This window comes from Podarcis pityusensis, assembly GCF_964106645.2.
Source record: "Podarcis pityusensis genome assembly, chromosome: 17".
In the NCBI taxonomy this organism is placed as follows: Eukaryota; Metazoa; Chordata; class Lepidosauria; order Squamata; family Lacertidae; genus Podarcis; species Podarcis pityusensis.
Genome location: NC_138042.1, coordinates 26,477,087 through 26,549,175, shown reverse-complemented (window position 1 = coordinate 26,549,175; position 72,089 = coordinate 26,477,087). Strand labels below are relative to the sequence as shown.

At 43.3% G+C, this 72,089-nt stretch overlaps 2 protein-coding genes across 2 annotated transcripts in view; both read left to right on the top strand.

The window, feature by feature from the left end:
• PTBP3 (polypyrimidine tract binding protein 3) overlaps positions 1-7,371 on the top strand; it is a 48,749-nt gene extending 41,378 nt beyond the window's left edge. The window contains 1 exon segment of the mRNA XM_080988532.1: positions 1,561-7,371. Within this exon segment, the coding sequence (XP_080844658.1) occupies positions 1,561-1,732 (172 nt within the window). The 3' untranslated portion in view covers positions 1,733-7,371.
• Positions 7,372-17,663: 10,292 nt separating this feature from the next.
• SUSD1 (sushi domain containing 1) lies at positions 17,664-53,925 on the top strand. The gene is made up of 16 exons (XM_080986759.1): positions 17,664-17,889; positions 20,735-20,866; positions 22,760-22,915; positions 26,052-26,204; positions 30,336-30,512; positions 30,821-31,003; positions 32,133-32,312; positions 33,097-33,188; positions 34,881-35,067; positions 36,155-36,243; positions 38,370-38,556; positions 42,579-42,672; positions 44,133-44,391; positions 49,339-49,378; positions 50,569-50,662; positions 53,207-53,925. Exons 1-16 carry the CDS (start codon positions 17,778-17,780, stop codon positions 53,349-53,351), a joined length of 2,280 nt encoding a protein of 759 aa, XP_080842885.1. The 5' UTR covers positions 17,664-17,777; the 3' UTR covers positions 53,352-53,925.
• The last annotated feature ends 18,164 nt before the right edge of the window (positions 53,926-72,089 follow it).

Here is a 72,089-nt window from a genome sequence, read left to right as displayed (position 1 = left end):
AAGTGAGTGTTATGGTGCAAAAAATACGGTAGGTCCTTTCTCTTACACATAATTTCCTGTAAAGAAAGCTGCAGAAGCTGAGAAGCTATAGCTGGAAGTCTTTGGTTCAGCATAATCTTGCACTAAGCAAGGTTCTGGAAAACTGATGTGTGGAAGGAAGGGAGACTTAACCAGCTAGCAGCTGAGCTTCTTGGTGTTCATCTCTTGAGATGAAGGCCAAATAAAAGACCAGACATGAAATGCCTACAGATTGTACCATATCATACTGTGTGTTTGGAATTGTCTTGTGGTTCTGTTTCACTGATTATCTGTCAGAGATGAAGCTGAGGAGTGCTGCTCTGATGAGGAATGGTGGGAACCTCCCCCCTCCCCCTGCTCCTGACCAGGATCCTGAAGCTGCCCAGGAGCAGTATAGATTTGGAACAGTGGTTTGCAGAGGGGCATAGTTCTGAAGACAAAAGTTGGAAAGAACTGGGGTGTGAACAGCAAAGTGAAGAAGAACTGGAAGAGAGAGAGATAACAGACTCTCTCTTGCTGGAAAGTATTCAGCATATCAGTCCAAGGTCACGTGAAGCAGGCATGTCCAACAGGTCGATCATGATCTACTGGTACGATCACGAGATGTCCATGGTCGATCCTGGTCGATCGTGTGATCATTCACGATCGTACCCCCACAAAAAAAGAAGCTTAACAGGTTTGCCTGCCCTAAAAAAAAAAAAGAAGCAGCTCAACAACTTTGGCTCCCCCCCCCCCAAAAAAAGCACAACAACTTTGCCTGGCAATGACCGTGGGCAGATCACAGCCAGTATTTTTATACTATGAATACAGTCATACCTCATGTTATGTTTGCTTCAGGTTGAGCGTTTTCAGGTTGCATCCCGCGGCGACCTGGAAGTACCAGAAAGGGTTACTTCCGGGTTTCGCCGCTCGCACATGCGCAGATGCGCAAAATGGCGTCATGCGCAGAAGAGGGTTGTGTTCCTTTCAGGCTGAAAACGGGCCTCCGGAATGGATCCCCTTTGCAACCAGAGGTACCACTGTAGATCGCATTCTCTTGGGATCAGTTACAGATGGGTAGCCGTGTTGGTCTGCCATAGTCGAAATAAAAAAATTCCTTCCTGTAGCACCTTAAAGACCAACTAAGTTAGTTCTTGGTATAAGCTTTCGTGTGCATGCACACTTCTTCAGATACACAATCTGTGTATCTGAAGAAGTGTGCATGCACACGAAAGCTTATACCAAGAACTAACTTAGTTGGTCTTTAAGGTGCTACAGGAAGGAATTTTTTTATTCTCTTGGGAGTTGGACGTGCCTGATAAGGTGGCTGATAAGGAGGGAAGTGGGTGGAATTCTTAATTGGGAACACCTTTATTCCGAGAATGAATGCTTTGTTCTTTTGCTGTGATCATTAAAGACTCTTTAAATGGTAAGGGGCTCTTCGCTTTGTCCTGCTTATCTACGGCCAGAGGGAAGGAGGAAGCTGGGTCCCCGGAGCCTGACATTATCCTGAAACTTAGTTCTAAAAGTGCACTAAGATTTTGGGACGTGAAGAACTCTTTAAGATGTGGTTGGGATTGACACTTTCCTTTTCACTTTTAGAAAAGACCGCAAAATGGCTCTCATCCAGTTGGGCTCTGTGGAAGAAGCAATCCAAGCTCTTATTGAGCTTCATAATCATGACCTTGGAGAGAACCATCACCTCAGAGTTTCCTTCTCCAAATCTACAATCTGACACTTCTGTGACCTTTTGCTCTTTAAGACTCTACCCACAATTACCACTAAAATTCAGACAAGAGACTGGAGTAGCCAAAACCAACGCTGCGTCCTTAAACCATTAAACTTGTGCGGCTCATGTGTATTACTTTACACAGTAAATGAATCAAGGGATGATTTTTCATATCTTCTTCTGTTTAAATGGCTAACAGTCCTCCACAAAATTTTCTTCTGTAGTATTTAATAACGCAACATTTTCAGTAGAAGCCCCTCTTTTGTTTTTAATGATTTCAGAGGCATATTTTTTTGGTTTTTATTCCAAAACAATGTTACACAACATTTCTGTGCCCCGTTAAACTATCCTATCAAAATAATGTTTTCAAATAGATCTAGTGGATTATTTTAAGCACATAGAGTGTTCTGTGGGGGATTTATTTGACCCCTTAGCTAATAATTTTAATCAGTACCTGTTGAACATATTGGAGGAAAGGCAGTGCCTTCTTTTTCCATGGAGCAAGGTAATTTTTTTTTCAAATAAATTGTGTAAATGACACAGGTACATTATTTTAATGTGATCATAGTGAAATTTTAAACTAGGTATTGAATCATGGTGTGAGAGACCACTAATTTTTATTACTATGAAATGCTGTGTAATAAGATTTTGGAGAAAATGAAAGAAGAAATATGTCCTGATTTCAAGTTTTGTACATTTCTTTCAGAAACAAAAAATGTTTACACTCATAAGGAAAAAAAATTCAGGTCTGTCATATGGTTTGACAAATTTTTAGAAAGGTTATTTTTGGTAAGGTCTTGTTTAAAAATATAAAATTAAACCTCAAGGGTTTTTTGTACCACTATAATCTCTAATACTTAAATCAGAATTACTGTGTATTTACTTAATTTCTTACGTGCCTTATTATGTGCTTATAATGATACAATAGTTAGAGTTTTATCTGAAGTATCTTTAAACTGTATTGTGGCTTGGTGAGATTTTTTTTTCCTTTGTCCTAGTTTTTAAACGCTTGGTGATTTAAAAAAAATGTTTTAATAAGTAATAGTCAAATCAGATTTTTGGTGCTTTGGTACAGGGGTGGTGGTGGTGGTGGACTAAAGATAACTCAGTGCACATCCTTATAGGCCTCACAATATTTTGGAGGTTGCCGTTGAGTGACACCACTGTTGGGTTTTAAAGAATGTTCTCCAGTTTCTGTATGATATCTAACCTGTAGAGCCATTGGCTCTTTGAGAATATTTTGCCTCAGGATTCCTTTTCACCCAACAGTACTTGCTTGCTGTACTAAATGTGGACTGGCTTTCCTCCATAAATATCACAACTTCAATACTGAATGTTCACTCCTCTTTGGAGAGCAGGATGAGATGCAATCTTAACTATTTTTTGTGAAATCTAGGCATACACAAATTATTTCTATGATTGTAATACAATGTTTTTAGAGGTGTCTCAAGATGTTACGTCTACTGAAATTTTTCATTGTTTTGTAAGGTATTCCTCTCAAGTATAAGGGTTATTAATCCTTAAATTGTGTTGAAGATGGACACAGAGACTTAAGAAGTGAAATGGAGTGTAATGATTTGTAGCTCTCAATTCTGCTTTTGGGGTTGTTGTTTTTTAGCAAGTCAAATTGCTCTGTGAAGACTGGCTGTTGGTCAGCAAAAAGAATTCCATAGCTTTAGATCTAGTTTGAAAGCTTCTTTTAAAATGGTAACTTGGTAACTTATCTTTGAGATGTCAGCTTCTTGATAACATCACTGTAGGATGAAAGGATAGTCAGTGAGACATTTTTGCAACCTTATATAGCTATATTTGTGTCAGCTGGCTGATAAATCACCTTTGGACATTAAATGAATGTGTTCATTTTGTCACCCGATAAAAGTGTGTGTAACGCTAGACTAACGTCCAGTAATAACTGATCCCATATTCAAAGTCCACCACTGCTTTGCAGCTGTTTGAAAATAGCATTTTAAAACACCTAGAATACCAATATCTTCTTTTGTTTTAGCAATGCAGTTTAATTGGTCCCAAATTCCAGCCTAAATGGGTCTCCTTCATTCCATGGAACCATGACTTCAAGTAAGCATGTTCAAGATGACAGCCCATTTAGGTGTGTAAATTAAATAGCTTTTTGGATTTATATCCCCAATCAATATAGCTCCTCTTTAGAATAATTTCCTAAGTTACCCTTTAATCTTGGTCACCATGTGTTTAATGCTGCTACAAAGGGGACGTTATTGCAGTTGATGAATGTACCTGAAGTAGGGGAAAAACAAGTTCTGAGAATGAGCATTAGCATGTATAATATCAAGGGTGGGGAGTGTGTGTGTGTGTGTGTGTGTGTGTGTGTGTGTGTGCTGTGTGAAGTTTCCTATATGTATGCTAATACACATTGCAAGCATTTAATTTATTGACTTAACTAATCTAAAAACAAAACGTACCTTCATAATGCTTAACAGAGAAGTAAATGGTTAATCCTAACATGAAAGACAGCTTCACTTAGTCCCTAGAAAATGCCCTTTCTAGACAACGTGTCGTTGTAAGTAGTCATTTCTCGACTACTTTGAGTTGTAGGGCATACGGTTTATATGCTGGCAAACTTTTTTTTTTTATAATTTTATTTTGGATATACTCAACATATTCTGTGTGGTCTTGTCATAATTATGTTATATTCTGTATTGATCATCTTGGTTGTAGTGCATGTGTGTTCAATGATTGGGTGGTTGATTTCATTTTTGAAACTGTTTCTCCATGAGGTGCAAATACGAGAAATGGCAGTACAGTACACACTTTGTTTGCATTTAAAACAGTAATTCCATTTACAGCAATAGCTAAGCTTGATTTCCCTCCTCCCCATCAAAGCAAAAGAAACTTAGTCCCACAATGGCAACACTTTCTGGCCCCTTTATTCTTTTGCTGCAGAACTCTAGCATCTGGTCTGTCACCATTTAGCAGATCTACAGTGAATGTCCTGCAAGATTAAGGTGTTCAAGAGGATGTTGTTAGCATCCCTTTGTGAAAAAATATCTGACAAGAAGTTTAGTGCAGAGTAACTTACTTTTCCAGACTTACTTGGATCTTTGCTAGCCTTCCTATTATCAACTGAATTTTCTCTCGCCCGAAAGCGGTTGCGATTTTAATCTGCGAGTGGCCCTTGCTTTCAAAGTGAATCCTGTCTGTGTCCCAGTCACCTGTGTGCCAGACATTTCTGTCACCTGTAGAGTATGGGATAGGTGTTTAAGGCTTTGGCCAATGAAGTCTTTGAAGAATGCTGGCTTTTAATAACATTTAAATATTTTTGCTCATTATGCAACCTCAGCAAAGGTTCCCTTTTAGCATTTTGGGCGAAGGAAATATTTTTCTCAATTGGAAGATTTGCAGTTTCGTTCATTGTAAGAAAGAAATGCTAACAAATCAAATTAAGGGATATGTAACACACAGGAGCCAATGTGGTTTATAAAGTAAACAAGCCTAAATCTCCTTGGTGTTGAGAGGCCAGATTTAAAAATGGTATTTTAAGTTACTTAACTGATTAGTCACCTACAGTTGCCTGTGATTCTTACTTCTAGAGGCGAAGCCATTATAGCTTTCACAACCGAAAGACAAACTGCTGCTAGCTTTTGGATACAAACTGGAAGGGAAAACTGGCTCAGGAAGGCCAGAGTGCATAGTTACAAGGCTTCATGTCTTGCAGTCTTTGCTTTTTGCCCCACAAAAATCTGGGGAGAGGGGCTTTTAATACTCTAATGAAATTTTTGATTGCACCGTTAAATCAACTAAGCCCATCCAGACACTTTTTGCAAGTTACAGAACTTCAAAGATATGTTCATTTTAAGCCTTGGCCCCAAAACTTGGTTGCCTTTCGTGTCTCCCACCTGTTGCATGATTACTGTGCTTGGAGAATTTATTGAGGGCTCGCTGTGCCTATATCTATCTCCGAATGTAGCCTTGAGTTGTCCACGTGGCACCTCTTTTTCCCAGACGGAGAGATTGTGCAGTGGAATCTTGTTGCTGTAAAATAAAGCAGAGCGTGTGAATTTTGCAGTGAATGAGCCTATCTAACTGCTACACTTTTTACTATGACCAAGAGAGAGACAGCTGGATATGGGCTTTTTTTCTGGGAATGACAAACCTGAGATGTGCTCTTTCAGTCTTCATCCTGTTATATGTAGTATGTACTGCTATTTTCAAAGGAGAGGGGCTGAGTAGTTTACTGTATTAAAGCCATTTTTATTTGCCTTGACTTTTTTTTTTGTGGACTGGTAACTCTGAACAAAACTGTCAGATTTAAAACAGTTGTGCTGAAAACTGTTCAGGTCGCACAGAGATTTTCTTGAAGCAAACTAACTCCTAATTGTCTTTGCAATTATCTGTCTGTGGTATATGAGACTGTTCTTAATTTTTAAATCAAATCTTAACAATTAGGAATTATTTGAAGAAATTTAAAACTTCGAAGATTTAATTTCAGGGTTTTTACGAAGAAGAAAACAATATGGGACCAAAGTTTATGTGCCTTCAGTAGTCTTGTGTAATTTTTTTGCTATCTCTTTCAGTCTTTAGAATAAATACTATTGTTTTCAAGAAAATGTGTATTTATATAGTAAAAAAAACACACCAAATGACCCATGAACTATCCATATGTGCAGTCAATTGCTAACTGTTTCATTTGGGTTTAGTATCCCTTTGCTTTATACCATTATAACAAGAATCAGGCTGCACCACACAGGAATTCATGTTCAACTCTAGGCATGTGGCTCGTGGTTGTCACAGTAGCTTGCAACTGGGACATTATTAAATATTGAGGATCCTTGTATCCAGAAATCCTCAGTTATAAATGAAGAGTGCATGCTTTGGTAGAATTTTCAATTCTTGGATCTATGTGCAGTATTAGGAATGATAGTGAAAAGTCTAACCAGCGATGTACTTAGATTCATCTTTCTTTGACCATGTTTTTTGCTGTTTTCCAAATTCATTCTCCTGTTCCTGAAAACAACTCATCCTGGTCTCAAAATACAGTTGCTGACCAAGCAAATTGTTGTATCAGATTTGTCACCTCATTGCAATGACCAAAGATTGTCTGCTCTGGTTTTACTGAGACATCTTGCCAGTTCTCTCTCTTTCTCAAGCGATTTTTTTTCCTGAAAGACTCGGTGTAAAGTGGCCTTTTATATGAATGTTATTGGTGAATGGACTACTTAATGGGAAATTAGATTTTTTTAAAAAAAGAAAGAAAGAGAAAAGCGAACCAAATGTAATGGCATAAGGCAAGAGGCTGATGGAAAGAGAGTGCTGTGTTAAGAGAAAGAATTACAATTACAAGAGTCAAAACATTCCCTTTTCATGTCTTCACCAATCCCTTTTTAAGTTTGTAAAAATATTCATCTAACACAAGAAAATGCTGTAAATATTTATAACAACATTTTTTACCTGTCAAAAAAAAAAAAGGTTTTTGGGAACAAGTATAAAATGGTTTTTATATTTAAAGAAAAAACATCAATTATCTTGTATATTTTGATAAGCAACAGTACCAGCTTTCATTTGTTAAGCAGCTTGTGGCAATTGGAGGGGGGAAAGGATTTCATGTTGTTGAGATGACTTGATGTTATAAATGCAAAGAAGTTGAAATATTAAAGAAACCTATTTTCTAACTGCGTAGTGCATGGTTAATTTGAACTTCTGTACACTGCCGGATGCTCCATTCCTTTTTAAGTTTTGTGTATTTGATTATTACTTGAGTATCTATACTTAACTCTTTTTCTAACAACTCTAGTTGTAGCATGCCTCTTAATAAATGTCATGACATCTGTACTCTCAAATTTTTCTGCGTTCTTGTCTATTACTTTGGGTTCCCCCCCCCTCTAATTGTAAAGCTAATGTCTGTCTCTCTTTTGTGTTCCTTTCTTCTATTGGCCATCTGCACTTGCTCTCTCCAGATTGTGTTTAAAGTCTGTGACAAGCTACATTTTCACAGAGCATCCTTATGTTTTAAGTAACATCACATAATTTTAAAGAAACAAGAAGAGGCTCATTCTTGTTTCTCATGCACGGGCAAAACAAGTCTTTCAACAGTGCTATCCAACAAAGGCATTGTGTAAGCAGAATGACTTCCACTTGGGCAATCACTTCCTCCCCTTCCCCCTCATATACCCCCCCTCTGCTCTGGAAGTTTAAGGGGAATCCTTGGAGCATATTTGTGTGTGTGTGTGCGCATGCAGGACACATGGGAAGCGGAAATTTTACTTCAGGAGCAGGAGTCATTTGTGGTTAATTTATTGGCTATAACCCAATACGAACAACTGAGTAGCTTCCAATATTTTACAGAAGTCAATTTTCCAACGTTTTCTGCTGAGCCACTCGCCATGACTCTTTAAAGCAGAGGTCAGCAAACTTTTTCAGCAGGGGGCTGGTCCACTGTCCCTCAGACCTTGTGGGAGGGGGGGCGGTCTATAAAAAATAATAATGAACGAATTCCTATGCCCCACAAAAAACCCAGAGATGCATTTTAAATAAAATGGCACATTCTACTCGTATAAAAACACGCTGATTCCTGGACCATCTGTGGTCCGAATTTAGAAGGCGATTGGGCCGGATCTGGCCCCTGGGCCTTAGTTTGCCTACCTATGCTTTAAAGTTTAGAGCCTTGTTGAGATGCTTAAGGAATTGCACTACCTTATTTGTGCCTCTTATTTAATCTAAACATTTATTTAACAGATTTTTTATTTTAAAAAATTACATACTCCCACCTTTCTAAGATGCATGAATTACACGTTAGCTCACATCATGTAAAACTGCAAATAAAAATATCACCAAACTCAGCGGGAAGAAGCATGACACATCACAAATAGTTTTCCACTGTCAATAACTGCCTTTTGCTGGCTTGTAAAAACTTTGTTCTGGCAACCTTTTGTCAAACACTCAAAAGATGGAGCCATGTTTGCTTCCTGAGGTATGGCATTCTGTAATACTGGTACAACCACCAGGAAGGCTGTATTTCTTGTCCCAAGCAACTGTACTTTTCCACAGTTGGCAGGATACTAAAAAGGGCATTCCTGCAAGATATTAAGAAGTGGGCAAGTTGATATAGGAGGCAGCACCCTGTACCCGAGCCAGGTAGGGCTTTACAATATACAAAAACACTTCAAATTATTCCTGGGGGGAAACTGGTAAATGGTACAGGCATTGCAGGGCAGGTGTTCTGTGAGCCCATGGGGTAATCAGCTGCTAACATCACTGGAAAGTACATTGCACGAATCCAGTCTAGATGGTGCTAGAGCATGTTTTGTTCTAGTTGAGCCAGACCTCTGGAACAGGCACAACTCACACCAGCCTGAACAATGCAAAGACACACCTGGCCCCTGGCACCCCCTAGGAATTCTCCACTTCTTCAGAGGGACTGCCACCCCACCCAAAGCAAGTTGAATCCCTAGTCCATCTTCCTGATCAGGGGAAACTTCTGTCTTGTCTGGTTAATAATAATAAATTTGTACCCTGCCCATCTGGCTGGGCTTCCCAGCCACTCTGGGCAGCTTCCAACAAAATATGGTAATGCATCAAACATTAAGAGCTTCCCTAAACAGGGCTGCCTTCAGATGTCTTCTAAAAGTCTGGTAGTTGACATCTGGTGGGAGGGAGTTCCACAGGGCAGGTACCACTACCGAGAAGGCCCTCTGCCTGGTTCCCTGTAACGGCTTCTTGCAGTGAGGGAACAACCAGAAGGCCCTCAGCTCTGGACCTCAGTGTCCGGATAGAACGATAGGGGTGGAGACGCTCCTTCAGATATATTGTACCTGCAAGGAAGTGGAAGCATCATCCCTGCTTCTCTTTGCCCTGCTCCTGGATTGCCGCCACCGAAGATGCTTTCTTCTGGAAGAAGGCACCTTGGGCATCAGCAAGTCATCCCCTGCAGGAGAGGCAAGCTCTGGAGGCATCTGCAAAGGCCCTGCCATAAATTTATGAGTCCTCATCCAGCCCATTTATCACCTTGAGGCACCTGTTCAGGATATCTGCAACTTCTCTGGCACTGGATGAAAAGAAGAAACAGAGCTGTGTGTTGTCATGTTGTTGACCTAAAAGCATCATAGGTGAGAACCTTAAACCCCAAGGGACACAGAATGCCAATTGCCCTGGGCCTAACTAAGTTCACCTCAGCATCACCACCTGAAAATGATCCTTGAGAAACCAAGTCACCTTAAGAACCAAGGGCTGCTTGCTAACTCTTGTCTAACAACAGTTCGAAATCACTATACTGTAGTGGACCCATGACTTAATGTGTCATAACTTGGGCGCATTCAGCTTTACACACTTGGGAGGGGGTTATAAAGGGGGGAGGGCATCTTGGGGGTGGGGACTTAGGCAACCCCACATGCCATTGCACCTGGTGTGTTTTGACTATATGCAATTTTGGCTTGGTGCACTTTCCCCAGAACGTAACCTCCACATTCTCTTTATATTCATTTGTGGCCCACACCAGGCCTTTTGGATGTGGAAGTTGCTGGAGTGGCTTGGGATTAGTTGGAAGTTGCAGGTTCTCTTCCTGAGACTCTTGAATGTAAGGCAATTCTATGCCACTCTGCTTTTAAAGCACATGGGGCCCTGTAACAGAATGTTGCAACGAGAAGTACTGTTGGGGTTTCATTCTTTCTTCCCCCTTCCACCAGCCATTATTCTGTGCCCCGCGAGAATGCTCAATAAACACTGGCTTGTTTTAGGTGGATATTCTCCATTTCAGGAGTTTGGGTTGCTGTGGAGAGTGCTGTATTCTATCCCCGCTACATTAAAACATTGTATTTCTCCACTGATGTATATGGGCAGCTCATTGTGCTGTTCCTGGGTACATTTTAAAATAGCTTCTCAGTGTGAAACATGATGTGCCCTAGTTTCTACACTTTTTGTTTCTGTGTGTCTTCTTCCTCTGCCCTCCTCTTTTCCCACGTTTCTGTTTTTCTCCCTGCAACAATCAGCATTCTATGTCAATTGAACATTCTCAATCCTCATTGTTTTGGTGAACATCTCCCCCACCACACACTTCAGCTTTATTCACAGCCGTGTGAATTTTCCATTCAACTGTGTCTTCAACTGCTAGGCTGGGGCGCACAGGGGGAAAACATCAATAGGAAACAGTGGCTATGCCTACTTCATTATCTCTGTTCTCAACATTTTCAAACCATGTCTTCTGCTTTATCTTCAAACTCTCCCACCCTACCTACAGTGATGAACATTTGAAGTTAGATGCTGTGGCCAGTGTCTTGATAACCAGACATTTCATAAGATCATCAGACCAAAGGCCTATCTTGGTTTGCATTCTGTTCTCACAGTGGCCAGCCGGATGCCAGAAGCAGGACATGAGTCGTCCTTGTGACTGACCCTCAGCAAGTGGTATTCGGGAGCACAGAGGCATCATCTTCTTAACAGGATTGAGGGGGTGTCAGGATGCTGTCAGCAGCTCCTGGCTGGTGGCCCAGGAAAGTATTGATGGGCTGGGTGTCCATCAATATGCGGATGTTACCCAGTTCTACCTCTCTTTCAAATCAGAACCAGTAAAGGCGGTGAAGGTCCTGTGTGAGTGCCTGGAGGCAGTTGGAGGATGGATGGCGGCTCATGGATTGAAGCTGAATCCTGACAAGACAGAAGTACTGTTTTGGGGGCACAGGAGGCAGGCGGGTGTGGAGGACTCCCTGGTCCTGAATGGGGTAACTGTGCCCCTGAAGGACCAGGTGCGCAGCCTGGGAGTCATTTTGGACTCACAGCTGTCCATGGAGGCACAGGTCAATTCTGTGTCCAGGGCAGCTGTTTACCAGTTCCATCTGGTAAGCAGGCTGAGACCCTATCTGCCTGTGGACTGCCTTGCCAGAGTGGTGCATGCTCTGGTTATCTCCCACTTGGACTACCAGCCACAGAGCTCAGTGGGTAACTTTGGGTCAATGCTCAGGTTTGATGAGGAGAAGACAAGGGTGGGGGAAAGAAATGCCAGGCTCCTGTATTCTTGCTACAGCATGCCATTTCCAACGGCTGATCTCTTGCATTCTGCTGACAAAATGGAAGTTACAGTCAGGCCGTCTGTGAAAAAAACTAACTGCACCATGGCGCAAATGTAGTTGTGTCGTGTTCCTGGCTATAGCTGCAGTGATTTAGTAACAGCATCCTGTTTTGAAAAGAAACCTGCATGTTAGGCAATGTAGATGCTGCTTTAACTGCATAACTTGTGAGAAAGTCCTTTTGTTGTCAGCACAACAAAACATCTCTTAAGGCAGTAGTTTCCAGTTGTGTGCCAGGGCCCACTTCTGTGCTCTTAAGGAAAATTAAGTTGTGATATTGCATGCATCCACCACTCACAGCAGGAACACCCCCTTTTGCACTAACAACCCACTCACTGGCTCATGTACAGGCAGTGGCAGCTGCAGATAAGAATGTGAGTGCAGCTAGCCAACAAGTATGGGGGAGTCCCAGATGAATCAGTGTTGCCCAGAAAGCACATTCCTATTCCTGAGCTGGCCTAAGTGGACAAAAAATAAATGATGGTGGGATGACAGGAGGCAATAATAAACTGCAGGGTCCCCTCATTCCTAAGCAGTATGCATGCTAGAGTAAAACAAAATTTCTGCAGCAAAACAATCCCTAGTCTGGTGTGTGTGTGTGTTTACAAACATATGTGCATGTGTGTGTAGCGTATCAGGCCAATTTGCATATGTATTGTGATGTATTCTGATGTCAATGAGCTATGAAGTCCTGATCTATCTCTGCTATTAATCCTCTTCCAGTTTTATTTCTGCCGTCCCTGAGGGGGTGGAGTCATGCTTTGTTGTTTTATCCAATGCCTAAGCCAATACCTCTCACATGCTGTAATCAATAAAGTTGTGGCCTTTTCTTAGCCCATTAACCTAATATACTGTGTCCATGTGTCCTTCTTATCCTCAAGCGGGTGGTGGGTCCTTGAATCACATATAACCACCTTAAGGGGCTTTATCCAAGTTGCAGAAACCAGGTGGTGGATTCTGCCATAAGGCAGACCTCAGAAATATTCTTAAGTAAAGAAAAGGCTTTGATGAAAAACAGCACATAGGCCATACTTAAGAGGCCCACTCATTCTCACTATTACACTGCATGAACATAGACGTTGAAGCCTTCGTTTTAGCTAATAAAACACAAAGCAAACATGCAGCGAATAACAGCATACCATACTTCTCTAGCACCATCATAGCCTATGAGTGTGCATAAACACATAATTTATAGAAGTTAAAGAATATTATACAAATTATTGTCATCCGCACTTTGGGGATATGCTACCGCAGTGAAGTTTGTAATAAGGCATAAAATATATAAGCCACACACACACACACAAAATTCCTGCAATGTAGACAGGAAAGAGGAAAGAAACATATTTTCTGTAAGTCTTTATGAATTTCTCTGCTCATACTCTACTTTTCAATCCATATACAGTACTTGCTATCTTTTGGTAAGCTCATGAAAAGCCCTGCTTTTAACCTTCAGCTGTGTTTCTCAGTCTAGGGAAAGGTATGTATTTGGGTTAAAAGGTTTTTAACACAAAAAAGTAGGTTGTATGCTCTAGTTGCAAATTTGCCTTCTCATTCAGGTGGCAAACATTTTCACTGCAGATGAATCCACATCTCATAGAAGAGTATAGTCTCTTGAGGGGATACTATAAATTATATAAACATAAGGAGTGTGTGCTGCATTCAATTAATATTTGAGGGGGACCATTTCCTTTCCCCACAAAGGTCACTATTATTCTGCATCTGGATATGTATAAGGAATAAACAGCACTTGCAACTGGACTGATGAAATGTAGGATGGAATTCAGCGCCACACTGTTACAAACACTGTGTCTGCATGAGTGCACCTGTGAAATATTATTTTATAATACCTATTTCATAAAATTTATACACCACTTTTTGGGGGGGAGGGGGGAACCCATTAAAAATATAAAAACAATAAAATCATGAAAAAACCCCTCTGGTTACGTAAACTTCGGGATGCGTACGCGGCAAACCCAGAAGTATTTTACCAGGTTTCGCCGTGTGCGCAGAAGCGGTAGATCGCTTCTGCATGTCCTCAGGTTGCAGAAACCTCGGGATCTGACCGGACCTCCAGAACGGATCCCATCCACAACCGGAGGTACCAATGTATATTAAATTTACATCACAGCCTTCCCCTCCCTATACTTCTATAGTGGTAGCTGTGTTCACATGTGTTGGTTTTCTTGTTCTGTTTGTGTATTTTATGCTTTTGTGGGTGAGGAATCACAAGAAATATGAACTTAAGAGGCACTGCCAACACCATCAGACTTGAGTGATAGCATGTTTTCTTCGCAGTGAGTGTTATTACAAGAAAAACACTTAGGTGGCACAATAACCACTGAAGCGTTTTGATGAGAATTAGAGAACCCTGGTCTGGCCAGCTATTTTTCAGTCCCACTTTATTGCTTATGCTTGCCCTGTCATCTAATGGGAGAAACAGGGGGAATTGTTAATTAATCTGATTTGCAAATAGGCCAGAAGGACAGTATTTGCTCCCCATGCGAGGCACGAATAGGCAGCCCTCCATCAAATTCCATCAACTCTCATCTCAGCTGGTCAGCAGGCAACCAACAGAGCATATAACAATAAATGCAAGTTGCATTTTGAATGGGTAATCCATATTCACTGAGCTTACTTTCAGGTTACTGAAGGGCAACTTTCATTATATATATATATATATATATATATATATATATATATATATATATATATATACCTGCTACCAAAGCCATAAAAGTCCTTCATATTTATTTGCTGTATTTGCTGTCTATATTTATGCTTGAAAGAACTGAAGAGCTTGTTGAAAGTATGCTGCATAAACTGCTGGCGTACTTCTAATGCAAGGCAGTTGAACCTTGTAATACTTCTCCGGACAAAAGATAATACAGTAGCTTGATGGGAAAGTAAATCGTTTCTAACTTGCGACCTCCTATTTTCTAACATCAAGCCCATTTTCATGACTATTTCCGTTTTTCCTTTTGTAATATTATTTTTAATTGCTGATCACTTCCACAGGCCCCTACTTGTGATTCTGTGATCCCAAAAGGTTTTTGTGTTCCCCTGACCTTCCCAAAATTTGTTGTTTGATTTTGATAAAGTATTTGCTTATTTTCACTTTCACTGTGTATCATGCTGAAAACTGAATGATACAAATGATTTAAATTTGTGTAGAAAAGCTTAATGGGAAAGTCTTCTGGAGGGCAGCCATAAGAACTGCAGTTCTCGCCCTGCTAACTCTTGTGGTTTGGTCACACTTGCTTTTACATGCCTGCCCCACAAAACAAGCACAGAAGCAAGCAAGCCAGCCAAACAACCAAACAACCAACCAAACAACAGCTAGCTAGTCTACTACACTGGGAACTGATTGTGAAAATGGGAACTCAGTTAAGCTTTGAAAGACTACAGCTGCAATCCTAACCAGCCTTTCTGGGGAATACACCCCACCACTGAATTCATCCGGACTTACTTCTGTTAACGGAAAAATCTGAGGGCTCCCTTGGACAAAAAACAAAGACACCAACCAGGATAACTTGGAGCAAAATAGCAGCCTGTAGGCTTGGTTTTTATTGATCTGTTGCAACAGGGTGCTCCCCTCACCTGCAGTAGAGAGGAGGGACCTCGAAAAAGGGTGTGCAAGGCCTTATACAGTGGTGCCTCGCAAGACGAAAAGAATCCGTTCCGCGAGTCTCTTCGTCTTGCGGGTTTTTTCGTCTTGCGAAGCAAGCCCATTAGAGGTTTAGCGGCTTAGCGCTACAGTATTAGCGGCTTAGCCGGCTTAAAGATCAGCTGATAAGCGGCTTAACGATCAGCTGATAAGCGGCTTAGCATCAGCTGTTAAGCGGCTTAAAGATCAGCTGATAAGCGGCTTAGCATCAGCTGTTAAGCGGCTTAAAGATCAGCTGATAAGCGGCTTAGCCATCAGCTGTTAAGCGGCTTAAAGATCAGCTGATAAGCGGCTTAGCATCAGCTGTTAAGCGGCTTAAAGATCAGCTGATAAGCGGCTTAGCCATCAGCTGATAAGCGGTTTAGCGGCTTGGGAAAAAGGGGGGGGAAAGGAAAAAAACCCCACAGGAACTCGCAAGACATTTTCGTCTTGCGAAGCAAGCACATAGGAAATTCGTTTTGCGAAGCACCTCCAAAACGGAAAACCCTTTCGTCTAGCGGGTTTTCCGTCTTGCGAGGCATTCGTCTTGCGGGGCACCACTGTAAAGATTTTTGAAACTGCCACCCTGTAGGTCAAGACCACCCCCAGAAACATCATACATACATCACAGAAGGGGTGTAACCTAAGACCACCCCTCAGATACATCACACCTACATCACAGAAAAGGCGGTCTAAAACAGAAATTTTAATATTGTTTTTCTCCTGTCCTTGTTTATCTCCTGTCTGGCAGGTTACTTGATTGGAATTCCTGGGTAGCCTGGCCAGTCTTTTGTAATGATAAATACTTAGTTCCTGGGCCATGTCACAGGCTCACACCCTATTCAAACACAGACATACCCTTAAGACAGGATTTGTGAAGGAAAAGACAGTGGGGAGCCTTTTCCATTTTGACCTTGCGGAGAAAAGATTTGGTCAGTTTAGGAATCAAAATGGTTCCAGGTTGGCCTTCCTGTGCTGATCTATGTATGTGCTTGGTTGGTACACTTATGAACATTACCATATATTTAAGACCATAAAATTCCTATCACACTTCTGAGCAGGCATGGTTAGAATTGCACAGTACAGCTCGGTAACATGTTGCAACAGACCTTTTGGTATCCCTTGTTAAAATCCCATGCGCAGGGTAGCATATGACCAAGGAATCGACTATAATGCTGTTGCAACAACTTCCAAAATGCGAGGTTCTCGCTTCCTGACCATGTTTTCCGCTGCAAGCATTGCAAAACACACTGAAGTGTGTGACAAACTGTGCACAGCCCTTATGATTTCAAACATTGTAGCTTCCAAATAACTATATCTGTCTATACTATTCTTATAATTTGGGCTCATCAGGTAGCCATAAGCAGATTTTCATTTACTTGTGACATTTGTTTACAACCCTGTAACATAAAGTTATTGGGATGGCTTACAAGAAAGTAGCCAAAAGGAAGCAAACAATTGATTTACAGCTATTTTGCTTCAGAGCTCGCCCACTGCTGGTTTTAATTAGGTGAGAGAGGTGAGACTGGAAAAGGCTTTGTTTTTAAACTCTGTGCTGTTATCCTGACCTAAATTATACTTGTTAGCTGTCCTGCTGTGAAAAAATACAGGTATTTTTTGAAGATTGAGACTGGATTTTTCAGATGCTTTTTTCAGACTGTAACTACATATTCAATTTAGAAAATACGACTTTTCAGTTTGAACAGGAAGAATAAGGGGATTTACAGAAACAAAGAATCACCATTTTGGCTGCGAGCTGAAAATAACCACCGTTTCGTAAAGCCACAAATAATTCTTATCAGTACGGCCACTTGTGTGTTTCAAACAGAGACCGCAGCAAGGGTGGCATATGGAAAGAAGATAGGCAATATTCAAGGAATAATAGCTCAGGACTGAAACCCCAAATGTTGAAACAAAGCAAGAAACATACAGTAGTTCAGAGTTGGGCTTAGTCATCATGACATGAGCTTAAAAGTTGTTGCTGTTATACCTGGCCATGGGCGTTGCCAAGGGAAGGTGGGCAGCTGCCCTCCCCCCAAATAAATAAAAATAAATAAAAATACATAGCAAACTGAGGTTCTGCGCCCCCACAAAAAAAATCCTGGCTGCTGCCCGTGGCCCTGGCACCGAAATTTGTGGGTGCCTTGCCCCTTCCTGGGGAATTTTGCTCGGGCACCCCAGGGAGTTGGCACCTTTGGGTGGGGACCAAAACTGTAAGCGAAGCCGCCTCCGCGGGCGGGAAGCGAGGCTTCGGGCAGGAGCCTTCCGCTCGCCGCCTGGCGGCCGAGGGGGCGTGGAGAGCGAGCCCGAGGCGCCCTTCACCCTCCGGGGCCTCAGAGCTGCGGGGAGGCGCGGAAAGGCGGACCTTGGAGGCGCCATGAGCCCGGCGGCGGAGACGCGACGCCAGCCACCACCTCCGCCTCCGTCGCTCCTGCTCCTTCTCCTCCTGCTGCTCCTCTCGTCCCCTTCAGGAGGAGAGGCGGACCCGGGTAAGCGTCGCCTCGGCCCCGCTAAAGGGAGGAATTAGCGCGCGTTTCGGATCTCTGCTGGAGCAAGAGTGCCTCTGGCCATGTGCAGAGGGGAGCGAGCGGAGGCGGAGCTGCGCTCCAGCCACCGTGGAAACAGTGCAGAAGAAGGACGCGTTTCCAGCTTTCTTTCTTTAACTTTTCTCTAGCTCACCTTTAAAAAGAAACTTTAAGCTCGAGGATGGTGGGGTGGGGGAGTAGCACCGAAAACCAATTGTTGTTCCTATGAGTTGTGTGATTCTGTGTTGGCTGCCATAGGAGCCGAGGTCCCTTCGGCCCCCCCATTTTTTTTGAGGGGGTCAACCCCCCCCCCCAAGTTGATGCGCATTGCCATTCAAACGATGTGCATGTGATGAATTATATGGTGCAGGGATTACCTGTCCCCCCCCCCCATTAATTAAAATACTTAACTAACTGACCAATTGCATCACAGATAACTTGGTTCTGCCCCCCCCCAACATAAAGCCTCCCCCCCCCAAATAAATCCTGGTTATGGCCATGCCCCCCCTCCTATTTTTTTCAAATTCGCACCTCTGGTGGCTGCGCATACTCTGGCTCCGGCATGCTCCCTTGTTGGAAGTGGTGTGCGCAGGACATGTGCCATGATCCATACTGTCCTGTTGTTCCTGGAGAAATATGCCTGTTTGTTGCATTTCTCCTCCAAGCAGCTTCCATTGGATTTGGAAATTTGAGCCATGTTTACTAAGCAGCAAGGTATGTGTGTGTGTGTCGAAGACAGGCGTTACCTGTGCACAGATGGTGACAGCTTTCACGAAAAGGGGTGGTTTTTTGGGGGTCTAGGGTGGGGAGAACCAGAGAAAGAAAACGGGTTCAATGCACACCAGGTGAAGACATCCCTGCCCCCTCTCTGGTGTGTACAGCAATACGTAAATATGATGGGGGAACGGACGGACAACCTTGCCTCGTTTTAAGCTGCTAATGCGTACAAATGTATAAATAGCAGTTCTCCTGAAAACCGCCCACATGTCTGCAGGGGGTTGCCCGCTTCCAGGTTTTGTTTTGAGCGCTCAGCTGTGCATTTTTAGCATTCCGAGTACAATTTACGTCACATCAAATAACGGTGCTCAGTATTTTCTTTAAAATGTATTTGCATGTTATGGAACCTTTGGGTTAATGTCTACATTTAGCCTTCACTTTCCTTAAAAATGCAAATAGTAACCACTCATGGTGGGTAGACTAATAATTATTGGAATCGCAGTTGGTGTTGTTCAAGATGCTAATCATTTCCTCCCTTGCCGTGGCCCTGAAAATTGCTGCTCCGAAACCAAGAGTTACTTGGGGGCAACGGAGTAATCCTCAAAGAGTACTGGCTAACATTTTTTTTCTCAATCCCCATGCTTGTGTTTGGTAGTTTTGCTCCTAGGCTGGCAGCAGCACAGTGCCAGAGATGAGGGCAGAAGCTTAGACCAAGACTCAGTGTTGTAACTGGAGTGTGGATTGCCCTGCTTTGGAGCAGGTAGTGGCAGAATTATTATTTTATTTAAATTTATATGTTGCCCTTGCTTCCAAAGGAGCCCAAAGCAACAAACACATCAGTGAATAAAACAATACAGTTAAAAATAAAGTAAAACAAACATCTGACAACATTAAAAACAATATAAAATAATCCACGAGTGCTTGTTGCATCAATCAGGCTACCTCTTCTATAGTTCAGATTTCCTTCTACCCACCACTGTAGAATTCCAGTAAGAATTCCAGCTGATTTATTGTTGTTGTTGGATTTATATACCGCCCTATACCCAGAGGTCTCAGGGTGGTTCACAAAACAGATCACAATACAGTGGTACCTTGGGTTAAGTACTTAATTCGTTCCAGAGGTCCGTTCTTAACCTGAAACTGTTCTTAACCTGAAGCACCACTTTAGCTAATGGAACCTCCTGCTGCCGCCGCACCACTGGAGCCCAATTTCTGTTCTTATCCTGAAGCAAAGTTCTTAACCTGAAGCACTATTTCTGGGTTAGCGGAGTCTGTAACCTGAAGCGTAGGTAACCTGAAGCGTATGTAACCCAAGGTACCACTGTATATAAAATCAAAATAAAAACAATAACCCAATAATCCACCCCCCCCAAGACTCACATTTTAAAAGGGTATAGGATATTGATCAAGTCAACCAAAGGACTGGTTAGAAAGGAATGTATTTGCCTGGCACCTAAAGGTGTATAATGAAGGCACCAGGTGAACTTCCCTGGGGAGAGCATTCCACAGACGGGGAGCCACTGCAGAGAAGGCCTTGTTCTCAGCTTGCCACCCTCCAGCCCTCTCAAGGAGGGAAGGAGGGCCTCTGGGTAGGTTCATATGGAAAGAGGTGGTCCTTGAGGTATTGCGGTCCTGAGCCATTTAAGGCTTTATAGGTCAAAACCAGCACTTTGAATTAGGCCTGGAAACTAATTGGTAGCCAGTGCAGTTGGACCAGAATCGGTGTAATATGCTCTGGTGAGCAACCTGGCCACTGAATTCTGCACCAGCTGAAGTTTCCGAACCATCTTCAGAGGCAGCCCTACGTATAACACATTGCAGTAATTATTAATCCTTAACTTTTTGTGGGAATGAGCCCATCCAGGCCTGTTATCTGGATAGAAGAAAGCTTGTGTCATTATGTCTGCCTTGCTTCTCTTCTCCTTGGCTCTAGAAGAACATGGTGCTGGTATGAGAACTAACATTATCTTGTGTACCAGTGTTGCAGTTGAGTGTGATTCATTGGGAGGCTGAAAATGCCTCAAATCTTAGTTGTCCAGTGCATTGCTAGGTAATTACCAGTATCAATTTACAGTGCTTTATTTTTTTATAGATGCCACAAGTGCTTTACCTTCTGACGTGTGCGCCACTTGCCATGCTAATGCCACATGCCAGCAGCGAGATGGCAAAAACATCTGCACCTGTAATTATGGATTTGTGGGCAATGGGAGGACTTATTGTCAAGGTAAGTGGACATTTGTGATTCCTTGCAACTTCACAAAGGCATGTGTGGAATAACAATTGAACTGTTACAATTTAGGATTTGTTATAATAACGCAAAGGCCTCCAGGGGTGAATGGCGTGACATACTGCTGCTGACGCAGAATTGCTCAGATATACTCCAGATATTAATAATATGCCTTTACTGAACAAACTGAACCGTAGCTTGCAACTTTCAGTTTGCTCCGCTTCTTCTCTGTGAAAGTTTGTTCCCTTAAAGAGATAGACACACCTACTAGAACATAAACCTATACAGTCATACCTCGGGTTACAGACGCTTCGGGTTGCGTGATTTCGGGTTGTGCACCGGGTCAAACCTGGAGGTACCGGAACAGTTTACTTCCAGGTTTCAGCTCTTGCACATGTGCGAACCGCCTGTGTGCAGACGCGCAGGTCGTGGGTTGCGAACGCTGTGGGTTGTGAACATGCCTCCCGCACGGATCATGTTCGCAACCCAAGTGTCCACTGTATAGATATAGGATGTTAGAGTGTGGCAAGGCAGGTTTTGTGATGTGGGAAGCTTGCCCCACCAGCACTACCCTGGCATGCTAGGTTGTCTTCACAGATAGGCACAGATTTACATATAAGATAAACAAGCTATAGCTTAGGGCCCCATTCTCTTGGGGCCCCCAAAAAAATTTAAAGGAAAAAAACCTCGATGTACATTTCCAAAATATAAGATAAGAAACAAATAAAATAAAACCTACATACAGTTAGAGCTTAATAATTATTTCACTATTCATATACTTCTTCTTAATTGTATTTCAGTTCAACAATTGCTTTGATAAAATACCTATTTTGTTATGTGCAAATGGCTTTCGATACCTATTAGGTCCATAAATTAGGTCCATATAGCATATATTCAACACAAAAAACAGCGACAGTTTGTTGTTGACAAAGGACAGCTGGACATATTAAGGGCCCCATTACCTTCAGTAGCTTAGGGCCTCATCAAACCTAAATCCAGCCCTGCAGATAAGGACCCCCACAGGGGCTCACAGTAAATTGGGTGAATTATCTGAACAATGGGTTGTATACATCTAAGTTCTACTTAGAACAGACCCACTGAGACCAATGGACTTTGGTTAGTAATGTTCATTAATTTCACTGAGTCTATGCTGAGTAAGGCTGAAATAGTCTTCTTCCCAAGACAACCCCGAGCCGTCGATGTGGTGTGGGTGGGTGTGACAAAAAAATTTCCACACCGGGTACCACCTGACCTTGCTATGCCTCTGATGGAATCAATTCTCTTTTAACAAATTCTCTTTTTAATGATGTATAGGTGGTACTTAACCCCAGTAAAACTAGCAAAGATTTACCACAACAGTGATATTCTTTGCTGGAAATGTAAAGAAAAAGAAGGCACCTTTTTTCATATGTGGTGGACCTGCTCCAAGGTGAAAGACTTCTGGGAGAAGATTTATAATGAATTGGAAAAAATGTTGAGTAAGAAAAGTGAATAAGCTAGATAATAACTGGAAATATTTTGGTTTAAGAATGATATTGGAAAAGCTGTTACATACAGACACAAGGAAATTCAGAAGGGAGGGAATGGAGGAAGTCAACCAATATGTAAATAAGTATGGGCTTTTAAAGGATTAAGTTCGCTCTTATTGTTTATCTCTTTTATGGTGGTGGATAAGATGTTTATTGTACTGTTTTCTTTTTTGATGCACTTCCCCCCCCCCTTCCTTTTTGTGTTATCTGTTCTGTTATGTGGTATAATTGTGGAAAACTTAATAATTAAAAAAAACCAAAAACAAATTCTCTTTTTAAATGGTAGAAAATAATTAGAGAATAATACTGATATTTAATGGTTTGCTTTAACCTCTGCAAAAAAAAATTAATGTTTTGTCAGACAAAAACGAATGTGATATTGGGGCAAGCAAGATTTGTGGAGAGCATGCTTCATGCCACAATACACAAGGAAGCTTTTATTGCATTTGTCTAGAAGGCTTCCAGGCTTCCAGTAAAAACAAGATATTCATTCCCAATGATGGCACAAAATGTATAGGTAAGTACAGCAGCAACAAGTCATAAGGAATTTTTACTGTTTTCCTTTATGTTCTTTTTAGAACACACACACACACAGAGAGAGAGAGAGAGAGAGAGAGAGTTTTAGTTTTCATCTAAAGCTGTTTCTCTCTTTAATGTATGTCCTTTCCACTACTTGAGCATGTCTAAATTGACACTTTTCATTTTCAAAATTGCTGGGAGCTGTAATTGAGGAAGATCAAACCCATATTTCCACATAGTTATGTAGGAGAGGGGGAATTTTCTGCTATATATTTTTGGCAGAAAGTATTTCATTTTTAGAAATGCATTGTTTCATAAAATTAATAAGATACAGGAATGACTATCATGCTGATTAAGCTGACAACTAAAATATATACCAGTCAAATCTAAAATAAAAGTTGTAGTTATTATTATTTTTAACTGATTTAGAGTCGCCTTCATTCCCCCACCTCTGAAACCTAATTAATGTTCAGGGAAGGGAATATTTGAGTCTGCTATAGATTTACAAGTTTCCCCGTAAAAATAATTTCCAGGTAAAGCTTTGAATTTGTTGCAATATATACATCTAAATCACATCAAATGTGCTATGTTAGTGTTTTTTCACGAGACAAATGGGAAACTGTTCCGATCCATGCTTTCTAAGGCACAGGATAACTGGAAGTGTGGACAAACCTTCTGTTTTCCCCACTTGCTTTCCCTGGGAAAACCAGCTCTTTCATGCTAAATCGGAGCAAACTTCAATCTACAGGAAATCCAATTGATGTTTGCTCCGGTCCAGCAGTAAAGATCAGATTTCTACAGGAGAAAGTGGCAGGACCAAGCGGGAGTCTGCATGAGCCCTTATGGACTCTGGAGGCCCCAATTCAAGGCTGGCATTGGTTTCTGTCACCCAGCCCTCTTGTGCTGCTGGTCTGACAGATCACCCCAGCCCCTCTTCATTATAGTTCAAGTCCAGGCTTACTGTTCTACATATTTTGCATCTGTTTTCTCCCACAGCTGATAACATAGCCGTTGTGTTTTGTACTCTGATATCTGAGGTCTTGTGTATGCAAGCGCATGGTTGTTACTTTCCATGTGGGAAAATTGCTTCAGTGCTGCAATATGTACGTGTGCAGATATCAGAGACTAACTTCTCGAAGGGCACATAGCAAATCAGTGGCAGGGGTAGAACCGGGACGGAGGAAGGGGGTACGGTGGGGGCAGATCGCCCCGGGTGTCGCCACTGAGGGGGGTGACAAAATGCCGGGTGGCACTCACCGTGGGGCCTGTAGCACACCTGAGCCACACGTCTCTCCTGGGAGTGATGCGGTGGCTTGGGTGCCCGCAGGCTCCATGCTGCCCCAAACGGTCTGCCCTCCCTCTCCCCCTCAGCTGTAGGATGGCTGAGTGGGAGGAGGCAGGCAGACTCGGAGCTGACCCTGCCCCTCAGGTGGCTGCCCCGCCCACGCACGCTGCCCCATGTGCCCAATCGGCTTCCTCCGCCACTGACAGGGGTAGAACTTGAGTCCAAGATTTCCTGATCTAAGTCCAGCTGATGCCTTTCCTCAGATATCTTTACTGGCTTTCCATCCCCTTCCATGCTCAGTGTTAACTGTTTGCCCTTACCTTTGAAACTTTGGTGTGAGCTTGCCCCAGTCTTATCTATTGACATGTCTCTGATCTGTTGATATTTCCAATTTCAGCCACCTAAAAGTCTCCTGCTCTCTTAAATAGCCCTGCCCTTTCTCCCTTGCATCCCCTTCTCCAAATACTTGCCTGCTGCCATCCTCTTTTTCTCATTTATTTATTTATTTATTTGGTTTTCCAGATTAACATTTTACAGTCACATATCCAACATACAACATAAAAACAAGATTCCAAGGAATCTCTTGCACTCCCCTTTGTGGGTCCTATTGTTAATCATTTCCTCCTGCATCTTTTATGATAATCCAAAATCTTTTACATCTCCATTATGGCCAAAATTCACCATTAAACTACAAGTGTTATTCCAATCCTACTAACGATTTTAGCTGTTTACAATGGTTTTTATGATAAATTATAAATTCCTCCCATTCCTTATTAAGATTTTGGTTTTCCCGATTTCTGATTCTCCCGGTCATTTTAGCCATTTCGGCATAATCCATCAACTTAATCTGCCATTCTTCTCTGGTAGGGACTTTCCCCTCATTTCTTCCAACAAGTCTTTGGCTTAATTCCATAGTCCTCTTATCATTTGAAACTAAGGGCGGGATTCCCCTAATGAGACACAAGTATTTCTGCTTGGGCAGTGGGGCTTCTCCCCCCTGAACCCTCCAGAATTGGCTCTGGGGGCATCAGGAGCAGGGGCAGAGGAAGGGGTGTGTGGTGGGGGCGGATCATCCTGGGTGTCTTCTCTGAGGTGGGTGACATTTCCCGTGACTCCCAGCCTACCCTGAGCCGTCAGGGGAAGGGGGGGGAGCTGCGCCGCTTTGCCGGCTGCATCCCCCCCTTCCCCCTTCATTTTGACAGCTGAGGGAGGCTTGGGAGTTGTGGGCAGGTGGTGCGCCGAATGTCCGCCATTGGCGGCTCGCTCCGCCCCTATGGGCAGCCCACTTGCGCCACTCTGTGCACCTGAGTGGCTATCCCATGCCTGGGAGGGCACCCTCCACGCCCCTCCCCCTTTGGGAGTGTGCCTGCCCTGGGCAGCATGGCCATATGCTCTGCCGCTGATCAGGAGAAACCCCACAGCAGCTGGAAGGGACGGGGTTTGTTTCGTCAGGCAAATTGCAATGCTTGTGTTCACAGAACAGTCATAATATCACAACGCTGGATTCCATCCTTAGTCCATCTTCACACACCCCAGTTATACTTCCCTCTTCATTTCTCCCCTTTCTTTCCTTGTTTTCCTCACTGTTGAAAGCCCCCTGACCCAAGGACCAGTCATTTTCATGTATGTTATAGTTTAAAGCACTATGTGTGGTAGTTGCTCAAAGCAGGCCCACCGAAATGAATGAACATGACTAAGTTAGGTCCATTAATTTCAGTGGGGCAGCTTGGTGCTAGGTGAGCTCTAAACAATAATTGTGGCTGCATGTTGGCTCTTGCCTGCCACCGGGTTCAAAATATTTAAAGTAGTCTTAATAAAAAGACGGTCACAATTGTATTACATTTTCTAGATCTTGATGAATGTGGAATCTCAGTCATCTGTGGCCTTGGAGGACGATGTGTGAATACGTTAGGAAGCTATGAGTGCTACTGTATTGAAGGATACCAAACAGAAAATGGAGTGGAACCATTTCATTCGCGTACAGCAAATACTTCGTGCAAAGGTGAATGCTTGTATTTTTAAAAAGAGGACAGTTTTAGGCTCCTTTAGGTACTGAAATACAAGGGAAAACATGTCTGTATGCTCTGCCCAATTGTGCAGTAAGTGGTAAACCCATCTTCCAGTATTCTAGCTGATGAGGCACCGGGATGATTGACAAGGACTCAGTTCCAAGGTTGAATCCCTAGTACAGTGGTACCTTGGTTCCTGAATGGCTTAGTTGTCGAACAAATCGGATCCCGAACACCGCAAACCTGAAAGTTAAGTGTTCAGGTTTGCGAACATTTTCCCACAGTGTTTAGTGGGACTTACTCCCAGGTTCACAGGCATAAGATTGCAACTTACATGATAAATAGGAATGCGGGTGGCGTTGTGGTCTAAACCACTGAGCTTCTTGGGTTTGCCGATTGGAAGGTCGGCTGTTTGAATCCGCACAATGCTTTGAGCTCCTTTGCTCTGTCCCAGCACCTGCCAACCTAACAGTTTGAAAGCATACCAGTGCAAGTAGATAAATAGGTACCACTGCAGCGGGAAGGTAAATGGTGTTTCCGTGCACTCTGGTTTCCATCACAGTGTTCTGTTGCGCCAGATGCAGTTTAGTCATGCTGGCCACATGACCCGGAAAGCTGTCTGTGGACAAACAGCGGCTCCCTCAGCTTGAAAGCGAGATGAGCGCCGCAACCCCATAGTTGCCTTTGACTGGACTTAACCATCCAGGGGTCCTTTACCTTTACCTTACCTTAACATGATAAATCCCTTCCCTTAAGACAGAGCCATGCTGATGGTAAACCTTGGTATCATTTTGTTATCAGTTTTGACCAGCTCTTTAATAGTTACTACGTTACTGAAAATGCTTCATTTTACATTGCAAGTATTAGGCAATTGAATTATTACTCATAGTGAAAGTAAGATTCCATTTTTTTACTAACGTAAAAAGCAAAACACTGAATGGTAGAGGTGTGTTGCTTAAAGTATTTTATACCCCCACTTTTCCTCATATAACTCACAGTGTCTTACAAAAACAAAGCAGTAGTGCATAAAATGAATAAATGCAGCAATGCATTTATTTATTTCAGAAATTAATTTTTTCTGCTCTGTTTAGCTGAAAAGAGAGTGGCTTAAAAAAAATAAAATCGGTAGTAAGACAGGCCCTGCCCTCAGGCTTAAAAGACCTGAAATGCAAAGAATAAGAGATGGGGTGGGAGGAGAAAAAATATATCCTTACGTACTAGTTTTTTACGTTAGAGATATTATAACGACCAGCTGCGATGAAAAAGTTCAGGGAGCTTGATGGAATGGTTGCCACTAGGTGACAGCTGGGGAAGGCTGAAGGGCGGTTGGTCTCTCAGCAGAGGTGATAGCATAACTCTCCTTCTTTTCTTTCCCTCTGCCTTGTGGTCTGCAGTAAAACAGCTTAAAAACAACCATGCTATGTGCTGCTAACAAGAGAAAGAGGAGCAGAAAAGTCTGTTCCAGATACGACTCAGAAAAAATGTAGCTGCTTCTACACCCATAAAACAGCCCTCTGCTTTTTAATTTCTGTTTTCTGGAGCAGTTTGGTTTAAGACATTGTCGCTTGTGTGTTGTATGAGTGTCTGGGACTCTAAAAAGCGGAAGAACATGCAGAATTTAACTGCCAAGTTCTGTCACTTTTTTCTCTGTGAAAATGCCTAGCACGATAGTTATCTCATGGGAAAATATATAATCACAGTGACTTGTGTTTTCAGGGGGGAAATGTAAAGAAATGAAAGTAATAACAGCAGCACTCCTGCAAGAGTCAGGAGCTTTTACCACTTTGCCATGTGGAGCTGGCACAATCTTCGGATGACTCATTTTAAATAAGATAGCAGCACCTCCTGAGAACTGTGCTTTGGCAGTCATTGTAATAATATAGTAGAAATAATCATTATAATAATGATCATAAAAAGGCAGAATACTTCAAGGAGGCTATATAATTGCTTGAGTGCAAGACTCGTTGTACCAGCGCACAGGCTTTTGATGAGCCATGCCAGTAGGTGTGCCAGCACATTTCAAAAGGCGATGCTATGCAGGCATCGCAGTGGTATTATGGCAACATTGCAGGCAGGGACGCGGAAATATTTTAGAACTGCGGTGAAAAGCATCCAGTGCCTGTACCAGGTACCTAATTCAACCGACTCAGGGCCATGTGAAGTATGGGATTTTAGAGAGATGATGGTCCCATGTGCTGCAGCTTGGGCCTATAGGAGCTGATAAAAGAGGCGATAGTTCCTGCCCTTCCACTAACACCGATCTGACCTAAATGCCACACCTAAAGTGCAAAAGTGTCAATCTTCTAGAGCAGTTAGTAGGCAGAGCTGGAGATTCACTAAATGGGCTTTGAAATCTCAATGTTTTCTTGTCTTTGTTTTCTGCAACATTTTTTTTTTTAATTAAAAAAAGAGGCTTCTGCTGGAGGGCAGCTTTGGGCAGAGAGCAGAGATGTGAATGGGGAGAGGTGCTTAGCTTCAGCTGCCATTTCTTTGCTACAGATTATCCTCATCTTCCTCTCATCTTTCAAATTAGGTGTTTTCCAGTGGTTTCAACCCATTGGGGAGAGAAAGCTGCTTGGCTTTGTGATCTGAGCAGAAAAATGGATGGGAAATGGTTTCAGGACTCTTCGCCTCCGCTGCTTTTCCATTTTAAATTGACACATCACAAAGTTCCTCCCATCCCCCGCCCCCCACCCAACCACTCCAAAAAAAGTATGGTATCAAAACTATAAGCATTCTCATTAGTTCCTTAACTGGGTTTGCAGGAGGGCAAGGATCCCCTAAAATTTCTGGGTGCCAGTTCTCCCCATAATGTCTGAAATCAGTGAATGTGGGGTTTGGTCAATGGATTTAGCAAGGCCTACAAGGGACGTGGGTGGCGCTGTGGTCTAAACCACTGAGCCTAGGGCTTGCCGATCGGAAGGTCGGCGGTTCGAATCCCCACAACGGGGTGAGATCCTGTTGCTCGGTCCCAGCTCTTGCCAACCTAGCAGTTCAAAAACACGTCAAAATGCAAGGAGATAAATAGGTACTGCTCCCGCAGGAAGGTAAACGGCGTTTTTGTGCGCTGCTCTGGTTTCGCCAGAAGCAGCTTAGTCATGTTGGCCACATGACCCAGAAAAACTGTCTGCGGACAAACGTTGGCTCCCTCGGCCAGTAAAGCGAGATGAGTGCCGCAACCCCAGAGTTGTTTGTGACTGGACTTAACTGTCAGGGGTCCTTTACCTTTTTACAAAAGTCAAGCCAGTTTCCTCAGGAGACTGACTTGCGAGAGGTGCCGTCAAAGTGGCAGACAGGAAGTGAGGTGGAGTCCCTCCCCCAGCTGTGTGCCAGTTAGCAAAAGCCAATAGCAGAGCTGGGAGGGGAAGGTTGCCAGGGCTACAGGGGGTGTGATGTCACCACAGAAAAAAGTGTCCTTTTTGCATGAGGCTCGGGTTGTGTTTTAGCAAGGGTTTTGGGAAGAAGAAGGATGGCGAGAGATGCCATACAGGCTGAGGGATAGACATAGTGTGTGGTGGAGGAGACTCAGAGATGGTGTTTGGGCTGCTTTTGAACCCAATGGTGTGCTGCTGTCAGGAGTAAGCCCCTCGCGAGTTCTGATGCTCAGAAGCCTCTCTCTATCCAAGCTCAGGTGTAAATATGTGCAAATAAACCATATTTCATAAAGGTGCTACGGTCTCCACTATGCCTCATTTTCCCCAAAGGAAACACAAACTTTGATTAAATGCCGAGATCCCTGGAATCTTTCACTGCTCAGCAGAGATTGGAGTGGCTGGCAACAGTAAAGACATATAAATGTAGCAAAATGTGTTTGTAAATTCATAATTTAAGCAGTTGGGATTGTCTCAGTTCTGTGTTGTGTACCCTAGGGCTACATACACACAATATATTTAAAGTACATTTTTCTCACCAAAGAATCTTGGGTACTGTAGTTTGTTGAGGGTGCTGGGAATTATAGCTTTGTGGGCTAAGCAGCAGTTCCCAATATTCTTTGGGGTGACGAATGTTCTTCAAATGTGTGATTAGTGGCAGCCATTGTTACTTTAAGAAATTGGGCCTTGCATGTCATAGAGTGTCTTTGCCTTATAGTGTCTTAACTTATTCTCCCCCCTCTTTTGGTGCAGTTGTTGACTGTGGGCTCCCACCTTCTGTTCCAAATGCATATTCTGCAGTCAACAAAACAACTTATGGAAACAAAGTTGTTTATACTTGCCAGCCTGGTTATGTCATCAAAAGTGGAAATTCCACTGCAGTTTGCAGTTCCAGCGGACAATGGAAGGAAGCTGATTTTGTATGCAAAGGTAAAGAAAACAATTAAAAAGCTTTAATGATTGCAGCATTTATTTCAACAAAGGCTATTTGTTACATTAATTGTAAGCATATCTTTAAAAAAATTGGCATGCTTGAATCGCAAGGAAATCAAAGTTTTTATAAATTAAAGTCAATGGGACTTAAGTATGTAGTTAAATTGCTTGGTTCTCTTGATTTCATTTGGTCAAAGTGCTGCTTCACAAAATACTCAGCAGCAAATATTTTACTGATAAATAAATATTAATGGGGAAACCGTTACCTTAATAATGCTGTCTTCTTTCTCTTTCTTTCCCATTAGAAATTGATTGTGGAAAACCACGGTGGTTTCCAAATAATACAGATATTATCTGGGATAACAGAACAACTTTAGGAAGCACGATATACTATAAATGTAGGGAAGGATTTCAATTTTTTGGCGAGCATAATTTTTCACAATGCACAACATCTCAGAAGTGGGGAAACATCACTTTTGAATGCAAAGGTAAAAATATCATCTGTAATCTATATTAAAATCACTCATTATTTATGAATGAACACCACCATAATAACTATCCTTTGTGAAGAAGAAAAAATGTTTTCCTGAAAATCCCAAGGTTCTTACCTCTTCTTAATAATGGAAAAATGATTTTTAGGTATCTTGACAAGTACTAGAGGTTCAGGGTCAGACTAGTTGAGATGTTATACAGCATCCCTGGAAGAAGCCCCACCTCCCATCTGCTCAGATGGCTGATTCTTGGTTTACATTTTCTATTTGGTTATGGAAATTGGAGAACACGGTATATGAGGCACAATGGCCGTATGCCCTGTATTGAGAAATTTTTTATGCCTGATGGTTTACAATATTTTTATACATGCTGTAGCTGGGGAAACCCAGCCAGATGAGCGGGGTATGAATAATACAATTATTATTCTTATTCTTATTCTTATTCTTATTAATTATTCATATTCCCAGATCTATCTCATTGCTGCTTGACAAGAGGTTTATTACTTTGTAGTCAGGTATCTACTGTATTGGGGACACAGGTGGCGCTCTGGGTTAAACCACTAAGCTTCTTGGGCTTGCTGATCAGAAGGTCGGCGGTTCGAATCCCCGCGACAGGGTGAGCTCCTGCTGCTCTGTCCCAGCTCCTGCCAACCTAGCAGTTTGAAAGCATGCAGTGCTTATATTTGGGCCAAAATGGTAGATAAAAAAGGTAAAGGGACCCCATTAGGTCCAGTCGTGGACGACTCTGGGGTTGTGGCACTCATCTCGCTTTCAGGCTGAGGGAGCTGGTGTTTGTCTACAGACAGCTTTCCGAGTCATGTGGCCAGCATGACTAGACTGCTTCTGGCGCAACAGAACACCATGATGGAAACCAGAGTGCACAGAAACACAGTTTACCTTCCTGCCACAGCGGTACCTATTTATCTACTTGCCCTGTGTGCTTTCAAACTGCTAGGTTGGCAGGAGCAGGGGCCGAGCAACGGCAGCTCACACCATCACGGGGATTCGAACCGCCGACCTTCCGATTGGCAAGCCCAAGAGGCTCAGTGGTTTAGACTGGGATGACAAAAAGTCTAGACTACTGCAGTTGCATTTCTGAATTAAAACAGCTTCTGATCCCATTTAGAAATAAAATGTGGCAAACCTCCTGCTATACATCACTCCAACATGATATGGAATGGGATATCAAAGCCAGGAAGCCTTGTGGAATACAGATGTGTCAAGGGCTTCTACAACACGAGCATGAAAAAACATTCATTCTGCACCAAAAATGGATCGTGGGAAATCTTGGATCTAACATGTGAAAGTAAGTGCATGATGATAATCCTAGCACAGACGTTGTGGGCAAGTTCTAACTAAGGGACACTGGAGTTATTATTGCTCTTGTGGCGAAACGAGGGCACTATCCCTTTGGCAGGCATCTACAGGTTAAGAACCAGAGGAGGTTGTTTGTTGGAATCTCCCTGGCTGAGGAGAAAGGGTTAAAGTGCTCCACTGCCTCCCACAGTTTGGTCAAACTCATGCTGGTAGCTTCGAGAACACTGTCCAACCATCTCGTCCTCTGTCGTCCCCTTCTCCTTGTACCCTCCATCTTTCCCAACATCAGGGTCTTTTCCAGGGAGTCTTCTCTTCTCATGAACTACCCTCTCCCAATACTGTAGAACTTTCAGAGAGGACTCTTGAAGTTTTTGGAGCTCTGTGTTTAACAGAACAACAGTGGCATCCAGTGGATTTCTTTGTTAACAACATGCATGTGACAAATATAGTAATGATGATTGATCAAAACTGGGTTCAGCAAATAGACAAGATGTAAACTTAGAAAATATGAAGCGTTAGCAGAAGCCGTAACAGGTCTCATTCTAGATCAATGATATGGCGGTTTCCTGTATTGTTGATGGAACAAGGTAAGTGATGATGGCAAAGGATGGCTGCCCTTTCCCTGTCAAGTTGCAAAGTTTGTATGATGAAAAAGCTGGATTTAGATTGCAGTTGTTACTAGATCCTGTAATTGAGACAGTGACAAGAAGAAACTGGCTTTTGCATGCCATTCAACAATGGGAAATGTTTTCGTTTGTTTGTTATTTTTGCAGAAGTTAAAGACTTTGTCGGTATTGCACTAAATAACTCTTGTTTGACGTGGAGGAGGCTTAATGGAAATGCAGCCGTCAACGAGACTTACCAAGTGCGTGAGTTATTTTAAATCTTTTTTTGTACTAGAAAGATTAGAGGTTCTTAGCTTTCTAGTGGGGGACAGGCAGGTTTCTGTAAGTACGGAAGGATGTATAAACATTTTAATAAAATATTGCTAAATAACATCTGCAAATGTTTTTTTTAAAAAGGATGTGATTTGATTGCTCACCGTTTCTTCTAGATGCCATAACATAGGAAGTAAAGCAGAAACAAAGAACTTCTGAGCTGCCTGGAGACATTTACAACTTGATAAATATATAACTGCTTCTTGATTGGCCAGAAGGGCTTCTGTTCTGGCCAAGTCAGTTCTGTCTTTAATGCTGATTAACCATCTTGGCCTGTCTCCTTTCCATCTCACAGTTATAGATACAAATCTAAATAGGATTTGTGGAATGATCTCCCCAGGGTCATGGGGAGGCCTGGCCGCCTTCATTACATATCCTTAGGTGCCTGGCAAAAACATTACTCTCCTCTCCTCTCAGGCCTTTGGCTATTTAAATAATCTATGGCCCTTTAAACATGCTGTGGGTGTGTTATTGTGGGCTTTCGTTACTATGTTGTATATTTTTCTGTTTTTATATTTCAAATGGCTCTGTGATCAGTGCCGGATTTACGTATAAGCTAAACAAGCTATATCTTGCCCCCCCCCCCAAAAAAAAAAACTAAAGGAAAAAACCCGTGGATGTACATTTCCAAAATGTAAGATAAAAACAAATAAAATAAAACCTAAAAATGATTGTATTAACTACAGTTGCATTGTACAGGTTATAACACTTAATTTCATATTAATAAAGCTATTTATAATTATTAGAAGTTTGCATCATATATTTACACCTATTATTATTTCATGTTATAGCAAGTTTCTAAAGACTAGATTATGAAGTCTTTGTAAATTGTGTTTCTAAAAGAACTTTTGTTATTGCCAAATGCCAATGTGTTTGCATTATTAAGTTTGTTCTGAGTAAAAAATCATTTTAAGTTAGAGCTTAATTATTTCACTATTAATATACTTCTTAATTGTATTTCACTATTAATATACTTATTCTTAATTGTATTTCAGTTCAACAATTACTTTGATAAAATAAATATTTTGTTATGTACAAATGGCTTTAGATACCTATTAGGTCTATAAATTACCATATAGCATATATTCAACACAAAAAGCAGTGACAATTTGTTGTTGATAAAGGACAGCTGGACATATAAAGGGCCCCATTACCTTCAGTAGCTTAGAGCCTCATCACACCTAAATCCGGTCCTGTCTGTGATCCTCGGATGAAGGGCAGTATAGAAATTTAACAAATAAACAAATTTGTACCAGCTTATTTGTCTTGACTTCTTCCCCAAAGACTCCTGGAAAAACCCATGTGGTAAAAGTGTGGCCTTTTCAAAACGAACATCTCCGGAGTTCTTTGGGGAGACAAAATGGATCGTTAACCAAGTTTATATTATAAAGGTAAAGGGACCCCTGACCATTAGGTCCAGTCGTGACCGACTCTGGGGTTGCAGCGCTCATCTCGCTTAATTGGCCGAGGGAGCCGGCGTACAGCGTCCGGATCATGTGGCCAGCATGACCAAGCTGCTTCTGGCGAGCCACAGCGCCACCTGCGTCCCTCGTTTATATTATAGCTATGCCCTAAAGTTTTGTTTCTGAGAACTGACGTACTTTTCATTTCCCATACAGCTCACAATGAGAATGCTAGGGAATGATTCGAAGAAAACTGTGGCTGAATCAAAGATTAGCTATACCACAGCCGAGGAGGCTATAAAGATATGCTTGGAGCTACGTCAGGATGCAAACTACAGTGTGGAAGTAACTACAGGATCCACCAATTTGGCTTTAAAAGTCCGAATAATGCACCCAGTAGTTGGTAGGTGCTGCAGTTTGGCAAATCATCAATACTGATAGTTAGGAAATTTTACCTGAAAATCTTCAGTGCTGGTGATGACACAAAACAGTGTTCTTAAACTGGTGGCTGATAATACTGAACTGGAGGTCACTGTTCATGAGGAATGGGCTAAGATTGGCTAAGATCTGGCCATGCATCTCGTTTGCAGCAGATCATAGCAGCAAAAGGCTGCTCTACTAAGTACTAAAGATGCTTGCCATGAAGGAATTGAATAAAAGTAAGACTGGAGAAGCCAGTATAAGTTGCAATTTCAGCTGAATTTGGGGGAACCACTAGAAGCATCCGTTGTGTTGAGCTATTTCAATTGATTTGCTCATTGCAAACAGCTGAAAGCCTGTAAATTTTTGATAATAAACCTGATTTGCAATGAGGGAGTTGAACATAGCTGTCAACTTTCGGATTTGAAAATAAGGGATCAGCAGCCTCGAAAATAAGGAATCAGCAGCCTAGCTGTCAACTTTCGGATTTGAAAATAAGGGATCAGCAGCCTCACCTGTCCCGGAGACAGTCTACGGGATATCTAACAATCCGGGATAGCAGCGGGAAACGGCACTGAAATAAGGGAATTTCCCGCAAAAAAAGGGAAGGTTGACAGCTATGGAGTTGAATAATTTCGATTGCAACTGTATGCTAAAGATTCTGTAGTGCAATGGGCTGGTGAACCCTTGTGATAATGATTAGTGGATTAAAACGAGCCAAAGAACCAAATTGGAAAGCTACATATAGGGCCTAGAGAGTCTGTGTGCTTTGGACCAGGAAGAAAGAGGGCAAGCAAGGGAAGGGGCCAAAAGAGAGTTGGGTTGCAAATCAGGAATTATGCCAACTGTGTCTTCTGCAGTAGCATTGTGACCTGGCTACCCAAAAATAGCCATGGCAGTCAAGAAACAGGTGAGTGGGCCTGAATTTTGCATATTGGATTTGCTCAAAGCAAGCAGTTCTGATTGCAGGCAACTTCTTTGTGTTGCGTTACCTGTTATTATTAATAAAATACCAGCATAGCATAGTTGATTAAGAGTTTCTCTTCCCTGCCACACTTTTCCCTCCCCAGAAAAGAAAGCTGCATTCAGCAACATCTCCATATTTAATGACACCTGTGTTAAATGGCAAAGAGAATCATCATCTGAGGAAAACTATGTAGTAAGTGATGTACAGTTTCTGACTGCAGTGGGAAGTACTGGGACGAAATCTCATGTTGACATGCGTGTTTCAGAGTGTTGACAGCAGTGCAGCGTCCATCCCATTGTCACCCCTGATACAAGTTTTGCAGATTTTGGGTGCATTTCAAAGAAACGGTTTGATCAGACACAACAGGGATCTCTACTTATTCAAGAAAGTCCACAATGCCGTTGTTACCGGGGTGGAGAACTCAGCCCTAGGGGCCAAATGCAGCCCCCTAGGTCTCTGTTTCACAACTGGAATTCTTCTCAGGCTACATCTGTCAGCAGCCTTCCTTCACATCCTCCTTGAGTATTTTTGGCTGGCTGCAGTGTACCCTTGAACTCTGATAATGCCTCACGGTTGAAAAACATACCAGATATAACCGTTGCAGTGACTGATTAGGTAGTGTGTAGATTTGCAAGCAAACTGCTGAATTTTTGTGAGGGACTTGTGTGCCATACATTCCTATTTGCAACATATTCTGAGGTAGATCATGTGCACATAAGATTTTTGTATAGTCTCTTGTGTGTTAGCGCTGCAGCCTTGGAGATTATCTGCCACCCTCATTAAAATTCAGGCCCCTTTCCTGAAGTTCCATGTTGCTTATTACTCTTTTTAAAGCCAAACAGCCTACCTAATGCAGAATGCTTTGGGGGAAGAGAGAGGTCTGTCAGAACTTCTTGATCTGAGAAGCAAATTGCCCGTCAACAAAACATGCAAACCTTTATATTGTGGGTTAAGACCAGTTGAGAGTCCCATGGATTGCAAGAAGATCAAACCTCTCCATTCTTAAGGAAATCAGCCCTGAGTGCTCACTGGAAGGACAGATCGTGAAGCTGAGGCTCCAGTACTTTGGCCACCTCATGAGAAGAGAAGACTCCCTGGAAAAGACCCTGATGTTGGGAAAGATAGAGGGCACAAGGAGAAGGGGACGGCAGAGGACGAGATGGTTGGATAGTGTTCTCGAAGCTACAAACATGAGTCTGACCAAACTGCGGGAGGCAGTGGAAGACAGAAGTGCCTGGCGTGCTCTGGTCCATGGGGTCATGAAGAGTCGGACACGACTAAACGACTAAACAACAACAACAACAAGACCAGTGCTGTTTTTCTAGAGAAAGAGGTATCAAGAGCTAAGCTCCGGTGAGCTCTGGCTGGGGGGAATAAAAGCCCTAGTTAAGATCTTGCTCTGACAGCTCATAGAATGCTACGTTTGTCTTCACACACAGCAGGCCTTCCCTCAGGACTCAAAATGTGAATCCTGGAAATCTGGTCAGGCTGGATGAACTTGCAGGTGTGACTCAGCCGATGATGCTATCTAAAACCTGGTCTGCACAAGCTAAAGAAGGAGGTGGGAACGAGATGGTAGAAGTGGCCCAGAGGTGGTCGAATGGATTGTACCATTTCAGACTGTAAGCAGGAATTCACATTTTTTTAACAGGCCCCAACATAAAAGACTCTCTGCAAATACCAAAGCTAGTACAGCAGGAAACAGGTTGTTGTTGTTTAGTTGTTGTAGTTGTGTTTGACTCTCTGTGACCCCACGAACCAGAGCATGCCTTGGAAATTCTCACTTTCTTCTCAAAGCTCCTTCTTTTTTATGTCCATGGAGTTTTCTTGGCAAAATACTGGAGTGGTTTGCCAGTTCCTTCTCTATGTGGATCACATGTAGTCTAAACTCTTGGCTATGACATGTCCATCTTGGGTTGCCCTGCACGGCATAGCTCATAGCTTCTTGAAGTTATTCAAGGCCCTTTGCCACAACAAGGCAGTGATCCATTAAGGGGAGGAAACAGGTTAGGTTAAAGGTTAAAACCCTTCTGTCCTGTTGTGCTAGTTTTCCATTTTCAGAGAGCACTTTACAGTGGGGCAGCATTCAAAACTGGTTTTGCACTTGCTTTCTGCTTCATTCTGCTGGCCTTAGAAGCAGGCACTTCCAATAGATCGAGGACATTCAGACCAGACAAACGTAGTGTATTCTGCTTCCTGCTGCAACCACCAAAACGTTTGCTTAGTGCACTTAAATTTAAGAGGCCCCACTAGCTAATAATATGTGCCAAATGTTTAAAGTGTTTCATTCTCATTTGGGTCGCACACTCCATTTGCAGCTTCAGATACAGGGCCTACGGTGGTATCAGAAACAATTCCGTGATAACATGACCTATAACTTCACCACAAGTTCTCAGACTCCAGCAGTGTGCCTTGACTTACTGCCGGGCACCAATTACACCGTTAACATCTCCACAACAGATCTCAACCACAGTGCTCTCATCTACATGAGAACCCCCATCACTGGTAAGGCCTTGCTTTGTATTTTTCTCCTAGTATTTTGACAAGGTTGGAAAATTAAAAGTGCAGGAAGTCACTTCAGTTGATTTTTATACAATCTGGAAGAAAGCCATAGAATTTACTACCTTTCACTTTTCCATTCTTGCTAAGGAAGCCCCTCCCTTACTTGATCAAATAATTTTCTATGCCACTTACCCTACTGACACCACAGTGACTTAGCAAGTTGTAGAATATGAAGAGTGAGGTTTAGTGCTTATGTTGAGTCTTACTGCAGCAGAGGCACCAGCTCTTGCCATGATGGAACAAGAGCTACCTTTGGACTTGAGTACACGGGTGGCCCTGTGGCCTAAACCACAGAGCCTAGGACTTGCCGATCAGAAGGTTGGTGGTTCAAATCCCCGCGACAGGGTGAGCTCCCATTGTTTGGTCCCAGCTCCTGCCCACCTAGCAGTTCGAAAGCACATCAAAGTGCAAGTAGATAAATAGGTACCGATCCGGCGGGAAGGTAAACAGCGTTTCCATGTGCTGCTCTGGTTTGCCAGAAGCGGCTTAGTCATGCTGGCCACATGACCCAGAAGCTGTCTGCGGACAAACACCGGCTCCCTCGGCCTATAGAGCGAGATGAGCACCGCAACCCCAGAGTTGTCCGTGACTGGACCTAACGGTTAGGGGTACCTTTACCTTTACACCTAGATTCAAATACAGTCGTACCTCGGAAGTCAAATGGAATCTGTTCCGGAAGTCTGTTTGACTTCCAAAACGTTCGGAAACCAAGGCGCGGCTTCCAGTTGGCTGCAGGAAGCTCCTGCAACCAAATGGAACCCAGGGAACCCGTGTTGGATGTTCAGGTTCCAAAGAACATTCACAAACCGGAACACTCACTTCTGGGTTTGCGGCGTTCAGGAGCCAAAACGTTCCATTTGCAAGGCGGTCGATTTCCAAGGTATGACTGTATATGTTTTCCCAATAACCTGCTGATTGCTGAACTAGCAGTGATGATGACAGGAGCATTTTGTTTCACGTGCCATTCTTGTTCACTTATGAATAGGGGGGTGAATGGGTGGGTGGGGATTCTCAAACTGCAAAAGAAGTTTGCTGATCCCTCCCCATTCCTTACCTCCCCTAATTTTGTTGCTCCAGCCACTTTTTGCATTCTGGGCTCTTTTCTGATATCAGAACCAGGAAGAGAGAAAAATGGTTGTAGCCACCAGCTGCAGGAGAGATGAGGCCCAGGAGAGATAGGGTTCAAGTCTCCTCAGTGTGGTGTAGTGGTTAAGAGCGGTAGTCTCGTAATCTGGGAAACCGGGTTCAGGTCTCCGCTCCTCCACGTGCAGCTGCTGTGTGACCTTGGGCCAGTCACACTTCTTTGAAGTCTCTCAGCCCCACTCACCTCACAGAGTGTTTGTTGTGGGGGAGGAAGGGAAGGAGAATGTTAGCCGCTTTGAGACTCCTTAAAGGGAGTGAAAGGCGGGATATCAAATCCAAACTCTTCTTCTTCTTCTTCTTCTCTCCTGTGTGCTCCTTTTACGCCTCTCATCCCTTGCTTTCTGGAGTGCCAACTAGGCCCTGCGACTGTGGGTGCCCAGGGCCGTGGGTGCCATGCAGCGTGCATGGCCCTGGCACTGAAATTTGTGGATACCTAGCACCTTCATGGGGAATTTTTATGGGTGCTTGGGCAACCAAGACCCCAGGGAATTGACACCTGTGCTTGCTTTAGATATGAATGGGGTAGATATGTAAGTGGGCTTGGGGAATAGCTTCTCTGTATGGAACACCATATGGTCTCGGTCGTTGTAATGTTGCATAAACTTGAAAAAACATCCTCATTTCTCATGCGCTGTGTGGAAAGAGGACGAGACATTGCCATTTCTCGTGCACTTTGTGGTTACTCTGTCTGCTAACCAGAAGAAGGCAGTCTTTGCAATTTCTTTACATTTCTCCCCAGTCTGTAATCATCCACTAGGTGAAGCTGTTTATCTTCGGCAGATAAATTGTTTCAGCGTCTTCAGCTGTTCCTTCCTTTGTTAGGATGAAACAGAGAAGTCCCACCCCCCCCTTAATAACCTTAACTGCTCCCATCCTTCTTTTCTTCTGCCTGCGCACTGCAGCTGAGCTTAAAACGGAAAACACAATCTAAATTTTTTATTCCGATTGATAGTCATGTGCTGCATTTGCCACATATTGTGGATAGTTCTGTATTTAAAATAGCTGCCGCTGTTCTTGTCCACCAACTCGATATAACCATCTGCTGAATTATTCATCTGCCTGTATTCCAAGCCTTCAGAATTTGTGACTCACCAAGCAAAATTCATCATCATCAGCCATTCATTGTGTTCTTCCAGCTGCCTGATGCCCCCATCCCTCCCTCCTTAGTCCCTACATTCCCAGGCAGCATAAACAGGAGATGTGCTGAGCTGGACTGAGTTCAGCTTAGGGCTCAACCACGTCTCTGTTTGCCCCACTGCTTTCCCCTGGAAAAACCCGCGGTTTAGCGCTGAATTCGGAACAAATGGAAATTGGGTTTTCTGCCGATTGCCGTTTGTGGTAAAGAGTGGGTTTTCTGACGGGAAGCGGTGGGGCAAGGCAGAACCACTAGGACCTCTGCCTAGAGAGCACAAGAGAGGCAGGAAATGGGCCAGATCTGTGCTTTCTAGGCACTAGGCAAGCGGAAATGTGGACGAGCCCGCATTGCAAGGATGCACAGCCTGTGCTCATTTCCTTTTGCAGCCCACGAGCAGGAAACATCCTTATTCTTTCTGCTGGTACCCCAGTCTTTCAAATTACTGGTGCTCTCAATTCAAATACCTTCTCTTTGGGTTATGAGAAAGGGATTGATGGGCAAAACCTACATGCTAAACAAAGCCCTGATACAAGTTTTTGTAAACAGACACAGCTTTGAGATGTGGCAGTTTTGCAGGGAGACGCAGTGGAGTTTGTGGATGTTGAGGACGTGTGGAATCCTTTCTTCAACAGTTTTTCTCCCACCTGCAACTTTCACGCTTGCATATCTTTTCCCTTCGCACAGAGCACTAGTTGTATGTTTACCATTGCAAACAGGGTGGCTGATTTAATTAATGGGCAAAGCTTAAAATATAGAAAATAATCTCTCTTTTTAGTTGTTGTAGAAAAAGCAACGTTCATAATTCCAGAATTGAATGAATTACAGAGATTTAGAAAGGGGTAAAAGGTAAAGGTCAGTTAAGTCCAGTCAAAGGCGACTTTGGGGTTGCGGTGCTCATCTCGCTTTCAGACCGAGGGAGCTGGTGTTTGTCCATAGACAGCTTTCCAGGTCATGTGGCCAGCATGACTAAACCGCTTCTGGTGCAACGGGACACTGTGACAGAAACCAGAGTGCACGGAAATGCTGTTTACCTTCCCTCTGCAGCGGTACCTATTTATCTACTTGCACTGGTGTGCTTTTGAACTGCTAGGTTGAAAGGGGATAAAATATTAGGCAGCAACATTTAATTGATTCATCAGACCCATCTTTTTTATATATATAAAAAAGCAACAATGTTTACTTACCTAAAAAGGTAGCCCAATTAATTGGGAGCGGAATCAATAATTTTAATAGAAATACTTATAAAAATTAAATATGGCACTCATAAGCCTTCAGTTTATTATCTTTAAAATGGATGGCAAATAATGGCTTTTTAAAAAGTATGTACAGCACAGTATAAATGGTCGTGTAACACATGCCTGAAGGACAAACTTGCCCTGCTTGTTCCTCTGAACATCAGAGGCTTTCTCCTGGATTTCCCAGCCAGCTGAAATGCAGTGTTGGTCTGTGAGGACCAGGGCCGCCTTGGTTGTGGCGCCAGTATAAGGAACACCCTTGTTCTGTTTTTTGTTCTGCTACTTTTTTGGTTTTTATCATTGCTGTTGATATTGCCGTGCATTTGATTTTGCAAGTTGCTCAGCTTTCTTTGTGAAGAAGACCAGGTTATGATTTAAAAAAAAATAAAAATACAAAAATAACGCATGAATAATACCATTGTAATAAGAACGACTTGTGGTTTGCTTTTTAGATCCACCATCTCCGGAAGTAGACTTCGTATCAGTACAAGGTTCTGCACCATTATTCAGCCTGAGGAAGGCAGAAGACAAAAATGGACCAATAAGGTCTCTGGATTTTTGCTACACATTTAAGATACTCCCCAAACACATAATACTTACACTTCAAACTTTATTTGCTTAGATTATTTTTTCCCTTTCAAATTTCATTACAATTCAAAGGATATAATTTCCTCCATATCTGGATATACTTTCTATTGCATATAGCTAACTGCTTTTTGACCCAAAGATGCAATAATCAACCAAAACACAGAATCTTGTGCCATGTATGCAAGATTTATACCCCTTACATTCTTCTTTATTTAATCTAGACAACCCCCCTCAGTTCCATAGCTGTAGTCCACAGTAGATTTTGATCTCCATTTCACCATAAGTAAGTACTCATTCAGTGAGTTCATTAGTACAGTGGTACCTCGGGTTACAAACGCTTCAGGTTACAGACTCTGCTAATCCAGAAGTAGTACCTCAGGTTAAGAACTTTGCTTCACGATGAGAACAGAAATCACGCAGCGGTAGTGGGAGGCCCCACTAGGTAAAGTGGTACCTCAGGTTAAGAACAGTTTCAGGTTAAGAACGGACCTCCGGAACGAATTAAGTTCTTAACCAGAGGTACCACTGTATGGGGAAAAGATAATAAGGGATACCTAATTTGCATTAGGGCTGGACATTGGAGGTGAAGAGGCAAGCTTGATTCCATGGAAGCAGGGAAACCTCACGGTTGCGTTACCCAAGACTGCTAGAATAGGGGCTAGCCTATTTTTCAAAGGGAGGGGATGGGTTTAGCTTTCTTCACCCAAATGGTTCCAGAGAGTACTGTCTTCCCTGTAAATGAGAAGCTACTATTTATGCGTGTGGATTAAGGCACTGGATGTAGCATCACCTGTCGCTAATGGTGGTTGCCTCCGTGTTCAATGGAGAGAGATGCTTAACAATAGATGTAATCATAGCTGTCAACCTTCCCTTTTTTGGCGGGAAACTCCCTTATTCCAGCACCGTTTCCCGCTGCTTCCCACTGCTATCCCGGATTGTTAGATATCCCGTAGACTGTCCCCAGGACAGGTGAGGCTGCTGATCCCTTATTTTTGAGGCTGCTGCTCCCTTATTTTCAAATCTGAAAGTTGACAGCTATGGATGGAATGGATCTCTCTACATGGAATGCAAAGAGCCATACTACATTCTATTGAGATCCCTGCAGTATATGCCCCTCTTTCCCAGTTTCCCAGCATTGGTAAAGTAAGCAATAAAGCCCCCCAGTTAACTTGCTCTTTTGTAAATCCAGTGCTCTGAATAGTGTGGTTTAGCCCAGCGTTATTGAAGAAAGCATAAAAATTTAGGATTACAGGGTTTTTTAAAAAATAAAATACAGTACAACAAGCCATTCAGTGATGGCCAGTGATTGAGAGCTTTTAAACAAAGCAGCACGTTGAAGAAAATCAATGCAGAAATCAAAAGGCAATTGTGTATAAATCACTTCTGATACTCCTTGATGCTCTTCCATCTCTTTCTAGTTCATACCAAGTGATTGTCATTCCCTGGAGCCTACAGTGCAACTTTGATTGTTACTCCTTGACTAGACTAGACTATTTCAGCAAAGGCACTGACTCAGAAGGCTATGTGGCAGCAGAAATCCCAGCCAAGGTCGTTGCTGACAACATGCTGGTCTTTGCCCTCGGAGACAGACTTTACTATGGGGATTTTTACAATGCTCCCCTGAAACAAGGAAAAGATTATTGTGTTATACTGAGGACAATCAGTAAATGGAATGGGGTAAGGACGCAGGCCAAAATTCTTCCTGAATAAGAATGATGCATTTATTGATTTGATTTTATACCCTACCTTTCAACAGATTCCCATGACGACTTACAAAAAGTTAATTAAATTAAAACAAAAACATGAACTTTGCAATCAATGCCGGATTTACGTATAAGCTAAACAAGCTATAGCTTAGGGCCCCACTCTCTTGGGGGCCCCCCCAAAAAATTAAAGAAAAAAAACCAACCTGGATGTACATTTCCAAAATATAAGATAAAAAACAAATAAAATAAAACCTACACACAGCAACAGTGTTTTGTGTTGTGTAGGCTCCTATGGTGTAAATAATGGGCCCAGTCTGCTAGCCTGCTCCCTAAAATATCACTATCACTATTAATATACTTCTTAATTGTATTTCAGTTCAACAATTACTTTGAGCAAATACATATTTTGTTAATGTGCAAATGGCATTAGATACCTATTAGGTCCACAAATTACCACATATTCAACACAAGAAACAGCCACAATTTGTTGTTGACAAAGGACAGCTGGACATATAAAGGGCCCCATTACCTTCAGTAGCTTAGGGCCTCATCACACCTAAATCCAGCCCTGGTTGCAATCCTATACATGTGTTTTCAGAAGTAAGTTTTGTTGAGTTGGGGATGTCAGAAGCTGCCTTAGATGGAGTCAAATCATTGGTCCACCCAGCTCCTCATTCTCTACAGGATAGACCAGGTACATTCTCATCCCCACCTGGAGATGCTAGGGATTTAACCTGAGACCCTCTGCATGCGAAGGAGATGCTCTGCTACTGAGCTACAGAAGTCAGTCCCACCCATGAAGCCAGGTGAGGCGACTGTCTCAGACAGCAGGATCCACTGGGGCAGCAGGTTCTGATGTCAATCTATCTCCCCTCCCTTGTTCCTGGTGTAGACCTTTCCTCACCCCTTCTTCCTTGCCAGGGAGGGGGGCAACATTTGGGGGTCCGTCTCAGGTGACAAAATGTCTTGGGCTGGCCCCAACTCCCATTGAACTGAAAAGCTGTAGATCAGTGGTGGAGCATCTGCTTTCAGATGCAGCCTAAAAGACTACAGTCACACCTTGGTTCTGAAACAGAATGAGTCCCGGGAGTCCATTCAACTCCTGGAACCATTTGGAAACCAAGGCCCGGCTTCCAATTGGCTGCAGGAGCATCCTACATCCAATCAGAAGCTGCAGAAGCAGCACCGGATGTTTCAGCTTCCAAAAATCGTTCAGAAACCGGAACACTCACTTCCAGGTTTCGATCATTCGGGGGCCAATTTGTTCAGGAGCCAAGGTGTTTGAGATCCAAGGTGTGACTGTACATTGTAAATCCAGTTAGCGGAACTAAAAAACAGACACCAGGAGGCATAAAAGACTTTGTTCAGAAGGTTAAGGAACTTGGGAAAATAATAATAATGATGATAATTACCTCGTGCCAAAATAACACCCGCAAGGATCCATGTAGAGAGCACTTTGCAGTTGGGCTATAACTGTGGAATTGCCCTTTGTGTACATGTAGAGATAAGCAAACCTTCAGGCATCCTAATCCCAAACTGGTGGGTTTTATATGGAAAAGTTGGTATTTTATAACATGATATTAAACATTGTATATAAACATTGTATTAAATAACATTAAAGTTTTTTTAATATTTAACATTATAACTTCTATACCCTAGTTGTCCAAAACAAGTTCAAGATTTCCAACAGAACTCCCCCAGTGTTTTGATGTAATAGGGCCTAGCTGCTTCAGTACCATAAAACTTCTAATCTATCATTTTTTTTAAAAAAGGTATACAAGTGCACTATATCCCCTGTGTGAAAATAGAACTTTCATTTATTGAAATGTCTGGTTTTCCAAATTCTTCTCAAGTCACTCACCCTTTTCAAATGAAGAAAGCTTAAGTAGTGCTTTCAGAAATCCTCGTCACGTGAATAGACATATCCTTTTATATGTTGAAATAGGATTAAAAATAGAAACTTAAAGAAAAAATGATCCCGTGAGGCACATGTACCAAATCTTATTAACAGTGGAATTAAAGTTGTGCATATTTAGTGAACAATAGTTGGTTATTGTGTGGCGTATTCTTCCAAATTGTTTCATTCCAAGATGCTGTTTTCTTTAAAGCTTTGTGCTCACTTCCGACTGTGGACAGGAAATTGAAGCTTTGTATCAGGACAGTTTTTTTTCTTTAGTCAGCCCAAAGTATAATTCCTCCAGGCTAAGCCATTTGTTTTGCAGGCCATTCTGTGCGATAAAATATTTTCCTCAAATCACATCAATGATACATTTGGGTTTTTCCTTCCGACCAGGTAGAAAGTAATTACAGGTAGGAGTTAGAAGAGAGACTGAGGTTGATGGGACAGGGCCCCATTCATCCTTATGGACCAGTCTTCACTGCTTCCAACAGCAGTGAATTTTTAGACAAATAGTCTAAATCAGGGCCAGATTTAGGTTTGATGAGGCCCTAAGCTACTGAAGGTAATGGGGCCCTTTATATGTCCAGCTGTCCTTTGTCGACAACAAATTGTCGCTGTTTTTTTGTGTTGAATATATGCTATACAGTGGTACCTCTGGTTGCGAACGGGATCCGTTCTGGAGGCCCGTTCGCAACATGAAAAGCCCGCAACCTGAAGCGCTGTATCTGCGATTTAGTACTTCTGCGCATGCGTGAGCGGTGAAACCCAGAAGTAACCCTTTCCGGTACTTCTTGGTCGCCATGGGACGCAATCTGAAAAAACGTAACATGAAGCAAACGTAACATGAGGTATGACTGTATGATAATTTATGGACATAATAGGTATCTAAAGCCATCTGCACATAACAAAATATGTATTTTTCAAAGTGAAATACAATTAAGAAGTATAGTAATAGTGAAATACAATTAAGAAGAAGTATATTTTGGGGGTTGGGGCCAAGAGAGTGGGGCCCTAAGCTATAGCTTGTTTAGCTTATACTGTACGTAAATCTGGCACTGGTCTAAATGAAACAGCAGAACAGTAAGTGCTATTAAGCAGAACAAAAATGTTGGCAAACACCAGCGCTCTTGGCAATTAGAAACTTGCTTTGCTCATTTATGCATTGTCATAAGCTTCAATCACTCCCCTTCCAAACATTATTAGCCAGTGTAAGAAACTTGCTCAATTGTTATTTTTGTTTCTCGTAGAAGCTTCATTTATCCTAATACCCTTTTGCTTTTCACCACTGGCTTTTTTTAAAGAAAAGATATTAGCTAAGCACTAGTAATCCCTTCTGTGACTGCTATCCTTTCCCATTGAACTAAATGAGTAAACTCACAAAGGATTGCATCTAAAACATGTTGTTGTTGTTTAGTTGTTTAGTCTTGTCCGACTCTTTGTGACCCCATGGACCAGAGCATGTCAGGCACTCCTGTCTTCCACTGCCTCCCGCAGTTTGGTCAGACTCATGTTTGTAGCTTCGGGAATACTATCCAACCATCTTGTCCTCTGTCGTCCCCTTCTCCTTGCCCTCAGTCTTTCCCATCATCAGGGTCTTTTCCAGGGAGTCTTCTCTTTTCATGAGGTGGCCAAAGTATTGGAGCCTCATCTTCACAATCTGTCCTTCCAATGAGCACTCAGGGCTGATTTCCTTAAGAATGGATAGATTTGATCTTCTTGCAGTCCATGGGACTCTCAAGAGTCTCCTCCAGCACCATAATTCAAAAGCATCAATTCTTTGGCGATCAGCCTTCTTTATGGCCCAACAGGACAATAACTTCAGTATAAAACCTCTGTGGATTAGAGCAGCCTAACTAGGTCCATCATGAACCCAGATGAATAAAGATATCTCAGGTTGCTGGCGATGGAAGCGCCACAGTGAGGCCGCTGTGGGGATGGGAGCTCCACTGCCAAGAACAGCCCACCCAACCTCCCCACAGATCTCAAAACCTAGGCTGAAATAATAGTACGCAGTAGATACTTGCCATGGCCCTGGATTCACCGAACAATGTAACTAGTTCCAGAAGTCCAAAAGAGATTTTGAATGTGGTTTCTGAGCAGCCCCATTCCCAATGATGCATGGCAAACTTCATTTGAAGCCAAAGGGTGTTTCAAAAGTCACTTATGCTTCAGCATAGGGAAAAGGAATAAAAGAAAACCCCACAAAGTATGTCCAAACCCTAGGTTGCAGCTAATGGACCTTAGGCATTATACCTAATGATAAATGCCATTAATGGATACAATACATCATACTCAAACCTCTGAAAGAAGTAGGCTGTTTTCTAGCCCATTGATGTCAATGTAGCTAGCAAGCAGTCATTGATGGTGTGTTGGGTTGCAGCCAGAGATGGATGTCACAGTAATGCAAGGGTGGCAAACCTGAAACCCTAATTCCCATCTTGTTCTTGAACTGTATTAATTCGGACTGCAGGCGCAGTTCACGTGACAGAATTTTCCTCCATACAATAAATAAATAAAATTCCCTGATAGGTTATGAAGCAAGGCTAGAACACTCTCCTTGACATGCCAGCATTCTGTGTTCAAGAATTTTAATTTTCTGTATGGAGGAATATTTAGTGCTCCCTCGCCCCACTCTGCAATCTAATATAATGCAGTTCACATACACATTACAGAAAGGCTTGACCTTGTGCCTATGTTAGGAAGTTTTTGGCAAATATCTTTTTTATTCTACCAGCCTTTTTGATACATTTGGTTCAGTGCATTTTAGTCCCCTTGCTGGGTTTTATTGATTCTTGCGATGGTTTTATGCTGTGTTCTTTTTGTTTTGATATTTAATTGTATGTATTGATTTTGTTTGTACTCAGTCTATTGGTGAGGGTTCCCCCCCAAAAAATGTCCAGAAGACCTGGCAATTTGGTGATATATAAATGCCAAAATAAATAATTATATCTGTGTGAGCTTTCAGCCTTTGTCCCTTAGGAAAGCAATGATGCAGTTTGTGTTATTTTCCCCCCTCAGGTGAAAAAGCAATCCTGTGTAGTCTGGGCTCAAATTAAAGGTAAGTTTTCTGTTGACTGAGGAACCAACAACTAACTTCCAGTTGCTCCTGTTATGAAAATAGCAATTCATGTGGCCGTTGTTTAACGAATTTATATTGTTACAAAAGTCGGATGCCTTCCCCCTCCCTCTGCCGAGCGGTGGCAAGAGCCCATGGGGTCCCAGGCACCCACACAGCGTCTCTACTCCTTTGCAGAATTGAAGACGCAGCAGAGACAGTCGTGGCTTTCATAAATATGGTTTATTCACCTATTTACACCTTCAGTCTGCATGGAGGGAGTCCAGATCTTACAGCATGGCCAACCCCAGTGCAGGCAACCTTCAGCCTGCCTGTCCAAGATGGATCTCAGCTCTTCTTCCTCTTTCTTCCCAGAAACCCTTTTTCTGTCCCCTCAAACCTTGGTAACATCTCACTCCCCAATGGCCCATCAACACCTTTTGTCATGTTAATAGGTTTGACCTTCACTCAGTCATCCAGGCTGGTTTGCATAAGCCAGCCCAGGAATTCACTGAATTCCCTATCTGGCACTGTTCTGTATTTTAACCCCTATTCCAATTAATCCAAACCCTAGCATTTATTAATTTCTAGAGTTCCTGGGTGTTACAATATGTCACGCTATCATACTTCAGAACTAAAGAGGTGAAGGTCTAGAGCAGATGGGCGAATGTGACAAAACTCTCAAAATGTAGAGAAAGGAAGTCCACTCACTCACTCTGCTGGGTGCTATTGCAGGCTGGCATTCCCCTGCACACTGGGATGTGATGTGGGAACTCCCAGGGACTGTCTCTGGACCTTAGCAATCAGCTGGTCACCACTGCATGCAGTTAACAAGATCTACCTCTGCTTGAATTCATCTGCCTTGTTCAGCGTCCTGGGGATTCCTGTAAGCCCCAGGATAAATGGGGAAGTTTGGGGATCACCACATTACTGTAAAGGAAGAGTGAGACAAGAAAGCCATGGGTAAGAAGTACAACTGCTTTTGAGAAAGACAATTCCATGTAGTTCGTGTCATTTCTTCAGTTGGGTGCTGGCTACTGTCTGGTTGATGTCTGGAGAAAAAAAAGCAGGAAACCCAGCATTTGAGCTTTGTTACAGTACGTAAACTTCAGTCCCTTCTGACAATGAATCACAAGACTGAACTGCGTCATTTGGTGGGCGCCTACTTGAATTTTAATTTACTTTTCTTACAGATTTATCATCCCCGCCACAGCGTCTGACTATTGTTTTATTGGGGTCAGTTGCTGCTCTCTGCTCCATCCTGTTACTGTTGCTCTCTGTGGCATGGTATGTGGTGCTAAGAATTCACTTTGGTAACTTTCTTCTTGTCTGCTAGACTTAACTGTGTACAAAAGAATGGATAACACAGTAAATTTCTTGGAAGCTAAGAGGGAGACAGATGTAGAATTCTGAAGGGCAGTTACAGGAGACCTTTGCCTATAATGTGAACCCACTTTGAAACTTTTGTTACAGACATACATATGAGGGAGCTGAATGCTCCTCCAGCAAGTTGCCTCCCATTCCACAACATTGTTGTCTCCCCCAACCCCAAATTATGTTTTGGACGATCTGTGTCCTTTAAAAGAAAAAAGCAGCACTGCACATGCACACAAAACTGATACCTTTCACCTTCATCTTGCAAAACTAATTTGGGAACTAGGGAACTGGGACAGGCAGTGAGGTTCCTAGTGATGTCACTGACACTATTCATAAGGCTCTTAGCACCATCAGGTCAAAAAGACTCAGAGTGGCATTCAGTTAAACAATTGCGCAAGCAGAAGTAATTCCGTTTGCACAACAGGACTTCCCCATATGTGCCCTGCGTTGTCTCCAGATCTCCTCTAGAGGGTTGGTGGAACAAATTTAGGAGGGCATGGGAAAAGGAGAGGGAGGAACCTCCCACTGCACAATGAGAAATCCTTGCACTGATGGAACATGCACCTTAGAACTGTGTTGAAAATCTCACGCTGGAAAATCTGCGGAGCCTTTCAGTGACAACCAAAATGTGGCAAAGCTGTGGTCCTTTGGATTTACAGCTCCCTCCATCCCTGACCATTGGCTGGAACTGATGGGAGTTGGAGTCCAACCACATCTAGAGGACAACGTGGGCAACACTATCAGACCACCCCTGTCTCTATTATTGAGCCAGTTGTTTTGATCAAGGGAGAGAAACAGTAATTGTTTCATGTTTAAAACGTATTTCAAGGCTTAAAAAAATATGGGCCAGTTCATACACAATGCGGAACCACAAATTCCTGCTACACAAATGATCCTCAGGATTCATACATTTCTTCTTTCTCTCTTCCTGTTTGGCCACAAGGAGGATATCAAAAGCTTCCGCTTTTAAAGAAATCATTTCCTCTTTATTCTGTCCACACAAAAGGAAGTTTAAATTGTGCTTTCTTAGAACAAGCCAGAACAAGCCGGAACCATGATTTGCTCCTGTTTTGTTTTAACAATCTACAGTTTAAACAAACCACAGTTCCTGGGTTTAAGACATAATGGAGAACTGTGGTTTGCTTTAGGGCTTATTCACACTTAGCTTTTGCCCCGCTCTTACCAGGCACAGGTCCATGTGCCCAACAGCATTGTATTTATTTTTTTGCTGTGGCACTTTCTCCATGAAAACCCATTCTTTAGTGCTCAATCAGAGCAACCATCAGTTTGGGAAAGCTCCAGATCAAAAAAAGGATGCTCAGACACAGAACTTCAAAGTGTGGACTGTGCCTGGGAAAAATTAGTGTGGATAAGCCCCCCCAAAAAGAATGCTTCAGATACCATCCTCATGGCCACTCAAAAGGAGGCAGGGTAAGGAGGAAGTGTGCAATCCTGATTCTTGTTCAGGCTCTTTTACCTAATCCATAGTTTCTCATTACGTCTGAACAGGCCCTCTTTCTTCAGGTAACTGCATTCAATATATATAAGATCCCCTTTGCCACTTAGCTCTGCCTGTTTGGTAATTTTAAATACGTTTTCAACCAAGAGGTGTGTTTGTAGACACTTTATTTCTGTTCTCCTGTTTCATGTTTCACCCGAGAGGCAAATGGCCTGCTTATATTTGCTTAGGAACTGGGAAGATCTAGTCAATTTAATCTGCATGTTTGGCATTCAGAATTGCACGAGAGATATTTGGAGAGAGAGGGAATAGCGAACAAGGAGGGTTTTGCTTTGGGGGTGGGGAGTTAATTAGATTCTCATGATTCAAATCCCAAAGCAAAGTTTCCCCCCAATAGTGCCTTTGTGCTCGTAATTGGTAGTTGACCAAGAAAGCACTGATACCTGTTCCCTCCTGACTCTGGAGTGTATGATAAATCTAATGTAATAACTCCCAACTGAGTTTTTGTTTAGAATGATAACTATCTGGAGTGGGTATTTATTTATTTATTTTACTGCAGAAGGCATTTAACAATAAAGATGATAGCAGATTAAGATAGGATTGTGCCTTTATTAGAAACGCAGGAAATTGACTTGATGTGTTGAACGTGAGGGGACTGCTAGGGAGCCATTTGTGGGGAGGGGGAAATTGGAAAGCTTTGCAACTTTGCCTTCTGCTCAAGGGCACTATTCAGCAATATAATTTATACCCAGTTTTGCAGGACAATGTGTACCTTTTTATCATGGAGTCTTGGCTAAACAAACCCTGGCCCATTGCAGGGTTGGGTAATTATGTGCTGGATAAATTCCAGATACTGTATATTCTGGGAAGTGGCCAACTGTGAATCAGATTCTTCTCTATGCAGATTTTGTAGCTCAGTGCACAGAGTATTTTATCTTTAGCTGTTGTTGTTTTTCCTCCCTCCGTCAACTCCTTTTCTTATCTGTACAATGCAGCACGACACAGCACATATATCCATCTTCACTGCCCAGAAAAGCATTTTCCAACGATACTGGACATTTATCAATCACTGTCGATATTGCCAGGAAGAACATTGCATCGTCTTCTTCTCCCATGCTTCAGACCATCTCTCTTCTCTAATGTGTGCATCCACCAATAACCTGTAAAGAGAGAATCATGTTTTTAAAATGGCAGTCCCTGTCTTGGGTGCTTGGAACAAGCAAATCCACCCACAGAATGTCAGCTACTGTTTCCACATTAGGACGCCAAGGGATATTTTCTGTTTTGATTCCTCATTTCCTTTTCATTTCTGAACTGTGTTGGGGAAAAGTTCTTCTGTATACCCACATCTTCACTTGAAATCCTTAGCAAGTGTGGCAACTTACCCCCAGCCTCTGTTTGAGGCTGTTTTTTGGGGGCTGGGGAGGTAAACAAAGGGAAAATTGCTTTTACATCCCCCAGTAAAAAGTATATATGAATAAGGAAATACTGTCTCATGTTTCAGCTGAGCTGGTCTGTTGCATCAGGCTGCAGTCACAAAGCACTGAGCCATCTAAGTCTGAGGCTTTTTTTGATAATAAAACATTCTTCTGTACTTTAGATACTGCTACATGCTTTTGATCACATTGCTGTCACTGGAAGCCTCTTCAAGGCAAAATGTTTCCAAAGCTACACTGTTCACTTGGGAATTAAAAGAAGAAAAGCTTTTATTTTTCACCTTGTTGTCTTTTTTCGCTTTAAAACTTGCTTTGGTTTCAGTATTAATTGGAGTTAAGCTACATATTACACCCAAGTATATAGAACTGTAGACTTACAGTTTTCGTCATACTGTTTTAGAAAAGTACAAGTAAAGTATTGTTAATTGTTGTCTTTTGTGTTTTAAAACCTATCTTTAGTTGAAATTTATATGAAAGGTCATAAACAAACAAACAAGTAATGCGTTCATAAAATAAATTAAGAAAATAATAATTTGAAATGCCACTTTGGGCGGGAGAAATTAAGAAGGAAGAATCGGCAAGAGAGGGATCGTTTAACCCAGGGGTGGAAATCCTATGACCCTTCAAGTATTGCTGGAATCTAACCACTTTGATATTTTTTTAATAACACAACTGATTACAAATATTTTTCAATTAATAAACATTTGTAGAGCCACGGGTTCCGCACTCCAGGTTTAACCCTTTATCTACCGGCCATTGCCCTTCTCCAAATTTCAAGTATACGTTTGCAAGCAGACCTTCATGGTGCTGAAACTTGGAGCAGCATTCATTTCTATGCAAGTGAGAGGGACTGAGCTTTCAGATGCCCCATCTCTCCTATGTCGTTTCTCCTCCACCTCCGCCAACCCCCACTACCACTTTGAATGCTGCAGGTTGTAGTACAGCATTGTGCCTAAGCTGGCGTATTAGAGATGCTCTGCCAAGCATCCGATTGCCACCCTACTTGCACTGGAAAAAGCTCCTTATGGAGGGCACAGGACTGTTGATGCCAGAATACCAACAGTACCCACTTCACCCGTGCACAAGGCAGAGCTGGATGCCAGGGCCAGAGTGAGGACATCTCCAGAACGATGTGCTGCTGGTTCTGGAGAACACAAATACATTTGTCTGCAGTTCTTCGGCCACAAAGCCCCATGTAGGGACCTAGTTGTATGTTAGGCTGTTGCCGCTTCCTGTCTCTTCCCACTTGTCCCTTGCAGTTGTGTTACCTCCCTGTGTCTGAGTGGGAATGATTTCTCAGAATCAAGGCCGGCCACATGGAAATAGCTACGTCCATCTATCAAGCTCATGGCATCATGAAACAGTGCCATGGCAGTCTTAACTGCCCTCAGTTTCTCCTGCTTGTCTCTAGCAAGGATCCAGAAGTTAACGTGCTCAAAATCCTTGTAACATCTGCAGTGGGTTGTCACATGGCAGCTGAGGACTGTGTTGACACTCTATTGTGGTTTTCACTCTCTTAATGCTGCAGATACAAACCCTGCTTCTACAGCCTGAAAAGAAATCTCAACGAACTCTGTTCCAATTAAGTTCCTGGCTGTTGTCCATCCAGCCATTTTCTCTTACGTTGCAGTCTAGTGGTTTGTTTGATTCAGAAGGAAGCTTTCTTGAGGACACCCTTAACTGCAGCACATGACAAGTCAGAGAAAAGTCAGGCGGCATCCTTTTGATGTGGGAAATACCCAAAAATTGTTGGAGAAGGAGGTGAGCGATGACATGAGGCTTAGTGGGGATGCGGGTTGGGGCCTGGTTGGAGTCATGGCTCATGCCCAAACCCAAATATCTCTGCCACGAATGTGCTGTGGGTTGTCCTGCTTTTGTTGCACTGTTTCAGAAGTGCCCCTCCCGGCAACCCTAATGTGGCAACACTGAGGGAGCGTCACAGAACAACTAATAAGTGGAATAACTTCATTATTCCAGTATAAATCCACCACTCACGCACTATTATTGTGTCAGTGGCATGTTGCAGTGTCCACCTGAGGAAAAAGCCAAACCATCTAGAAGGGCCTGTCGTTTAAGCTGGCAGTTAAGAATAAATATGGCATTCTTTTTACCTCTGTGTTAAATAGCTTGCATATATTTTATACTCTCTGTTTTGTTTCTCTTTGTTACTGTTAGGACAGAGCACTGGGGCAAGCTAGAAATAAAAAGTTGGGATATCACCCAGAAGTTTGGAGAAGGGGTGGGGGGGGGGAGACGGCTGTTTTGCCTTCCAGCGATACATGTCTTCTCTGAAGAAAGCCTCCCTGAGCTCCACTGAACTTACTCCTAGGGAAGTATGTATGCTATAGGATTATTTGTTGTTGTTGTTTAGTTGTTTAGTCGTGTCCGACTCTTCGTGACCCCATGGACCAGAGCACGCCAGGCACTCCTGTCTTCCACTGCCTCCCGCAGTTTGGTCAGACTCATGCTGGTAGCTTCGAGAACACTGTCCAACCATCTTGTCCTCTGTCTTCCCCTTCTCCTTGTGCCCTCCATCTTTCCCAACATCAGGGTCATTTCCAGGGAGTCTTCTCTCCTCCTGAGGTGGCCAAAGTATTGGAGTCTCAGCTTCAGGATCTGTCCTTCCAGTGAGCACTCATGGCTGATTATAGGCCTGGTTATATGCCTGAGCTGAGAAAGATGGCATTTCTCCTCATCACCTTTTCAATTTTAGGGTTTGAATATGATCTTGTCTGTTCTGGGAAAGAGGTGTGTGTATCCTTAAGAGAGATGTGTGTTTGTGTGTTTGTGTGTGTGTGTGTGTGTGTGTGAAGTTATATGACCTTGTGGTTTTAAGAAGGGTTTTCAAGCTTCACCAGAAGACCTCTGATGACAATGGGAGTGTCTCAAACCTTTGCACGGAAGAGTCTCAGACTTCAGCTTAAGAAATGCTTAAGGATGCCACCCTGGCCACAACAATCCTTTGTGGTTTGTTCCAGGAGCTATTTCAAGTTGAACCTGTTTTGAGTTATTATGTTTTGTAACACAAATGTCGGGGCTTTTGTGTCTGTTCAACAATTTCTGAAAATCTGTTTAAAGATAAACAGATTCAGTTCAGTTCAGAGGCTTCCACAGATGATGGAATCCACAGTTTTTCACTGGATTATTTTTCAGGATTAGGGGTAACTACTGCAAAACTGGAATTTAAAAGTAATTTGCGAAATGTATACAAATCTGTTTCTTTTGGCCAATGCCAAAGAGGCATGCTATTGTGACAGAAGTTAGCTGGTTATTTCTTTATTCAGTAAACAGCTTGTTAAGAATATTGAATGGGCAGTTGATATCCTTTTATGGGCTTGTTAAGTGATGCATAGCTCCTAGATATAGAGGTATTTCTTATGTGTTTTGAATGGAAGATCCATCAGAATGACGGGAAGGTGATTCACCGCCATACCAGCTCGATGGAGGGGGCAGGAGTGTGTGTGTGTATAGCGACACACAGAGAAGCAAACCGAGATGTGAGTTAGCTAGGTGCTATGGGTTAAACAACAGAGCCTAGGACTTGCCGATCAGAAGGTCGGCAGTTCGAATCCCCACAACGGGGTGAGCTTCCGTTGCTCGGTCCCAGCTCCTGCCAACCTAGCAGTTCAAAAGCACGTCAAAGTGCAAGTAGATAAATAGGTACTGCTCCGGCGGGAAGGTAAATGGTATTTCCGTGCGTTGCTCTGGTTCACCAGAAGCGGCTTAGTCATGCTGGCCACATGACCCGGAAGCTGTACATTGGCTGCCTCAGCCAATAAAGGAGATGAGCGCCGCAACCGCAGAGTCGGTCACAACTGGACCTAATGGTCAGGGGTCCCTTTACCTTTTTAGAAGCAACATGGGACAAGACTAAGCATTGGAATATGGAGGGCTATTCTAGCAATGCATTGTTCAGAGGGTCACCATCAACACTGGGCATCTGGGGGCAACCCCAACACCCTATGGGGCCCACTGCTGATGACACTCCTCCCATTTTTAAAAGAATAATAATAATAATCCTGATATAATTATCTGAGCCATGCCATGTGGCTGGATCTAGCTGCCATTTAAATTTCCCACAATACCCAGGATGTAGCATCATTCCAGAGCATTGTAGGAAACTGAAATAATGGCTAGACCCAGAGTGCTGATTCTGGTTGCAAGACAACTGCAAACCATAGGTTATGAACTGGTTTGTGTAGAGGAGGGTTTCCCAAACTTGGGTCCCCAGCTGTTTGTGGACTACAACTCCCATCATCCCTGGCTGGCAGGACCAACAGTCATGAATGATGGGAATTGTAGTCCCCCCATTACTGGCTTCCAGCCTGATCTAAGGTGGGTTGCAAGTTGCAACAGCAATGATAGCACCATAAAAATACAAGAAAGAAAGAAAGGAAGGAAGGAAGGAAGGAAGGAAGGAAGGAAGGAAGGAAGGAAGTCTCTTTGGGTTGAAAGAGGTCTGAAGAGGTCAAAGACTAGTGAGTTAGAGTTACCTGCAAATGTGAGTTCTCCAATCTCTGCAATTCATTTGTAGTCTCTGACACTTTAAGGCATCATATATACTTTTAAAGTTGCTTTGAGTTCTTCGCAAAATAGCGGTTTGGCATTATATATGCATTTATTGGTTACTTTTTGTTAAGTAATATTCATTAAGTAATAACGGAGAGGAGGAGAACCCGTTTTGAGGTCCTCAATAGAGAAACAAAGAAACTGACATCCAGTGTAGCCATTAAAAGGTATAAAACCATAAAATGATCCCAACAGTATAAAACGCCGGCACTGCATGACTGCGAAAGCGTACATGCTTCATATCAGACTTCCCTCACAGCCCAATAATAAAGATCCCCTACTTATTATTTATCTTAACACCACACACTCACAAGAGCCAAGGTATAACAGCTCAAATTACTCCACTGTGAATCGCAACAAGGACTTTCTCTTACAGTATAGACCTCAAGGAAACACGATCTGAAAGAGAAAGGGTGTCGATTGGACAGAGCCTCTGTTGCTACTTCGTGGGAGAAGGAAGTGAAAGAACGCTTTGAGTCAGTCAGTGACTGAATCAGCAGTGCCAAAGTCATTCGCCCTTTGTCATTTGCTGAGGTAAGAGATGGATAACCTTTTCCAGCACTGCCCCATTGTAACCCCTGTGGGGGCTATGGGCTGCCAGAGGGCAGGGACCAGAAGTGTCGTCCAGACCAGAGTCGTCCACGACTGTACCTAACGGTCAGGGGTCTCTTTACCTTCTCCTTGCCCAGTTGGTGTTTATACAGCTAATACCACAAAGACAGCTTCTGGGAACAAAAACATTTTCACCTTTCTTGAGAGGCACCTTCAAGAAAATGACTTGTGGGTCATTCCAAGGAAGGATTTCCAAAGAATCGCCATTCCGTTCTGAAAATCCACGCAAAGCGTTCTGTGCTTTAATCACGCCCTCACCTTAATTGTCTCCTTGCCCAAGCTAAGGGAACCCTTCCCTTTTCAATCTTGAATTGTAGTCTCTTTTCACGGACCTGGTGGTTGGTATTGTTCTCTTCCCTTATCTCTAAAAATGGATTTTTTTTATGACGTTAGCCGCTCTGAGCCCAGCCTCAGCTGGGGAGGGCGGGATACAAATAAAAAATCATTATTATTATTATTAAAAGCTTTATTCTCTTGTGAAATGAAATGACAAGAACTGCATTAAGTGCACACAGAGGACTCCGTGTGTCTCTCGACATGACGATATTTCTCTCTTACTGCTTTCTATCCTGTCACCAATCTCTTAATATTCCATTACGAAATCTGGGACATTGTTTGCTATACTTTGAACCAATGAAATGCAGAAGGCTGGCCAGAGCCGTGATCTCTCCTTGTTCTGTTCTGACACATGTTTTGAGCCACAGGGGACGTGCCAGGATGCTACAGACTCATCGGTCCAACGCTGAGTTAAGGGAATGAGGTCACTGCTGTCTTTATCTCTGTACTGGGTGCAGACATCACTGCCTTTATGTTTTGTTTTTCCAGCAAGGACGCTTGGACAGTCTTCTGATGTATGCCCCAGCAGCTGTGCTTTAGTTCTCCATGAGAGCATTGCCAGGTTCTCATTTACACTGTAGGTTGGATCATGTCTCCCACACTGAGCAAGTGGCAAGACGTAAGCCAAGCTTCCTCTGGGAATCTGACCAGACTTTCTCCCCAGCCACCTGTGCCTAGGGATGGGTGACTGAATCTCTCCGTTTTGGTTTCTTATTCTCCCAATCAGTTCCACCTCAGCTGGTTCTTCCCCCACCCCAAAAGGTTCTCATGAAAATTAGCCAGCATTTTAGTGCTAATTTCTCGTTGGTTGGCACCCACCTGTCTTGGGAGACAATGGAAGACTCCACCTTCGGGGGTGAAGTCAAACCTGCTGTAGCTGTAGAGGGACATGTTTTGTTGCAGTTGGGGCAGATGAAGGCGTCCGGTTGTGAGAATGGGCCATTGGCAGCTACCTGATGGTGCTGAGTTCTAACACCAAGACAGTGAAGACATATTTCAAAGGAACAATCCCTCAAAAGCATTACATAAAAGCATTGCTCTCGTGGAAACATGCTCGCTTTCCCAGCAGAATCTCTGGGATGCGTTAGCTGTGCAATGACAATCTTACTGCAAAATCTGGGCGTGGGTCAGACTGAAATGGTAGAATATTAACCCGACCAGATGTCTAATACTGCTTCTCACCGTTGTTGAACGAAAGTCCCCCACACAGTCTGGGATGACAAGTCCCGTGTCCTTTAACAAGCAATGCTTCAGTTCTTTACCACGTGAATGAGAAATTCCTCTTGTCTGCGGCTGCTATAAGAACCTCCTTTCCGCTCTGGCTTCATCACGGGAATGTGATGTTTATTTTCAAAGTCTCTTTTTTCTTGGCTGGGTTTTCATGTCAGTTTTTTTTTTAGCCCTTGAATTCACTCCCGACAATAATTGGTTGCAGTGAGTGCGAGGGTTTTTTTTTTCTTTCTTTCTGGGACTGATTAGCATGTGACACACATTCCGAAGTCTTATAACATTGCTCTGACAGATTTGAGAGTCACACTGGGATATTTGAGAGAGTCACACTGTTAAAAGGCTCCTTGGTTCTACTTAGGAAGCTTTGCCACCAGGAAGAAAGGCAGAGATCAAAAGCAGGATAAGCACACACAAAAAGCTTAAACAGATCATATACATAGTTTCTGCTTATGTGATAATATTCACGTATTATTATTTTCTTTGGCTGTTGATCAGCTGGCCCTCAGTAACGGGACACAATGGGTGGCATATAATTTAAAAACCAATACAATTAAATCATCCAAACGATAAAACCACAGAATCATATTAGCAGCCAGGTATGGTGTGGGGCTGCCCTCTTTCTTCCTAGCAGGATTCTTACCTTAGATAGAACTTCACTATCTGAAATCATCACTACACTTCCACACTGGCGGAAACTGCACCAGCACATTAGAATAGCCTACCTGTGGTGAACCTGTGAAAAGATCTAGTTTTTTGTTAGGAGAGCTGGGGGTGGTAGCAATCCTTCAAGTAGATGTATCTATGCTCCGATTTCTTCAAACAGAACCTGGACTTCAAAGCACCCATTGGTTGGGCTCTTTGTCAAAGTTTTACTTGCAAATGGAGAGGAGCAAAACTCCATCATACGTTAGACAGACAGTGCTTAGAGCTGCTGCTTGTTAACACTGGGATGTGATCCAGGTTCATTAATTTCAGTGGGCCTACTCTGAGTAGGAATTAATTGCCCACAACCCCAAGTCCTCATGGGAAAAGCTTTAATTTTATTTTAGCTCTAAAAGAGAAATGTATTTTTGTTTCTATAAAAAAAGACCCCTTAATAAATGCTTTCTGTCAGTATTTTTTTTTTAAATTATCTCTATCAGAGTTGTTAAAAAAGTATAAATCAAATGCCTTTCTTGGCAAAAGATGCTAGTTGTTGTTGTTTTTAAATGTTCACTCCACAGAAAATATGTCCATTCCACTGGGTCACTGAGGTTTATCATGGTACTGCTGCTACTCTCATGCAGCCATCCGGTCGTGTACCTGCTGGAACATTCAGTGTCCTTGTCATCTAATTTCCTTTCTCAGTGAAGGATGATTTGTTGACAAAGGAGGGGGAGCACTTTTTAGAGTTAAAGCTATGATCAGTATGTAAAAAAAAGCAAAAAGCAATGAATTATAAAGACCCAGTCCATCTACTAAATTGGTAGGGCAAATATCAGAATTTCAGTTTATCTCAGTTTTTCCACTATTATATTCAGTCCCCCCCCCATATATATATCCCATGAAAATGTATCAACATTTTTACGACAATTTGTCTTAATATACATATTTCCCCTAATAATATTTTTTTGCAGTAATATTTCCAGTAGAATAATGCTTTGTTCGTGGTTTTCACGACTATACACATTTTTATGCTCACATTTACCCCAGCAATATGCATTTTATTTTTTTTTGGCTTAGCTGGCAGTTGTGTTCCTCTGTGAAGCTAGTGTGTTGGCAGTGAATGACAGGGCCTTTTCTACAGTGGCCCCCAGGTTCACTCTCCCTAGCTTCATCATTGTATACATCTCAGTGTCAAGCCAAGGCACACCTTTTTGCACTGGCCTCCGGGGATGGAGAGTGAGTTCAGAACACCCTTCCCAACCGATGCTTAAAAAGGTAAAGGGACCCCTGACCATTATGTCCAGTTGTGGCCAACTCTGGGATTGCGGCGCTCATCTCGCTTTATTGACCGAGGGAGCCAGCGTACATATTGCATAAAAAGATATTGACCCAGACTTCACACTCACCTACAATGAAACCTTGGGCCTCTTCTAGCTTCTTAGACTGGTTTTTGAGTCAAAGTAAGTTACTCCAAAATTTATTCTGGATTTGCAACACACACTGGCACAGAGCCAAAGTAAACCTTTTGGTGCAGCCTTGCGTAGAGCTGATTTGGGGCAGACACATTGACAAAGCAACTGACATGTATTGTTAAGCATTTTCTTATCACAGTCTCCAGCTGCGGGAGAGTTGCATCCAAATATATTTATTAGGCTGACAGAATGCCAGCTTCCCTTCTCTGATTCTACATCCATCCAATTGATAGTACATATGTACTTACATGTAAGAGAGTTTGGATTTGATACCCCGCTTTATCGCTACCCAAAGGAGTCTCAAAGCAGCTAACATTCTCCTTTCCCTTCCTCCCCCACAACAAATACTCTGTGAGGTGAGTGGGGCTGAGAGACTTCAGAGAAGTGTGACTGGCCCAAGGTCACCCAGCAGCTGCATGTGGAGGAGCGGGGAAGCGAACCCGGTTCCCCAGATTACGAGTCCACCGCTCTTAACCACTACACCACACTGGCTCTCTACTCCTTTCAACCCAGCTGGGAAGCTGTATGTGATTTTTAAAAAAACATATGGGGTGAGTGGTGGGGAGAGAGATCTTTTCAGTTATCCTTAAGCTAAAATATTCCGGGAATTGCAGCTCCTGAGCAGTAGGGGACTTTAAGTTTTAAAATAAAAAAAAAGTGGGAAAGTCTTCTCCACCTTGTAAGGGTAAGGAAACGGCAATCCCCTCCCCAAAATTTGGGGGGGGGAAACCATCTTTCCTTTATGTTTGTTTTTGCTAAGCTTTTGGTTTGTCCCCAACCGTCCAGCAAATATTTGAAAAAGATATGCACCTCTGCTGGGCATTGTATTCTGTTGCATCTCCTGCCCTTGAAATATCATTACATACCCTCAGTTTAGGGAAAGGAATAGAATAAAAATGGGAATGATTTTTATTGTTATTATTTATTTGATTTATATACCACCCGTTATCAAAATATCTTAGGGCAGCGTACAACATTTTCAAACATTTTACGGAGGTTAATTATAAAACACATAAAACAAAGCATAGTATTAGACAGCATACTAATAAAAATAGTCATAATAATGGTCCCCCGCCCCACAACTTTAACATCATTTAGATTATTTAATGGTTGAAGGCCTGGGAAAAGAGGAACATTTTTGCTTGGTGACTAAAGACCTGTGATGATGGTGCCAGGTGAACCTCTCTGGAGAGAGCATTCCACAGATGGGGAGCCACCACAGAAAAGGCCCATTCTCATGTTGTCACCCTTCAAACCTCTTGGGGAGTGGGTACATAGAGATGGGCCTCCGATGACAAGCAGAGGGTCTGGGTCAGTTCATATGGAAACAAACATATTAGCATAAGTTATCCAGCGATATGGCTAGTAAAAGAGACGCGGGTGGCGCTGTGGGTTAAACCACAGAATCTAGGACTTGCCATTCAGAAGGTCGGCGGTTCGAATCCCCGCGACAGGGTGAGCTCCCGTTGCTCAGTCCCTGCTCCTGCCAACCTAGCAGTTCGAAAGCACGTCAAAGTGCAAGTAGATAAATAGGTACCACTCCGGCGGAAAGGTAAATGGCGTTTTCGTGTGCTGCTCTGGTTCGCGAGAAGCGGCTTAGTCATGCTGGCCACATGACCTGGAAGCTGTATGCCGGCTCCCTTGGCCAATACAGCGAGATGAGCGCCGCAACCCCAGAGTCGGCCATGAATGGACCTAATGGTCAGGGGTCCCTTTACCTTTTTATGGCTAGTAAAGGCAGAATTCACAGAGTAGTTTACGTATGGCAAAGATAGGGAATCTGTGGCCCTCCAGATTACAATTCCCAGCATTCCTAATACTGTCCATTCTGGGTGGGGCTGATGGGAGTTGGAGCCCAACAACCGATTCAGAGACGTGAGTTCCCCATCTCTGCCCTATAAATGAGAAATGTGGAAGGTAGGATGAGGCTTTCTCACACCCTCACAGTGTCCTGCCATTAACCACTGCTTCCCTTATGTGATTGTTGACTGAGAGCAATAGTAAAATTCATGAACAAACCAGAGAGGGGAAGTTGAAAGAATGACCGCATTGAGCACATGATGAGTCACTCTGGGTATTCAGCAGCCTTGAGATGTTGATGTGGCTCTGATATGCTTTTAATCGCCAACCATTACTTTTTTTACAGACTTTGGAAAGCACCGCCCTTAAAACAAATCTTCCCATGCTCTGTTGGAACGAAGGTCACGAGTACCTCATATATAGCTTCTATGCTTTGGTCTACAAGGGTGTGCATTTATGTGCCTACTTATGCTTGGGCATGTATTATGCACACAACCACCCATCAGAGGGATATAAAACAAGACTGAGTGCTGGAACTCGATCGATGTAAACAGGGCCAGTCCTAAACATACGTTCTAAGGCAGGCTTCCTCAGACTTGGCCCTCCAGATGTTTTTGGCCTACAACTCCCATGATCCCTAGCTAGCAGGACCAGTGGTCAGGGATGATGGGTATTGTAGTCTCAAAAGTCTGGAGGGCTGAGTTTCAGGAAGCCTGTCCTAAGGAGTAAGCCCCACTGAATTCAACTGGATTTGTTGTTGTTGTTTAGTCGTTTAGTCGTGTCCGACTCTTTGTGACCCCATGGACCAGAGCACGCCAGGCACTCCTGTCTTCCACTGCCTTCCGCAGTTTGGTCAAACTCATGCTGGTAGCTTCAACAACACTATCCAGCCATCTCGTCCTCTGTCGTCCCCTTCTCCTTGTGCCCTCCATCTTTCCCAACATCAGGGTCTTTTCCAGGGAGTCTTCTCTTCTCATGAGGTGGCCAAAGTATTGGAGCCTCAGCTTCAGGATCTGTCCTTCCAGTGAGCACTCAGGGCTGATTTCCTTAAGAATGGAGAGGTTTGATCTACTTGCAGTCCATGGGACTCTCAAGAGTCTTCTCCAGCACCATAATTCAAAAGCATCAATTCTTCGGCGATCAGCTTTCTTTATGGTCCAGCTCTCACTTCCATACATCACTACTGGGAAAACCATAGCTTTTACTATACGGACCTTTGTTGGCAAGGTGATGTCTCTGCTTTTTAAGATTTACTTCTGAGTAAACATGAACATGCTTGTAGTGCATATATTGATTTGCATGTCACATGTAGTCCTATGCTGCCCAGATCTTTCGTCGCACTGATTTATCAAGAGTGCCTATTCTGGAAACTCCTGAGAGAAACAAAGCTTTTTAAAAAGTCATATTTGTTTGTTTTCTTCTGGTACACAACCATTCCTCAGTGCACTTCTGTGCATGTTTACCGAGAAGTAAGCCCACTTTTTGTTGGGTTTGGAACTTAACTGGTTAAGTTGTTCCCATGATGCCTCAGCATTCTGACGTCAGCTTTAGAAGCTGGGAGGAGTCTGGGAGGAGTTACGCTCTGTTCCTCTCTGGTCTCTGAGGGAAGAGGTCGCAGTTTTTAGTCATGGCTGCGGTGAGCCCAGGAGATTCCTGGGGAATGTCGGAATAAAGAAACTGATATTGGACAAACCTGGTCTCTGTGTGTGTTTGTCTGAAGCTAAGTGAAGCTACGTGACAGTTTTCGCTGCTGTGTTCAACTCTGCTGAGGCGTGACTGGAGAGCTACTGGAGACGGAGCTGAGTGGCGCAGCTGGGAGGAAGCGCGCCGGGCATAAAGAGCTAATTGTGGATCGTAAATCAATTAGCAGGGGTCACGCCAAACCAATAAATCAACTCCACAGGTTATGGACCCTTAATCACCGATCGTAAAAGTGTCACAGGAACGCTTTGAGGTTGCGGTTCAGAGCAACGCAAGTGCCGGAATGCGTTTGGAGCTGAGGCAGGAGGCGGTGAGATTTTTGCCTGTTGCTAGGAGGCTAAGAGAGCAGCTGGAAATTCGTTTCTCCACGGATGGGTGCCGGAGGAGCTTGTGATCTGTGAGTACAGCTTGGGGCCCCTTGGGAGAACGGAAGACAATGGCAGGCAGCCAGGTCTTGGAGGACATTCCGATTGAACAGCTCACTCTAAGAAGTTGGGCAAGGGCGTAAAGTCAGCAAGGGCTGCCTGGGATGTGCTGTGAAGCTTCAGCAGGAGGCCAGAGCCCTAGAGAAGTATTGAGAAAAGCCTAGAGATGGCTGCAGCCCCTGTTCCTGATGCTTTAGCCTCAAGGAGTGCTAGTGAGCAGATCGGGGGGGCGAAGGATTCCAAAGGCAAGTGTAAAGGCTTGTCCACTGTGCGTGCTGGAGTGGAATGTCAACAAAGCAGGTTCCCAGAAAGCCGCAGTGGGAGCCAGGCCAGAGGGGGCGGAGCTGGCAAGGAGTGCTTTTCCGGAAGAAGGAAGCCAGCTGGGAGGAGCCCCGGGCAGTGTTTTTCCACTGGAGTTCGTCGTTGCTGCCCATGGAGAGTGGAGACAGCTGGGCAGGAAGGTCCCAAGGTCAACCAGCTGGGTTCTCATGGGAACCAGTCTCGGAGAGGAGGCCAGCGTGGGAACGCAAGGGAAAGACATGGTTCAGACGCTGGGGAGGGTTGTTTTCTTATCACTGCTTCTATGGCAACTGTGAAGAACAACTCCAGCCAGGACACGGTGACACGCTGAGTTTTGGATACTACTATTGGTCATCACCTAAGCAAGCCTGCTGGCGAAATGCGGAACTGCAGGGCTGTTTCAACAGGACACAACTGTGATGTTAGCAGACGGAATGAGAAAGTCGGTTTCTGCTGTGGCTAACATGTCTTTTTCTCCTTTACAGGAGGAGCTAGAGGTCTACGTTGGGGGGAAACAAGTGGCCAACGTGAAAAGGGGGCAGAACAATCTCTTTGTTCTGGAGTCACCTCTGGAGGGTGGTGGGAATGCTGGAAAAGCACAGGCGCAGTGTGCTAAGGTTCCCAGTCATGTGCAAAAGCTGCACAGGTGCACAAAAGGGTACAAACTCCGGAAATGTGGGAGGTCCCTAGGGTGCAGGGCATGCAAGGGTGCACAGGTACATGGTTTTCCCGGGTTTGGGAGGGTAGCCAAAGAGCCCTTTGAGCTCTTTGGGGCAGGTGGTCCAAAGGTTCAAGAAATGATCTTCTGTGGGTGGAAGTTTGCATACCCAGAGGGTGATCAAACCAAGCTGCTGGTCAGTAAGCAGGCTGAGTTCTGTGAACAGGGTGGGTGTTCAAGACTCAGGGATAGTCCTGATTTTCTCTCAGAATGTCTGTCTGATTCTGAGGAGGAAAGGGAGGCAGAGGCTGATCCCGGTGATGGGGACCAGGTCCAAGATCAGGGTTCAGAACCCGGTGATGGGGACCAGGTCCAAGATCAGGGTTCAGGGCAGGTCTGGGCATCTCCAAAGGTTGTGAAAGGAGTGTCCAGGTGTGAGGCTTCATCTCCGGTTAGCGTAATGGAGAAAGCTCACAAACAGGGTGTCAAGTCAGAGGGGGAAGGATCTGACGGAGAAGACACAACTGCTGGCCCAAATGGGTCAGTAGGGTATCAGGTCACAAGTGCGTGGAAAAGTGTCGCACAGTGTGATTCTGGGAATGTTGAAGGGGTTCAACAGGTGCCTGGGAAAGATGCCGGGAAGTGGCATAAGGCAAAGGGGAAGGTGTTGAACTCAAAAAAGGTCTTGTCAGAATGGTTCGGCAAGAGGGGGTGTTGGGTTTGGAACTTAACTGGTTAAGTTGTTCCCATGATGCCTCAGCATTCTGACGTCAGCTTTAGAAGCTGGGAGGAGTCTGGGAGGAGTTACGCTCTGTTCCTCTCTGGTCTCTGAGGGAAGAGGTCGCAGTTTTTAGTCATGGCTGCGGTGAGCCCAGGAGATTCCTGGGGAATGTCGGAATAAAGAAACTGATATTGGACAAACCTGGTCTCTGTGTGTGTTTGTCTGAAGCTAAGTGAAGCTACGTGACAGTTTTCGCTGCTGTGTTCAACTCTGCTGAGGCGTGACTGGAGAGCTACTGGAGACGGAGCTGAGTGGCGCAGCTGGGAGGAAGCGCGCCGGGCATAAAGAGCTAATTGTGGATCGTAAATCAATTAGCAGGGGTCACGCCAAACCAATAAATCAACTCCACACTTTTGTTCAAGGGGGCTCACCCCTCTGCAGCGATGGACAGTTTCAGTCTCTCTGCTTTTTCTTATTTCTTCAATCTTCGGTTCCCTTCACCACATTTGCTATATTAAAAAAAATGCAAACCGATGCTTGAAATTGAACTTAATAACTGAGAACAACAACAGCAACAACAATTTCTAGGTCGCCCATCTGACTGGGCTGTCCCAGCCACTCTCGGCAGCTTCCAACAAATTAAAACATCCAACACAGTAAAACATCCAACATTAAAAACTTCCCTCTACAAAAACTTGAAATTGACAGATCCACCCATTCCTATTAGGGAATGAACCCCGGTAGGATTGGACTCAAGCAAAAAGAATTCTCAGAACAATTAGTCCGCTTTTTACTGTGTATATATCTTCTGATAAGTGCATTCTTGCAAGTGAACCCTGAACAACCCAGCAAGGGCTGAGCGTGCTCTGTGGCCACGAAATGCCATGGGCTGGATTAGTGAATGAGAGTCTTTTTTCTATTCAGTGGTCTGTGTTTGCCTGAGCTTGAGTCTGGACTAAAGATTCTGAGCCCCTGTGATCTGATTTGATACATGATATCCAATCACAGAACATTTCAGGATTTGGGCCTCTGCCATTGGCCCTTAAACTCTGAGTCATGATTTGCAGCTTGGGAGTTTAGGCAGCCAATCACGTTGAGAGCGGGAATGGCCCAGGCCTTGTGAAATGTATATAAGCAGTTACTTTGGCCCTGTTGTCCAGTTCTGTTTGTTCAGTAAAGGTTCCTGCTGTTATCACTTGTCTGACTCAGCCATTCACGAACGGGTTGCTGCCAGAGAAGTTATCTCCCCCGTCGTCCAAAACATAAAACTTTTTTGTTCCTCAATAGCACATGAGATTGAAAGTGCTTATCTGTACTACGTTCCGGGTAGATTGCCTGCTTTGGTTTGTTCAGCATTTTTAAGAGCTTATTTCCCACAGTTTGTTCAAACCTTGAAATCTACTCTGATAGGAAGGTGAGGCGGTTTCAAGACTGATCTAAAACGGTTACTCCCAATCCACACCGGCTCTGATAGATTTGCTTCATGATTGAAACAAGGGCTAGCAGGTCTGTGCTGTGGAAATTTGTTTTCTGTTCTAAACTGGAAGAACAGGCTCAACTGAATCCAATCCTCAGAAGACGGCTTTACGCTTATCAGAGATGTGATGGGTACACTTTCACATTGGGCTCACAGCTGAACCGATATATATATATCTGTATGCAGCCTTACTAGCAAACATGCTAAATGAAAACATTTTTTTTAAAGACTAATGCACGCCTTCTACTTTTTAGTTTGGAAACAAACTGTGCTTTAGTGGTCAGAAGTTTGGGAAATGCTGGTCAGACTAGGATATACAGTGGTACCTCAGGTTACATATGCTTCAGGTTACATACGCTTCAGGTTACAGACTCCACTAACCCAGAAATAGTGCTTCAGGTTAAGAACTTTGCTTCAGGATAAGAACAGAAATTGGGCTCCGGCGGCACGGCAGCAGCAGGAGGCCCCATTAGCTAAAGTGGTGCTTCAGGTTAAGAACAGTTTCAGGTTAAGTATGGACCTCCGGAATGAATTAAGTACTTAACCCGAGGTACCACTGTATTTGTTCATTTCAAAGGAAGCAGTTTAAACACTTTTTTTTAAGGTAGTGGAGGACTGAGAATCTACCACCTGGACCAGTGCGATTTTACTAGAAAATGAGGAACTCACCATGAAGATTTGCCTCATTCTCTTAGAAGGGCAATGGTGCCCAAATGAGAGGGGTTGGAACTGAGTTCCGGTAAGTTCCGCCTGGAAAAAAAGCCCTAACCCTGACTGATTTTCCAAAAAGCAATTCCCCTCCCCCCCCCAAAAGTTTGCTGATGCTTTGGAATCACGTGGGAGAATTCTGAGACAAGAGAGTTCTGATCGGAAAAAGAACAATAAACATTTTTCTCTGCGTTTCAATGCCAGAGGAGAATTTTTGACGGGTAAGTGAGAGAGTCACAGGATGTTAGTTTGCAGCTGCTTTTTGGAAAACATGCTCATCATTCTGTTAAAAGTGCACAGGACTCTGTCCTTGTTGGCTGAACAAGCAGGGGTGTGAACTTCTTCTTTTTAAAAAATAAAATAAAAATTGGCTCCTTAATGTAAGTTCCTTTAGGTTCTCTAAAGAGTGTCTTTTATTTCTGAAGGGAACCGGTGTCTGCAGAAATGAACCCAAGATCACAGTTCCTCTGAGCACACACAAAGTGTCTTTCACCTCTGATAGGCAGCAGCAACAATAACAACAGAGTAATAGGGATGACCAAGGGAAACATGTGGTGCTGTGGGTTAAACCACAGAGCCTAGGACTTGCCGATCAGAAGGTCGGCGGTTCAAATCCCTGCGATGGGGTGAGCTCCCGTTGCTCAGTCCCTGCTCCTGCCAACCTAGCAGTTTGAAAGCACATCAAAGTGCAAGTAGATAAATAGGTACTGCTTCGCCGGGAAGGTAAACGGCGTTTCCGTGCTTTCTGGTTCGCCAGAAGCGGCTTAGTCATGCTGGCCACATGACCCGGAAGCTGTACGCCGGCTCCCTCGGCCAATAAAGCGAGATGAGTGCCGCAACCCCAGGGTCGGACCTAATGGTCAGGGGTCCCTTTACCTTTAATAAGGATGACCAATCACTCACTCATCACCAAAACAAGAGAGGAAACGAATCGCCAAAAACAAACAAACCAAAAACCAACCAAGGACACAGATTTCAATAAAGTTTGCAAATTCTAATTGAGCTGCACTGATGTAAATTTAGAAATAACTGCTATGATTTAAGTACAAATGCAATACATCTCACCACCGTGAAGAAAACTGAGCAGGTGACCTGTTGATGGGCAGCTTTAGGGCTTCTGCCCCTCCCTTCTTTATCTTCAAACCAGATCTTCTTTATCTCAAAACCAGACTCCTTCAAACAGAGTACTATCCTTTGTAAAGTAGGACACATGGCCATCTTTCAAAGCAAAGCCTTTAATGGTTTTCAGTTCTGGAAGGGTACTTTCATTTTAAAAAACCCCAGAATTCTTCAATGGAACATTCAGTAAAATATTAATAAATAATAACACATTTATTGGTTTGTTTCTTGCCTGTTCTCAGCATGAGGGACAGAGGGCTTTGAACCCTCAGCCTCCAGGCTATCCTTGCAAAGGGGAGAGGCATTGTGGTATAGTGTCTATAGCATTTGCCTAGAACTCCCTTTGCATTCCTATTCAACTATGAACTGCCCTGTTTGAGCTCAAGTCCACAAGCAGCCATCTCTCAGTCACCAACCCAGGACTGTGGCAGGAGGTGTCATGGCGATGGCTCTCTCTTATAGAGATGGCTGTTATGTACATTACTTCCTTTGCACTTCCACTTCCACTGATTGTGATGCTCACAGCAACATACCGGTACATATTTTCATGCCAGATAAAAAATAAATTAAAATTATTGGTCCTAACAAGAGCAAGCAATAAAACTATAATCGCTTCACCCATGAGCAGGAATTATAACAAGAACCTTACAGAAGGATATACTTGATCAT

Coding starts and splice junctions, on each gene's coding strand:
- SUSD1 (XM_080986759.1), top strand. CDS start 17,778: ATGAGCCCGGCGGCGGAGACGCGACGCCAGCCACCACCTCCGCCTCCG. Junction 17,890..20,734: donor AGGAGGAGAGGCGGACCCGG/GTAAGCGTCGCC, acceptor ATTTTTTTATAG/ATGCCACAAGTGCTTTACCT. Junction 38,557..42,578: donor CATGAGAACCCCCATCACTG/GTAAGGCCTTGC, acceptor TTTGCTTTTTAG/ATCCACCATCTCCGGAAGTA.